Source organism: Euprymna scolopes, chromosome 13, assembly GCF_053919585.1.
Source record: "Euprymna scolopes isolate OS-2025 chromosome 13, ASM5391958v1, whole genome shotgun sequence".
Taxonomy (NCBI): domain Eukaryota; kingdom Metazoa; phylum Mollusca; class Cephalopoda; order Sepiida; family Sepiolidae; genus Euprymna; species Euprymna scolopes.
The window spans coordinates 41,760,658-41,826,508 of record NC_136494.1 but is presented as its reverse complement, the minus strand read 5'-3'; the positions used below and the strand labels follow the sequence as shown (position 1 = coordinate 41,826,508).

Here is a 65,851-nt window from a genome sequence, read left to right as displayed (position 1 = left end):
TTAGACATCTATGCTGATGACACTACTATCTATGGTACCACATCTAAGACCGTAAACGACCAAGTTCTCTCTGATTCTCTCTCCTCTGATCTTGAGCACGTGGTACAATGGGGAAAGAGGTGGCTTGTTACTTTTAATGCATCTAAGACCAAGCTTTTATCTTTACATCATCAACGCTCTGATCCCCATATGGCATCAATTGAAATGAATGGCTCTCGTCTTGAGGAGGCCTCATGTTTTGACAAGCTTCTGGGATTGACCTTTACACCTGATCTTAAATGGAACATATACATAAAATTTGTTGCCAAGGCCGCTGGAAAAATGGTGGGATCCTTCTCTCGATCCAGTAGATATCTCACTGCTGATGCAATTCTCTATCTATATAAGAGCCAGGTACGTCCAAGGATGGAGTACTGTTGCCACATCTGGGCAGGAGCTGCTAGAAAGGACTTATCCTGCCTTGATAGAGTTCAAAATAGACTTCGTAGCCTTGTTGAGGATGTCCTTTTCTCTTCCCTGCAACCCTTTTCTCACAGAAGAGATATTGCGAGTTTGTCTCTGCTTTATCGTTATTTTCATGGAGGTGCTCGGCTAAGGTCTATTCTATGGTCCCCCCTCGCCAAACTTTCACAAAAAACACCCGTCTAGCAGAAAACACTATCACTAGTTTCTCCCACTCTTTATCTGTGCCTAAACCTAAGCGTAGATTCCATGAGCAATGCTTCTTTCTTAGAACTGCATGACTATGGAATTGTCTTCCGTTTTTCTGCTTTCCAGCTGACTACAATATGGTTGTCTTCAAGCCTAATGTAAACAAGTTTTTGATGAGCCGTTCCATATAAGTTAACTAATTTACCGAATCTCCATTACTAACGATTACTATATTGTCCAATTTCTACTGTACACTCTTTAACCCTTATCCTCAAGTGGCCTCTTGGCCGTGATAAGTTGTGATGCCTATGTAAAAAAAAAAGAAAAAAAAAAGAAAGTCAGTTTAAGATCGCTCTGTTGTTAACCAGTTCTTTTCCGTGATATTAAATATGTGTGATGCAGCAGCCATTATTTTCTACTTGGTGTCATGTGTTTCTTGCATCAATATCGGACCACATTCTGTGTTGCTAGCATCTCTCATTAAAGAGAATAGACTTGAGAAATCTGGGAATGATATGATTGGCGGCGATGATAGTTGCTTCTTTATTTTTTCAAATGTGAAGTGTGACATTGTCTCTGTTTAATGCATGAATCAGAGCTAATAACTGTGAGAAAGTATCCTTATTGATCCATACAGCTTAGTTTCCAGACCAGGCGTCCTTTACCACGGTTCCTTTCTTGTGGTTGAAGGTTTCATCTCACAAATCACCTTGACACATTCTGGATCAGCTCTGAATCCATGAGTCGACAATCCAACCCTCAAAATTTGGCCTCACTTGCTATAAAGACGCATTTTTTCTCGGTTTAATTTCAGCCCATATGCCTTAAATGCTGTAAACGGCTGTTTCATTGCTGTAATATGTTTATCAAATGTGCTGGAGCTTGCCGTTAATGTATGACGATATATTTTCTCTTGCATTAACTGTGAGAATATGTGGCATGCTGAGGTAAGGTCAAATGCGAGACAAGTGTACTTGAAGCATTGATCACCCCCAGTAAATGCTGTTATTTCTGTCAGATTTTTCTATTTGTCAGTATCTACTCTTCAGGTTTAAACTGGCAAAATATTTGCTATTCTCTATTTTGTGAAAAGATTGGTCAATGAGTTATATTTGATAAGGATCCTGGTCTTTCAAAACTGTGTTTAGTGTACATTTAACGTTTGACACCACTTTGACCGATCCGTTTTCCTTTCTTTCTGCAAAGATGGGGCTATTGCAACTTTTTGATCCTTACACTGTTCAATAACTCTCCGATAGCATTGACTAAATTTCAGCATGGATGTCTGCTTCTATTTTTTTTTTTTTTTTTTTTTTACACAGTGATCACCACTTATCAAGGCCCGGAAGCCACTCAGGGATAAGGGTTATTGCAAGTACATTACATTAGTGTGGAGATTTGATGAAGTGTTTACTTAAGGGGGTGGTTCATTAGGAATTTTTTAACATTGGACTTGAAGACATCCAAGTTGTAGTCTGGTGGGAAGTCGGCAGACGGAACAGAGTTCCACAGGCATGCAGTTCTAAGAAAGAAGCTTTGTTCATGGAATCCGTGTTTTGATTTAGGCACAGATATAGAGTGGGGGAAATTTTTCACAGTGGATTCAGCTAGACAGGTGTTTTTCGTGAAAGATTGGCGAGGGGGGATCAGAGATTGGAGTTCAGATGAGCACCTGCCATGGAAATAACGATAAAACAAGGATAGGCTCGCAACGTCTCTTCTGTGGGAGAGAGGTTGCAGGGTAAAGAAAAGGGCATCACCCACTAAGCCACGAAGTCTCTTTTGTACTCTGCAGGATAGGCTGTTTTTAGCAGCTCCTGCCCAGATATGGCAACAGTATTCCATCCTTGGACGTACTTGGCTTTTATATAGATAGAGAATTGCATCAGTAGTGAGATATCTTCTGGAGCGGTAGAAGGATCCCACGATCTTTCCAGCGACCTTGGCAGCAGACTTGATGTACGTGTTCCATTTCAGATCAGGAGTAAAGGTCAAACCCAGAAGCTTGTCAAAACACGGGGCCTCACCCAGAGGAGAGCCATCCATCACAATTGATGCCAGATGGGGATCAGAGCGTTGATGATGTAAGGATAGGAGTTTGGTTTTGGATGCATTAAAGGTAACCAGCCACATCTTCCCCCACTGAACCGCGCTCGAGATTAGAGGAGAGAGAATCAGAGAGAACTTTGTCATTTACAGCCTTTGATGTGTTGCCATAGATGGTCGTGTCATCAGCATAGATGTCCACGAATGATTTAAGTATGTGTTTAGGAAGGTCATTGATGTAGATCAGGAAGAGAGTTGGGCCTAGGATTGACCCCTGAGGGACTCCAGCATTTATATTGCAGGCCTCCGATTTTTGTCCATCTACCACTACTCTTATGAGCCTATCGGAGAGAAATGATTTAATGATTGAGAAAACATTTCCAGTCATACCGTAGCTGGAAATCTTGTGAAGTATTGCTAGCAGGCATTGTTTTGGCTATAGGTATCCACACTGGCCTGATGAATGTGGTGTTTTCAGACCCCCATGTGGCTTTAATATCTATGCTATGGAAGCTGTGCATTTATGTGCTTATGCAGCCATTTTAATGTCTGACGTAAAGAATCAATATTTTTCAGATTACAGAGTTTATAGCAACATGGTCTTCTCTTCTGCACTGTCAATGATAAGTACAGCCTTATGTGTAACCTCCCCTACATTTTTTATGCGTAACCTCCCCTACATTTTTTATGCGTAACCTCCCCTACATTTTTTATGCGTAACCTCCCCTACATTTTTTATGCGTAACCTCCCCTATATTTTTTATGCGTACCCTCCCCTACATATTTTATGCATAACCTCCCCTATATTTTTTATGCATAACCTCCCCTACATTTTTTATGCGTAACCTCCCCTTTATTTTTTATGCGTAACCTCCCCTACATTTTTTATGCATAACCTCCCCTACATTTCTATGCGTAACCTCCCCTTCATTTTTTATGCGTAACCTCCCCTACATTTTTTATGCGTAACCTCCCCTACATTTTTTATGTGTAACCTCCCCTACATTTCTATGCGTAACCTCCCCTACATTTTTTATGCGTAACCTCCCCTACATTTTTTATGCGTAACCTCCCCTACATTTCTATGCGTAACCTCCCCTACATTTTTTATGCGTAACCTCCCCTACATTTCTATGTGTAACCTCCCCTTCATTTTTTATGCGTAACCTCCCCTACATTTTTTATGCGTAACCTCCCCTACATTTTTTATGCGTAACCTCCCCTACATTTTTTATGCTTAACGTCCCCTACATTTCTATGCGTAACCTCCCCTTCATTTTTTATGCGTAACCTCCCCTACATTTTTTATGCGTAACCTCCCCTACATTTTTTATGCATAACCTCCCCTACATTTTTTATGCGTAACCTCCCCTACATTTCTATGCGTAACCTCCCCTTCATTTTTTATGCGTAACCTCCCCTTCATTTTTTATGCGTAACCTCCCCTACATTTCTATGCGTAACCTCCCCTACATTTTTATGCGTAATCTCCCCTGCATTTTTTATGCGTAACCTCCCCTACATGTGTTATGCATAACCTCCCCTTCATTTTTTATGCGTAACATCTCCTACATTTCTTTGCATAAACTTCCCTACATTTTTTATGCGTAACCTTCCCTGCATTTTTTATGTGTAACCTCCCCTAAATTTTTTATGCGTAACCTCCCCTACATTTTTTATGCGTTACCTCCCCTACATTTTTTATGCGTAACCTCCCCTACATTTTTAATGCGTAACCTCCCCTTCATTTTTTATGCGTAACCTCCCCTACATTTTTTATGCGTAACCTCCCCTACATTTTTAATGCGTAACCTCCCCTACATTTCTATGCATAACCTCCCCTATATTTTATGCGTAACCTCCCCTACATTTTTTATGCGTAACCTCCCCTACATTTTTTATGCGTAACCTCCCCTACATTTTTTATGTGTAACCTCCCCTACATTTCTATGCGTAACCTCCCCTACATTTTTTATGCGTAATCTCCCCTATATATTTTATGCGTAACCTCCCCTAAATTTTTTATGCGTAACCTCCCCTACATTTTTTATGCGTAATCTCCCTTATATTTTTTATGCGTAATCTCCCCTACATTTTTTATGCGTAACCTCCCCTAAATTTTTTATGCGTAACCTCCCCTACATTTTTTATGCGTAACCTCCCCTACATTTTTTATGCGTAATCTCCCCTATATTTTTTATGCGTAACCTCCCCTACATTTTTTATGCGTAACCTCCCCTACGTTTGTTATGCGTAATCTCTCGTAAATGTTTATGAGTAACCTCCCCTTCATTTCTACGCGTTACCTCCCCTACATTTTTTATGCGTAATCTCCCCTACATTTTGTATGCGTAATATCCCCTACATATGTTATGCGTAACCTCCCCTACATTTTTTATGTGTAACCTCCCCTACATTTTTTATGCGCAACCTCCCCTACATTTTTTATGCATAATCTCCCCTAAATGTTTATGCGTAACCTCCTCTACATTTCTATGCGTAACCTCCCCTACATTTTTTATGCGTAATCTCCCCTACATTTTCTATGCGTAATCTCCCCTACAGTTTTTATGTGTAACCTCCCCTACATATTTTATGCGTAACCTCTCCTACATTGTTTATGCGTAACCTCCCCTACATTTTTTATGCATAATCTCCCCTAAATGTTAATGCGTAACCTCCACTACATTTCTATGCGTAACCTCCACTACATTCTTTATGCGTAATCTCAACTACATGTATTATGCGTAACTTCCCCTACATTTTTTATGCGTAACCTCCCCTACATTCTTTATGCGTAATCTCCACTACATGTATTATGCGTAACCTCCTCTACATTTCTATGCGTAACCTCCCCTACATTTTTTATGCGTAACCTCCCCTACATTTTTTGTGCGCAACCTCCCCTACATTTTTTATGCGTAACCTCCCCTACATTTTAAATGTGTAACCTCCCCTACATTTTTTATGCGTAACCTCCCCTACATTTTTTATGCGTAACCTCCCCTACATTTCTATGCGTAACCTCCCCTACATTTTTTATGCGTAAGCTCCCCTACATTTGAATGCGTAACCTCCCCTACATTTTTTATGCGTAATCTCCCCTACATGTATTATGCGTAACCTCCCCTACATTTTTTATGCGTAACCTCACCTACATTTCTATGCGTAACCTCCCCTACATTTTTTATGCGTAACCTCCCTTACATTTTTTATGCGTAACCTCCCCTACATTTTTTATGCGTAACCTTTCCTAGATTTTTTATGCGTAATGTCCCCTACATTTTGTATGCGTAACCTCCCCTACATTTTTTATGCGTAACCTCCCCTACATTTCTATGCGTAACCTCCCCTACATTTTTTATGCGTAACCTCCCCTACATTTCTGTGCGTAACCTCCCCTACATTTTTTATGTGTAACCTCCCCTACATTTTTTATGTGTAACCTCCCCTACATTTTTTATGCGTAACCTCCCCTACATTTTTTATGTGTAACCTCCCCTACATTTCTATGCGTAACCTCCCCTACATTTTTTATGTATAACCTCCCCTACATTTTTTATGCGTAACCTCCCCTACATTTTTTATGTGTAACCTCCCCGACATTTTTATGCGTAACCTCCCCTACATTTCTATGCGTAACCTCCCCTACATTTTTTATGCGTAACATCCCCTACATTTTTTATGCGTAACCTCCCCTACATTTTTTATGCGTAATCTCCCCTACATTTTTTATGCATAACCTCCCCTACATTTTTTATGCGTAACCTCCCCTACATTTTTTATGCGTAACCTCCCCTACATTTTTTATGCGTAATCTCCCCTAAATGTTTATGCGTAACCTCCTCTACATTTCTATGCGTAACCTCCCCTACATTTTTTATGTGTAACCGCCCCTACATTTTTATGCGTAACCTCCCCTACATTTCTATGCGTAACCTCCCCTACATTTTTTATGTGTAACATCCCCTACATTTTTTATGCGTAACCTCCTCTACATTTTTTATGCGTAACCTCCCCTACATTTCTATTCGTAACCTCCCCTACATTTTTTATGCGTAACCTCCCCTACATTTCTATGCGTAACCTCCCCAATATTTTTTATGCGTAACCTCCCTTACATTTTTTATGCGTAACCTCCCCTACATTTTTTATGCATAACCTTTCCTACATTTTTTATGCGTAACCTCCCCGTCATTTTTTATGCGTAACCTCCCCTTCATTTTTTATGCGTAACCTCCCCTACATTTCTATGCATAACCTCCCCTACATTTTTTATGCGTAACCTCCACTACATTTCTATGCGTAACCTCCCCTATATTTTTTATGCGTAACCTCCCCTACATTTTTTATGCGTAACCTCCCCTACATTTTTGATGCGTAACCTCCCCTAAATGTTTTATGCGTAACATCCCCTACATTTTTTATGAGTAATCTCTCCTACATTTTTCATGCGTAACCTCCCCTAAATGTTTTATGCGTAACATCCCCTACATTTTTTATGCGTAAACTCCCCTACATTTTTTATGCGTAATCTCCCGTAAAGGTTTATGAGTAACCTCCCCTACATTTCTTTGCGTAACCTCCCCTACATTTTCTATGCGTAATCTCCCCTACAGTTTTTATGCGTAACCTCTCCTACATTCTTTATGCGTAACCTCCCCTACATTTTTTATGCATAATCTCCCCTGAATGTTTTTGCGTAATCTCCTCTACATTTCTATGCGTAACCTCCCCTACATTCTTTATGCGTAATCTCCCCTACATGTATTATACGTAACCTCCCCTACATTTTTTATGCGTAACCTCCCCTACATTTTTTATGCACAATCTCCCCTAAATGTTTATGCGTAACCTCCTCTACATTTCTATGCGTAACCTCCCCTACATTTCTATGCGTAACCTCCCCTACATTCTTTATGCGTAATCTCCCCTACATGTATTATGCGTAACCTCCCCTACATTTTTTATGCGTAACCTCCCCTACATTTTTTATGCGTAACCTCCCCTACATTTCTATTCGTAACCTACCCTACATTTTTTATGTTTAACCTCCCCTACATTTTTATGCGTAACCTCCCCTACATTCTTTATGCGTAACCTCCCCTACATTTCTATGCGTAACCTCCCCTACATTTTTTATGCGTAACCTCCCCTACATTTTTTATGCGTAACCTCCCCTACATTTTTTATGCGTAACCTCCCCTACATTTTTTATGTGTAACCTCCCCTACATTTCTATGCGTAACCTCCCCTACATTTTTTATGCGTAACCTCCCCTATATTTTTTATGCGTAACCTCCCCTACATTTTTTATGCGTAATCTCCCCTACATTTTTTATGCGTAACCTCCCCTACATTTTTTATGCGTAACCTCCCCTACATTTTTTATGCACAATCTCCCCTAAATGTTTATGCGTAACCTCCTCTACATTTCTATGTGTAACCTCCCCTACATTTTTTATGCGTAACCTCCCCTACATTTTTTATGCGCAACCTCCCCTACATTTTTTATGCGTAACCTCCCCTACATTTTAAATGTGTAACCTCCCCTACATTTTTTATGCGTAACCTCCCCTACATTTTTCATGCGTAACCTCCCCTACATTTCTATGCGTAACCTCCCCTACATTTTTTATGCGTAAGCTCCCCTACATTTTTATGCATAACCTCCCCTACATTTGTTATGCGTAATCTCCCCTACATGTATTATGCGTAACCCCCCCTACATTTTTTATGCGTAACCTCCCCTACATTTCTATGCGTAACCTCCCCTACATTTTTTATGCGTAACCTCCCTTACATTTTTTATGCGTAATCTCCCCTACATTTTTTATGCGTAACCTTTCCTACATTTTTTATGCGTAACCTCCCCTACATTTTGTATGTGTAACCTCCCCTACATTTCTATGCGTAACCTCCCCTACATTTTTTATGTGTAACCTCCCCTACATTTTTTATGCGTAACCTCCCCTACATTTTTTATGTGTAACCTCCCCTACATTTCTATGCGTAACCTCCCCTACATTTTTTATGTGTAACCTCCCCGACATTTTTATGCGTAACCTCCCCTACATTTCTATGCGTAACCTCCCCTACATTTTTTATGCGTAACCTCCCCTACATTTTTTATGCGTAATCTCCCCTACATTTTTTATGCATAACCTCCCCTACATTTTTTATGCGTAACCTCCCCTACATTTTTTATGCGTAACTTCCCCTACATTTTTTATGCGTAATCTCCCCTAAATGTTTATGCGTAACCTCCTCTACATTTCTATGCGTAACCTCCCCTACATTTTTTATGTGTAACCGCCCCTACATTTTTATGCGTAACCTCCCCTACATTTCTATGCGTAACCTCCCCTACATTTTTTATGCGTTACATCCCCTACATTTTTTATGCGTAACCTCCTCTACATTTTTTATGCGTAACCTCCCCTACATTTCTATTCGTAACCTCCCCTACATTTTTTATGCGTAACCTCCCCTACATTTCTATGCGTAACCTCCCCAATATTTTTTATGCGTAACCTCCCTTACATTTTTTATGCGTAACCTCCCCTACATTTTTTATGCGTAACCTTTCCTACATTTTTTATGCGTAACCTCCCCGTCATTTTTTATGCGTAACCTCCCCTTCATTTTTTATGCGTAACCTCCCCTACATTTCTATGCATAACCTCCCCTACATTTTTTATGCGTAACCTCCACTACATTTCTATGCGTAACCTCCCCTATATTTTTTATGCGTAACCTCCCCTACATTTTTTATGCGTAACCTCCCCTACATTTTTGATGCGTAACCTCCCCTAAATGTTTTATGCGTAACATCCCCTACATTTTTTATGCGTAATCTCTCCAACATTTTTCATGCGTAACCTCCCCTAAATGTTTTATGCGTAACATCCCCTACATTTTTTATGCGTAAACTCCTCTACATTTTTTATGCGTAATCTCCCGTAAAGGTTTATGAGTAACCTCCCCTACATTTCTATGCGTAACCTCCCCTACATTTTCTATGCGTAATCTCCCCTACAGTTTTTATGCGTAACCTCTCCTACATTCTTTATGCGTAACCTCCCCTACATTTTTTATGCATAATCTCCCCTAAATGTTTTTGCGTAACCTCCTCTACATTTCTATGCGTAACCTCCCCTACATTCTTTATGCGTAATCTCCCCTACATGTATTATACGTAACCTCCCCTACATTTTTTATGCGTAACCTCCCCTACATTTTTTATGCACAATCTCCCCTAAATGTTTATGCGTAACCTCCTCTACATTTCTATGCGTAACCTCCCCTACATTTTTATGCGTAACCTCCCCTACATTCTTTATGCGTAATCTCCCCTACATGTATTATGCGTAACCTCCCCTACATTTTTTATGCGTAACCTCCCCTACATTTTTTATGCGTAACCTCCCCTACATTTCTATTCGTAACCTACCCTACATTTTTTATGTTTAACCTCCCCTACATTTTTATGCGTAACCTCCCCTACATTCTTTATGCGTAACCTCCCCTACATTTCTATGCGTAACCTCCCCTACATTTTTTATGCGTAACCTCCCCTACATTTTTTATGCGTAACCTCCCCTACATTTTTTATGCGTAACCTCCCCTACATTTTTTATGTGTAACCTCCCCTACATTTCTATGCGTAACCTCCCCTACATTTTTTATGCGTAACCTCCCCTATATTTTTTATGCGTAACCTCCCCTACATTTTTTATGCGTAATCTCCCCTACATTTTTTATGCGTAACCTCCCCTACATTTTTTATGCATAACCTCCCCTACATTTTTTATGCACAATCTCCCCTAAATGTTTATGCGTAACCTCCTCTACATTTCTATGCGTAACCTCCCCTACATTTTTTATGCGTAACCTCCCCTACATTTTTTATGCGCAACCTCCCCTACATTTTTTATGCGTAACCTCCCCTACATTTTAAATGTGTAACCTCCCCTACATTTTTTATGCGTAACCTCCCCTACATTTTTCATGCGTAACCTCCCCTACATTTCTATGCGTAACCTCCCCTACATTTTTTATGCGTAAGCTCCCCTACATTTTTATGCATAACCTCCCCTACATTTGTTATGCGTAATCTCCCCTACATGTATTATGCGTAACCTCCCCTACATTTTTTATGCGTAACCTCACCTACATTTCTATGCGTAACCTCCCCTACATTTTTTATGCGTAACCTCCCTTACATTTTTTATGCGTAATCTCCCCTACATTTTTTATGCGTAACCTTTCCTACATTTTTTATGCGTAACCTCCCCTACATTTTTTATGCGTAACCTCCCCTACATTTTTTATGCGTAACCTCCCCTACATTTCTTATGCGTAACCTCCCCTACATTTCTATGCGTAACCTCCTCTACATTTTTTATGCATAACCTCCCCTACATTTTTTATGCGTAACCTCCCCTACATTTTTTATTCGTAACCTCCCCTACATTTTTTATGTGTAACCTCCCCTACATTTCTATGCGTAACCTCCCCTACATTTTTTATGCGTAACCTCCCCTACATTTCTATGCGTAACCTCCCCTACATTTTTTATGCGTAACCTCCCCTACATTTTTTATGCGTAACCTCCCCTACATTTTTTATGCGTAACCTCCCCTACATTTTTTATGTGTAACCTCCCCTACATTTCTATGCGTAACCTCCCCTACATTTTTTATGCGTAACCTCCCCTATATTTTTTATGCGTAACCTCCCCTACATTTTTTATGCGTAATCTCCCCTACATTTTTTATGCGTAACCTCCCCTACATTTTTTATGCGTAACCTCCCCTACATTTTTTATGCACAATCTCCCCTAAATGTTTATGCGTAACCTCCTCTACATTTCTATGCGTAACCTCCCCTACATTTTTTATGCGTAACCTCCCCTACATTTTTTATGCGCAACCTCCCCTACATTTTTTATGCGTAACCTCCCCTACATTTTAAATGTGTAACCTCCCCTACATTTTTTATGCGTAACCTCCCCTACATTTTTCATGCGTAACCTCCCCTACATTTCTATGCGTAACCTCCCCTACATTTTTTATGCGTAACCTCCCCTACATTTCTATGCGTAACCTCCCTTACATTTTTTATGCGTAACCTCCCCTACATTTTTTATGCGTAACCTCCCCTTCATTTTTTATGCGTAACCTCCCCTACATTTATTATGCGTAACCGCCCCTACATTTTTTATGAGTAATCTCCCCCTACATTTTTTATGCGTAACCTCCCCTAAATGTTTTATACGTAACATCCCCTACATTTTTTATGCATAACCTCCCCTACATGTTTTATGTGTAACCTCCCCTACATTTTTTATGCATAACCTCCCCTACATTTTTTATGTGCAACCCCCCCCTACATTTTTCATGCGTAACCTCCCCTACATTTGTATGTGTAACCTCCCCTACATTTTTTATGCGTAACCTCCCCTAAATGTTTTATGCGTAACCTCCCCTACATTTTTTATGCGTAACCTCCCCTACATTTTTATGCGTAACCTCCCCTAAATATATTATGCGTAACCTCCCCTACATTTTTTATGCGTAACCTTCCCTACATTTTTTATGCATAACCTCACCGAAATGTTTTTTGCATAACCTCTCCTATATGTTTTATGCGTACCCTCCCCTACATTTTGTATGCGTAACCTCCCCTACATGTATTATGCGTAACCTCCCCTACATTTTTTATGCGTAACCTCCCCTACATGTTTTATGCATAATCTCCCCTAAATGTTTATGCGTAACGTCCCCTACATTTCTATGCGTAACCTCCCCTACATTTTTTATGCGTAATCTCCCCTACATATTTTATGCGTAACCTCCCCTACATTTTTTTATGCGTAATCTCCCCCGCATTTTTTATGTGTAATCTCCCCTACATTTTTTATGCAGGTGAATGCTATACCACCGTTCGCATCATCGATGCTGCATTTCTTCATGGATTTGCTGCTTCAAATGTCCAAGTAACAAGGAAACATCAACTGAGGATGAGAACTTTTATTTCTTTGAAACTCGGAAATACAATTTCACCCACTGTGATGTCACATAAAATTTCTGTGATTACATGTATACTTTCTTGTATACCTGCTATGTCTACGGATGTTGCGTTTATGTGTCTCCAAGTCTCTTGGGAAAAGTTAACTGGGTATAATGATAACTGAGCATCCAGAGTCGATCATCACTATTGCTAAGATTGAATAACCTTTAATATCAACTGTTATCCTTTTGACAGGTTAAGAAAAGAATTCAGGTTGCCCTCAATGGACGTACGTCAAAACAATATGATATAAATGCAGATGTACCGCAGTGGTCGATCATTGGACCTTTATTATTCCTAATATTCATAAATGACCTCCCTGATAAAATTGTCTCTGAGATGGGTATATTTGCAGATGATATCATTCTCTATGGCAGGCACGAGGGGAAAACAAATGAACATATCTAAGGCAATATCGGAAACCCTAGATGAAGACCTCTAGTTTGTAGTGGAATGGGAACATAAATGGGTGATCCCATTCAATGCTGCCAAGACTAAGCTTGTTTCCTTTAATAATTATAAGAAAACTTCTCAACCACCAATAGCTATGGCTGATGAGACATTACGTGAAAGTACTTTGTTCAAACTCTTCGGCTTAACGTTCACATAAAACATTAGCTGGAACAGATACACCGAGGGCATTGCTGCAGCTGCTGCAAAGCAGGTGGGCTCCATCCATACTAATCAATCAATTAAAGAAATTAAATGAATATAATCATAAATAATATTTTGTAGAACTGCTAAAAACATTTCTGCTTCTAGCTTATACGTGAAAAACATGCTTTGAATTGAAAGAAAATTTCTGACTTTTTTAGAAGGAGATTTTCCTCGAAATATAAAAAAAATCAGCTACTGTACCATCTTTGATTCGATACAATACATTGGTCAAAAATTTGTCGACAATTATTGAATTCATGAATATTGTCGTTTTATCCACCTCACATGATGTCTCAGATAATTTTCTAATAAACTGGCTAATATCCCATTTTCATTGCTTTTAATAGCAATACTTTTTATACACTATATACAATCCTTCAACAACACGCACGTTAACAAAACTATTTTTATTTGAAATTGATAAAAAATATTAGAAAAACATCAATGTCAAGATGAAATGTTGACAGGTGTACAAATAACAACGAAGAACAAGACAAAGTCCGTAGAATAAATAAATAAATAAATAGTTGTTAATATTTTTTATAATCATTTATTGAAAACATGTTTTTAGAATTTTCCTGCAAAACTGGATTAATTGTTTGTCAAATGGAATCTTCCTTGACCATTTGGACACTGTTCATTAGAGCCGACACCCAAGCTATGAGCGAACCCACCACTGAGAAAGAAATTGGCCACCAGATATAACCATTCCAGTCGACGTGTTCATTTTTGGGAGCGAAGCCGACAAAGATCACAACGGCCACAAGTGTCAGCAGACCTACAAAGATAAAAATAATCATAGTTTAGATTATTTTTTGTATGGAAATTAATAAGAAATCTTCGTTGTTTAGATGAATTTTTCCATGGAAAATCATAAAAAAAGTTTTAACTCAGCCTTGAATGGCTACAACAGACTTTTAATCATTAAAAATTGTAAAAATGATTTTCTATATTAAAAACAAACTGTTTGATTAATTTACGTAATTTTTGGAAGATGACATTTTTTTTGTTCCATGACGAGTGCATACATTATAAACATTTTCTGAATGTAATGGTGCAGGAGGATTGTGCAGTTCCTGTTGATTAAAGCGAGTGCTTTATGCATACACTGCAGTTTCTGTGGTTTCTTATTTACAGTGGCTGTTTTTCAAGGTTCCATGATGCTATAGTTGATTAACCAACTAAACAGTCAACATCACTTTATTGTGATGCTTCCAGGATTTAGAGAACTGTTCCAGCACTTGGTCCAATCACTGAGCTGGTTGTTGCAGATTATTATAAAGGACCCCTTTTTCGTTGTATATAATTTTTATGACCAATAGAAGAATCGTCTTTGTTCGAGCTTCTTTGGTTTCTCAGAACTTTTGTTAGACTGGCCTTTCAGCAATTTTTTCATGTTGATTTTCTTTGAATAATAACTTCAAATCGATGTTGTCAACTCTAGAGAGATACACACGATCTTCTTCATCTTCGAAGTTGTTGGCCATAAGAAAATCTTTTGAACCAACATTGCAGTATACATCTGTTGACGGTCCCCTGACTGAATTCTATGTTGAGTTAAAAAATGGGAAATAGATTCTCATGAAGGCAACCATAAATCAAAGAAATTCATGTGACGCTCATAAAAAAAAAAACATGACATTTATTTTCTTTTTTTTACTACATCGGTACATAAGTATAACATAAGTATAACAACTTTTGCTTATTATGCTCTTTCTTTTAAATGTCTTCTCAGTTCAAGCATCCATGGTTAATGTAACATCCATTTTAGAATTGAAAATCATGATCACTGTTGTGTTTTTATTTTATTTTATTTTATTTTGCAAGAGTTAAAACCTATTACACTGTGTGGTCCAAATAAATAACTCATAAATTCTGTCAGAATATTTTGGTACAAATTTGCTGCAGATTGGCTAACCCTAGAAATAACTGCAGTCCATTTTTATTTGTAGGAAATAGGTGAGGAAAAGAAAACTCATCTAATATTTTCTGCATTAAACATGTCTTTTGAAACTTGGTATCATTTTTTTTACAATTAAACATTTATCTTCATTTATGTCAATTCCTGTGGTTTTAGCTTATTTAACATAATTTTCTTAATTATTATAATGATACAATAATAATTGCCACATAAAACTAAAATCTTACAGTGACTCACCTGTTAAGCCAAAAAAAGTGGTAATAGCTTTCCTAAAAGCCCCTTCTTTTGCTATTGTGATGTACAAGAGAATTAGGGAACCAGCCAAAGAGCAGATGATTCCAAGTGTTGCCAAAACTTGTGTTGACCGGAACCAAGCTGAGAAAGAAAAACAAAAGAAAAAGATGACAAAATGACTTTAAAAAATTCTCAACAAATTTCATTTCCTGGAGAAGACATCAAATTACATCTGGTGGTGGTGGTGGTGGTGGGGTAAGAAGTCATTTCTTAGTTGCCATTACTCATAATAATTTACTCTGACCTGAAATTGTGGTAATACCTGCTAGGGTCTCATCTATGCGCTAAATAGAAACTGTGCTGGATATTACCAGACCACGACCACCCATACGGTCTTGTATATCACACTGATCAAATTTATTTCTAACAGGTTGATCTGAAAGACACATTGATAGTTGCTTAGAAAATTAATCTAACAAGAAAGATGACTCTAGAAATGCATCCCTTGAATGTAAATAAACATGATCTGACCCCAAAAGTTAATTAATATACGATATCAAAGTTTTAAATAAAAACACCTTTTTAAAACATAATTAAAACAGCTAACAGTCTGTCTTTATAAAGAGTATGATGCAACATGTTCTGGTCAGCTTACTGTCTCCAACTGTGGTCAGTGGGAAATATGATTTGTGTTACTACGTCAGCGCTTCTGATTTTAGCGGTACACTTGTCCATTTACATCAGGGGTTCTCAACCGGGGTCCACATGGACCCTATGGGTCCATGAAATATTTCTGGGGGTCCACAGGCAAAACATAACAAAATTATCATAATTATTATAGTTGTTGTAGAATACTTTATTTGCATTAAATCAGTTTTCATTTAAAAATAAAGCTTAATTATATAATATTTCTTTGATTATTAAAACCTCAAAATTTATATGAGCGAAAAATAGAAGATTGTCTTATGACCAATAGTTATGAAGGGGTCCACCAAGATGAAAAGAACGGAAAAGGGGTCCATGAGTAAAAAAAGGTTGAGAACCACTGATTTACATGAAAGAAAAGTTGTATGTAATACAATTAGAATATGTGACTGCTACAGTAGAATTTATCAGACATTATTTCATTCCTAAACATATTTTCAACGCTAAAAAAAAACGTATTTCTACTTTGTCTGTACTTTGATTATGAATAGTCGTAAGTTAACTCACTTTTATGATTTTCGATCACATATGTTTTTGTTTAGAAATGCTATCTGGTAAATTTGTGAACGGGTAATTGTTTTGATTTTTGCATAATTCTTTTTGATTTTAAATAAATTCAATTTTTTTGTAATATTTTTGTTTTACAAGAATAATTAAAAAATATTTTACTTTTCTAGTGTATATGATTCTAACCGTGAAAAAATATCAACATTTTTGTTTCTCTTGAAAAATCTGATCTTCTCGAGAAATGTATACACTAATTTTAGTCAAAACTGGTTTCCTATAAAAATGAACTTCAACAATTTAGATGAGAAATTTATTTTGAAAAAAAACAAAACAAAACAAAAAAAACAAAACAAAACAAAACAAAACAAAACGAAACATTGAATGGCAATTCATATTCAATATCTACAATACATCTATAAAAAAATAATAAAACCAATTCTTTTGCTGACCGTGTAGAGTTGTGGGGGAAGCTTATTGGAGATCTCCATTTTGTTGTAGGATTTCTGTTTCTTGTGTTGACTGCAACAAATTTAAGAAAAACTTGGAGACAAATTCAACTAGATTAATGACAAGATTTTCAATGAACTGACATCATAAGGGTTTACTCAATTCGAAAAAGCGAAGTGTTGTCCTATAACAGTCATAAACATTAACATTTATTTCATCTGGTGGAGAGCAGCCCTGCCAGGTGGTTTGGTCACATAAGTGACAATTATACTTCTGGGCATGTTAATTTCTGCTTTGAAGAACTACTTCTAGGCACACACACACAAAAAAATCCCCTCCCTTGCCTCTATCCACTGAATAGTTGGAAGACATAGAGCTCAACAAATGTTTTTTCTTAATTCTTTAATTTAATTTTTTCTTAATTCCTGTTTTTCACTGTTTAAACTTTCGGTAACCTACACCCAGCACTCAAATAAATACAACATTTTTATTTATATACAGTCTTTGTCTTCCTTTTGCTTAAGGACTGTTTTGTTAATATTACAGAAGTTAGTCCATGTGAAGATAACCCCCTATAGTCTTTCCGTTTGAATTAAAAAAAAAAGATTATATTCTAATTTATGAGAATAACCATTGACTTTAAAACACACTTTCCATCTATTAATTCACCTTGACAAAACTTCACGCCCACCTCTCATACAATGGAACCTTGTACCGCTACCACAATGAACATAATACTAAACTTAAAAGATTAAAAATGTAAGACATTTTCCAAACTTAATACAAAACGTGGTGGATGAACACCTTACACCGTGTCATAAACAATGTGCTTTTTAATAGCAAAATAATACAGTGAAAACCAAACAAAGTATAATAAAACAATAATTTCACAGTGCTAATAAATTAGATTAAAATTTGATAATACAGTAAAACTCCTTTAATTTGAACTTCCTCTAAAGTTGGACTTCCTCTCATTTGGACTTCTTCTAAACCTGGACTTTCTCTTAACTTGAACTGTCTCGTCATGGAAATTGTATTAGCATATTTGATGCGGAGTTGCAGTAAAACTGTTTACATGGTTTAGTCAGATATTGCGCAGAAATGTTAATATTGGTATTATGTAATTAATGTAGATTAGCTATTCATAATTAATTTACACTAACTGTAAATTTTTTTTCAGATTGCTATATTTAAAATAGTGTAAAACAACCCATCACAATGGCTTGCAACTCTAAAAGAAAACAAGTGACACTGACATTACTCGAAAAACGTCAAATTAAAGAAAAAATTAGATGCTGGAGTTATAGCGTTATATTGAGAGATTATAAGATTGGAAGAAGTACGCTGTTTTACATCAAAGAGAAAAAGGAGGAAATATTGAAGGCTGCTCCTTTCTCTTCAAATAAAAGACATGTCAAAAGAAGGACTCTTTGCAGACCAAAGCAAGTTGAATTCGATCGAATATTGCATGAGTGCTTTGTAGCAAAACGGAATTAAGGTGTAGCACTATCTGGGCCCATGTTAATTGCTAAAGCAAAATCTCTTAAGGAAGAGTTGAATATCACAGAAGATATGAAATTCAGTGAAGGCTAGCTTAGGAGCTTTAAGAGTAGACATGGTATAAGACAATTAAAAATGTCAGGCGAACAACGGTCTACTGATACGCACACAGTATCAAATTATTGTGACAAATTCAACACGATAATTGCCGATTATTGTTTAACACCAGAGGATGTTTACAACGCTGATGAAAGTGGCGTAAATTGGAAGTGCTTACCTACAAAAACATTAGCCGGATCCGAAGAGCAGAAAATAAAAGGATTCAAATTGAATAAAGAAAGACTAACAGTGATGGTATGCGCTAATGCTTCTGGAACTCATAAACATAAGCTTGTCATCGGCAAATCAAAGTGTCTCCGAGCATTGAAAGGAGTTTCGCCTTTGCCAGTATCCCATTATTCTTCACGAAATGGATGGATGAATCAACAGTTGTTTAAAAAATGTTTTTTGCAAGAATTTGTGCCAGTTGTCCAGAGGCATTTTCTTGAATTAGGCAAACCTGATTCAAAGTGCTTGCTTCTGTTGGACAATTGTAGAGCACATCCTCCTGAGTCAGAACTAGTGTCATCTTACGGGAATATTTTTGTGTGCTACTTACCATCTAATGTGACTTCTCGCATCCAATCCATGGATCAAGGGGTTATTTGGAACTTGAAATGTTTCTACAGAAATGATTTCATGATGAATATGATAAATAGTACCGTGAGTATAAGCGATTTTCAGCGCCAGTTTACTATCAAAGATGCCATATATTCTCTCACAAGTGCATGGAATCAAGTTCGAGCAACCACATTAATGGGGTAAATTATGCCCAGCGCCAAAGGCTTCTGAATTGAAAGAATCAGAGAATACATCTGGTCTAGAAAAAATTCTTGAAACCAAACGGTTACCGACCAACCACACTGTTCTTAAATCACTTAATGCAAATGTGTTGAAATGTGGGTGCAACAAGATGAGGAAACTACTGATCAATATCCTGAAGGCAGTAACGGTGATGAAAATAGCGACAGCTCACATTCTCTTGATCCTAATGTAAATATCCAAGAACACTCTGATGAAGCAATATCATGGAATGATGCAGAAAAGTCTATGGAGACGGTTATAAAATTTCTAGAAAAAAGTTCTTACTTTAATGACAGCTATGTTTTGCAAGCAATGTCACTCTGAAGAGATATAATCATAAAGAAGCTACAGAGCCAAGAAATTGTAGATTTTCGTGATCGCTTATGTAATACAATGGCAGCGTCCGAGAGCTCAATTGATGAAAATAGAAACTGCAATGAGACTCATTCAATGAATAAATAAAAAAACTTTATTTTACATAAATGTATGATTTCTGTAGATGTAGAGGTAATAAATACCTAACAATTAAGAGTAGATTTAATTTATTTTCAATGTTTTTGTTCTTGGTAATAATATTTAACAATTCTTGCAATATATCGTAAACTCAAATACTTGAAGTATCATATAGCAATGAATTTCATTTACTATTTCTTAATTCTTAGAAAATTAAAGTTAACTGCAGCACATTTTTTTATCACGAAACTTGAACAGCATCCTCTAATTTGAACGAAGCGGATGTTCAAACTATAGGAGTTATACTGTGTATTGTTTACAATAGAAAATACAAAATGGCCGGCCTTTCTTAATTTTGTTAAAGCACTTACTGATGTACTATGTTTTTTGTTTCTAAATATATTTTTTGCAATATTACAAATTTTGGAATACTGAAATTTGTACGGAATATAAAAATGTTTTCAGTGTTCCAAAATTAGTAATATTGTTTTCCTAAAAAAAAAAAAAAATGGCATTTAAAAAAAGACCACAAAGGCCGATCCTTTTGTATCTTCTATGAAAGTGTAAATAAAACAGAACAACTGTTATATATTATGGCCCTACGTTGGTAAACAGGAAAATTAGATCAACAAGCGTAAATTTTGAGAGAGTGTCATTTGAATACATTTTTAGTACAGGTGAAATGAGCGAAATGTATGTAGGAAACAGATTCGCGAAATTCTGGTATCAGCAGAAGCTCGTACACAATCTGATCACAACTTTCAGTCTAACAAAAGACCATATGATGAATTGTCGTCTTTAGATAGTTGCATAGTTCTTATAACTGCCAGTAAATACTTGTAGCAACATATACTCGCAAACATAAATATGTAGAATAGAAAGACAACATTTAATAACTGTATTGATTGTCTTCGTTAGTAGGTTCGTATGAAAATAAGTTAGTATTGGGAAGAATATGTTTAGTTTTGTAACATCATATCAGTCAACTTCCTTTCTGACTTGTCCAATGAGGCTAGCTCTCAGGCCAGTTGACCACTTGACTGAGTTTATAACAGGTTAAACCACGACCACTGAGATATAGAAGGCCTGTTAACTGAAAAATGTCTGCTGCAATGTAGGTAAGATTTGTCAAACTATCACTGTCATGCGAGCATTTTAAAAAATAAAATAAAAGGAACCCAATTCAATTAATATGAAACTGAACTTTATTCAATATAAAATATAAATATTATGTAAAATTACATAATTTTAAAGCAATATACAATCTAATAATGATAAAACTGAAGTATTAATTTAGGGAACAAACAATTAAAGAAACATATTAAACACAAACATTTCTTGGCCTTCAGAATAAGATCACAGTGTAGTATCTGTTTTGATGCTACAGTTCACGTTTTCTGTCCTCGGTCGGTGGAGGATAAATCTTTCATGACTGAGATTATTTTTGTTCCTATCCAGAGTGCCCCTTATTGGGAAGCTGGATTTTCCACACAAGATTATATGTTGAAATATTTAAATAACTATTACTTTAAATACAGAAATTATATTTAAAGTTTTGGTTTCTGTTCTTCTACTTGTATGTTCATTTTTTCCCATGTTTTTCATCAAAATGTATAGTGCATTTTCATCAGTTACATGGTTAGGAATCCTAAACTCCTCTATAATCTTCATTTTCATTTTCAGTGCAGAATACATGAATACGAAAATGAAGTTTACATAACTACTAAAAGACAATCATACTATAATGTGAACATTAGTTAAAGACTAAGAAAATATAGTAAACATCTACAATATTGTATTACAAAATAATGTTAGAAATACATTCAATATATGTGAGCCAATGTCACGGTAACATATATTGAGTGAGTTTCTAACAGTATTTTGTATAGTTTTTTAGTTTGAACTTATTTTCCCAAACTTAACGCATTCAACAGCGAGCTCGCCGCCATTTGTCTTTTTCAAATGTATCGATAAACACTATGATTTTCGAACCGAATAAACATTTTACATTAAATAAAAACACTAAAAATTTATCCAGTTTGTTAGAAAAGTAACTTATCTTGCCTTTAATAACATTTATTTGTTATATATTTGTTTTTTGACAACTTTTTCGAATCTATGTGTATAGTAAAACGACCCCCCTTTTTTTCATTAAATTGTTAGATGAAAGTACATAATAGTTAGAAGCCCCCTGTTAAAAATAGCTTTCTAAATAATATTTCAGCACGGTGCAAACAACATCTATTTATAAGATAAAACAAGAAAATATTTATTTAATATACTCTTTATTTTTAGTTCATATCGAAACTAATTAAAACTGATTAGTTAATGAATTTTTAATTAATTTGTGGTGTTCGTATATCTCGGGAGAGAATAAAAAGTTTCCTATTTAATTTCTCGTTTCAGTCATGTAAATTATTTACAGTTAAAATGTTTACAGTTTAAATTATTTACAGTTAAAATGTTTCAGTCATATAAATTATTTACAATTAAAAACCAAAACTTGGAATTTTTAAATATATTTCAAAACAATAAATTACGCCCGGTGCTAAAATATTGAAAATTCATCGATCATAAAAAAAGAAGTTTATTGTTGTGAAAAATGCGAATTGTTGTGAAGTTTATTGTTGTGAAAAATGCGAACTTTAAAATATTTGGAAATACTCAGTGAAAAGTTTTATTTATTATTAAAAGAACGGACTGAAAAATATTATATAAAAATTGTTTGTTTGCAGTAAAAAAAAAAAAAAAAAAAATGAAATAATCGACTTTCTCCGATAGAAATAAAAATTAAAAAACGAGTCCACTTACTATATTTTATTAGATTAAAATTATCCCAATATGCAATTATAATAATTATTATTCAAATGAAGAATTGTTCTTTCTATTTAGGAGAACATACATGGACGTTCGGTAACACTAGCCCTATTTTTTATGCCTGTTAGCGTGATCACGTGGTTGAACACCGGAAACTTTCTATACCTACAAGTTGATCAAGAAATGATGTCACGCTGTCATGTTCACTGGCCTACTCTCTCGGTAGCCGTGGTTAAACCCACTGCTATTCTCTCTCTTTCTTCCTAGCTCTCGCTTGACTACACATTTTGCTGTTGGGGTGCAACTTCGCCCTGGCCGTTGGCTCTGAGTTAACAAGAAGACAAATTTCCAGGTTCTCACTTGACTACACACTCTGCTATTGGGCACAACTTTACCTGGACTGTTGGCCTTGTGTTGACTAGAATACAAACAAGCCAACATGGCTACCTCTGCACACGAACTTCAATGCAGTACAAACATGAACTCTCTTTCTTTCACAGGACTCTTTTGTCCTTGTCCATACGCCCCGATTAACTTCACTAACTTCAACATGCATCCATGAACTCTCTCTTTCAACAGGTCAGTCTAATCATTCATCAACGTCTCTACACGTCTCTATTTCAATACATTTACCATTAGTTCTTTTGTCTATACACTGCCCGTCACAACAAAGTATGTAAGTACCTCCATTGGAAGATCTGTGGAGAGATGCAGCTTAACAGATCGACGAACATCTGGGAACATGAACCACCACTGATAACATCAAACAGAAAAGTGACCGAGTTCTATGACAAAGATTCTATGGCGGGCAGATACATAAAAGACAATGCCATCAAACTAGATATTGTAATATGGAACAAGTCCGAAAGAACTGCGCTCATTATCGATGTCACAGTCCCAAATGATTTTGGCCTTAACAGAGCTGAACGGGAAAAGATAAGAAAATATCAGGACCTAAAAAATGATCTGAAAACGACATGATCTCTGAAAGAAATAAACATTATACCGGTTGTGATAGGAGCAACTGGGTTAATAAAAAACAATCTTCATAAATTCTTAGAAGCAATCCCTGGAAAACCAAGCTATAACGAAATACAAATAGCAGTCATAAAGGGAACAGCAGCTATTCTAAAAAGAGCCCTCGAATATAAATTTAAATCATAACAGAATCAAGTGTTAGCTCCAGGAGGATTTAGCCCCCTTAATTTCTTAAAACTTGCCGAAGTAAAACGAATAAAAAAAGTGAACTCTTCCCAATACTAACTTATTTTCATACGAACCTACTAACGATGATAATCAATACAGTTATTAAGTGTTGTCCTTATATTCTACATATTTATGTTTGCCCGGCACATTCAAAAAGATGAAACCCCCGAACTCGATCTCTTTGCAAATATTGATGAAGCTATTCTGATCGATGTCTTAGGCATCTCCCCACTGTTGTTGTAAAATGCCTTCTCCAAGGTCAACCGGTCATAATTATACAAGCTGAGGGTATTATCAATTAAATCCGAATCTCATTTACCCTTTCATCTTGTTGTAGCTGATGACTAAGGAAATAAGGGTCACGAGGTTAAACAAGGTGGGTGTAGGTGCTTGGTGATGGAAGAGCTTGAATTATGTGTTTGAAACGATGTTTCTGGGAAACAAGGACATAACACACGTCGAGAACGTACAGACAAAAAGTAAATTCCATCAAGATACGCCGTTCGACAACGAACCATACTTAGATAAGAAATAATGTTGTCTATTGTAAAACATACCCGAAATAATTAATTGTAGTTATCACTATCTATCTATATATAATAAAATAGATATGATTATTCCTGGCTAGAAAAAACATAACTTTACAAACGAAGACGCCACATATAAATTCAATATGGTCAGACTTTTAGCCAATATCTGATGTAGGTTTTGCACACATTATCAGACGCTTTCATTCGTTATCATAAATTCGTATAATCATTCCTAGCAGAGTCACATTCCAAAACAAGTCATACTTATCAATGTTACCATAATATTTATTCACTAATTATTTTTTCCTCTCCATCTCCCCAACGACACTGGGGACTTTTCTAGATTTTTTTTTTTTTTTTTTTTTTTTTACATTAGTGGCGTCCGTGTTTACTTTTTATTTCAATACATTTAACATTTGTTCTTTCGTCTATAACACTTAAAACAAGTCATACATTTCGTTAGCTGCTTCATATGTTTATCAGATTAAAGGAATATCCAAATAAGGGAATTCGACAGTTAAAAATACCTATGACAAACTAAACAAAATGCCGTTTCGGATAATTTGAACCTAACAAGATGTCCATTTTTTAAACTAAACTAAACTTCACTTAAGATTTGTTTATATTTACAGTTAAAGAGAAAATTCCGGTTCAAATTTTGTACAAGTGACCCTTTTTGGAACATTAAAAGGAGAGAGGTGCTTCTACAGAACATGAACCTAACCTTCCAATGTTGCTTTCGAATAGTTTAACCAAACCAAACCAAAACTCTTATTCTCTCATGCTGGTATGATTAGCAAATATACTTATCAGGGAGGCTGTTTATGAAGCTCAGAAATAATATAAGTCCAAATTCCAACCGTTAAGGCACAGTCATATTGATGTGGCATTGCTCTGGCTTTACCTAACCTATACAATGTGCAATATATATGTTCAGAGATATGCCTAAATCCATAATGTTTGTCCGAAATAAGATTAGCATTTTTGAGGAGGCAGGCTATCAGTAGAGTGATTCAAAGATTTTAGGAAAAAGTAGAAGGAGACTCATGGTGCGATAATTTTGTAGGTCAGTCCTTTCACCAGAGTCAAGTTTTCAGTTATCAAGGAAGCAAGATTCTACAAGGCGTATGTTGACAATTCAAAATGACCTTCAATAGATTAAAAAAAATATATTATACAAATTTTTTTTAATTTGTTCTATACAATAAGTTGTTTCGAAAAAGTACAGAGCAGATGTTTTAGTAAATCTAAAAGTGAATAATGGGCTACGGTATGACATGAAACTGTGTCCAGTAGTACATACCGATTATTTATATCATCAGTTTAAAACATTTTAAAAACTTAAAATCATAAAGTCCTTTTATCTAACTAATTGTATTCAACATTAACAACCTCAAAAGGGAATTTACACCGATTAGAACTATAAATAGCGCTAGTAATTCCAACACCGGTGAGAGAGATGCGACTGCACTTCAACTGCTAGCCGAGTGCCCAGCAGATATACACGCGTTCTTATCTTTGTACATTATTGTTAATACCCTTGTTCCTTAACCGAACCTCGACTTGATTGTTCTTATTTTCACTGTTGTTCCACGACACAACAGTAAGGAAAGGAAAAAGTCCATATTTGAAAATGTTCATGTTCACTAGTGCTGAAGTTAGGCCGTATCTATGCATGTGTGTGTGTGTGTGTGTGTGTGTGTGTGTGTGTGTGTGTGTGTGTGTGTGTGTGTGTGTGTGTGTGTGTGATGCAGTATTTAGTTCATATGTGCTGGCGGTCGCCATGTTAGATTCTGAGTTTTCTTATCGAAGTCGAATTCAAGACTAGAAACCTGGAAGAAGAGGTTGTTATTACGCCCCAAGAGAAAAGTTTTTATATTAGTTCGAGCAACGTAATGAGTTGTTGAGAGTGTCGTGCTGGTAAGCAGTGTGTTGTCCCTTTTATAATCTCCCATCACGCACTGAACATGAAAGGTATCTCTTAGTTAAGCAAGCCACCAACAAATTAATCTGGAGAAATATTTTAGTTCTGTGATACATTCTCTTTTTTTTTCTTTTTTTTTTTAATATTTTGAATTATTTAACGTTTTGCACAATTTTAAATTCAATGAACATTATTTAATTTTTAAAAGAGCATCTCTTCTCACAAAGCAATCTATTTAGAGAGTTTCTCCTAACACAAATTGTAAGTATGTAAGTGGTTGCTACACATTTAAAAACTGAAAGTAACATGACATCTTAAGATGATTAGTATCTTAAGAATGACAATAGCCGCTTATTAATTGACGATCATCTCCAGTATTTATCTGTTCCACCACACACGGTGGGAGGGGGGGGGGTACGTGACACAGGGTCAATTTATCTTAAGAATCTAAACGACTTGACATACCTTGACATTACAATGATTTTTAAATATAATTAAATATGAAATGGGACAAAAGCCTCACTTATAGACCAACGATAGTGAAGGTGGTCAGCTGCTATTAAATGTTTATTTACCATCAACGGTCGCATTATTTTTTTGTTTATTTATTTTACTAATAAGGCTATTAAAAAGAAATTCAACAACAAGGATAAATTGACAGTTGAATAATAACGAATACTATGAGAGGCTTAATAATGTTCACATAGTACCAAGTCAAAACAACAGCTGACTCTGAAGTAACGATCCTTCCCTCTTGGTTGGAAATGTCTTTCGTGTAATGTGAGGACTAAATAACATGCCTGACTTCAACACTTGTGTACGTAAACATATTCTCACATCTGAACACTTTCCCTCCAAAATGTAGAATCAAAAACAAAGTATCATTCTAACATTTGAAACAACTTTATTGTGGAAGAAAACAAGAATGGAAGAGAAAGGTGTTAAATGAATATGCCAACGAATATGAACAAAGACAAAAGGTTAGAAACTTCATGTGGTGTTAAATAACATGTTCCCGTAGTAGAGAAGAGAGAATAGTTAATATAAGAAGGGTATGACGAATGTCTTGTTTTTAAGTGTTATACTGGCCTTCCTTGAACAGAGGAATTTACACCGATTAGAACTATAAATAGCGCTAGTAATTCCAACACCGATGAGAGAGATGCGACTGCACTTCAACTGCTAGCCAAGTGCCCAGCAGATATATACGCTTTCCTATCTTTGTACATTATTGTTAATACACTTGTTCCTTAACCGAACCTTGACTTGCTTGTTCTTATTTTCACTGTTGTTCCATGACACAACAGTAAGGAAAGGAAAAAGTCCATATTTGAAAATGTTCATGTTCACTAGTGCTGAAGTTAGGCCGCATCTATGCATGTATGCAGGTGTGTGTGTGTGTGCGCGTGTGTGATGCAGTATTTAGTTCATATGTGTTGGCGGTCGCCATGTTAGATTCTGAGTTTTCTTATCGAAGTCAAATTGTTATATGATAAGGGCTGTCCCCTTTTCATGTAAGTATAAAAATAGAGAGATTAGTTAAAATGAAAATAAAATGAGAGAAAGCAGAAATCGAACCCTTGACATAAGTTTTAAAGAACAATAGGTTTAAATGGAATGTCCAGTAAATTGTTAATTCGGATGAAATAAATAATAAATAAACTATTCAATTGTTAGAAAGAATGTGGATAATAGAATATTGGTTAAATAAATTAGATATGGAGGTTGAATTCTTTTGTGAAAACAACAAAAGAAAAATAGGTTATTGGGAAATCATAATATTGGAAACATGCAAGTCCACGCATGTTGAGGGGATGTGAATTTTAGTCATGTGGCCGGACATGCATGGATTTCTCAATATAGGAAGTGATAGTTAGTTAGGGTTAGTCAGTGAGAAACTCAGAGAGAGTCCGAACGTCTAGAAGCGAGACGATCACTTTTAAACTTAAAATGTGAAGCTTTGAATTTTTGATGATGGAAATCACGGCCGGTCGTGTGAAGAATAAACGCATCTATATTTTTGTAGAACGTCGTCTTATGTTTGTGATTCCTACAAAATTGTTATTATATGTCTGTGTTATAAAATGTCGTGACATAAACATCATCATGTCTATACAATGTCTGAACAGTGAACACTATCCCCTTCTTCTTCTTCTTCTTCTTCTTCCATAAACACAATTAAGGAATGAACATTTAATATATAAGAATAATAACATGAACAACCTCTCTTACAACAACATCTCTCTCTCTCTCTCTCTCTCTAAGACTCTCTCTTTTAATGAAACCTCTATATGTAACAGAATTCAAGACTAGAGGCCTGGAAGAAGAGGTTGCTATTACGCCCCAAGAGAAAAGTTTTTATATTAGTTCGAGCAACGTAATGAGTTGTTGAGAGTGTCGTGCCGGTAAACAGTGTGTTATCCTTTTTATAATCTCCCATCACGCACTGAACATGAAGGGTATCCCTTAGTTAAGCAAGTTAGACAAGAAGTTAAACTCTTGCACCAATCAGCACCGAGCTTAGAAATTAAGTACAGGTTCAATATCATTAACCATGAGCTATCTCTGCTGCTATTGTAAGCGTTTGTAATCACTGCTGCTACTACCTTCTCTATAATTTTAATAAGTCTGATAACATGTATCTTCCTTCCTATCTATTCCTGTTTCTTTCTCTCTCTCAAATTTATCTGCTTTCTTTTTCATCTTTATTTCTCTGTATATAAATTTAGGCGCCAAAACTATTGGATACGTTTGCATCCAATTTGAAATGAAGAATACTAGATGTGTCATAAATAATAACATTCTACTACTACTACTACTACTACTACTACTACTACTACTACTACTACTACTACTACTACTACTACTACTAATAATAATAATAATAATAATAATAATAATAATAATAATAAATAAAAGATTCCAGCAAATTTGGTAAAGCGCTTTTGACATAACAGAGGAGTTTCAAAATGATAATACTACTATGAAGGTAGATACGCCCCTTTCCCGTAACCATGAGCCAAACATGACTAAGAAACATAACCCAAATATATTTTCACCTCGTCACTAATTGAAAAGGGCAAAGAATTGTGATGGCATTGATTATGTTTTGAAACAACTTCGTTTCATGTTGAATTAACTCATTGGTGAGAGAGTATAACAGGCTAAAATTTAAACTCTTCAAAGTTCCAAAAGTGATAATTGTCGATTCCATACACAAGCAAATGGTGGACATTTAAAGTGTCTGTTTGATGGACAACTGTTATTTTTCCTTGTAGCATGCAAAGAAATCAGTTTTGCACGAGACACCAACCAAAGTAGTTGACCATTGCAATGAGCTGCAACTAATACCAAGAGCATAATGGGAAGTTAAGAAATAAATGGTATTTTTTGTAAGAAAAGATAAAAGCTTTTTATTCATCATTTCATTTCAGCGAACTCAGATAATCAATTCTCTAACTTTGTAGAGAATTAATGATTAATATAACAGATGCTAGTAAATGGTTTCCCACGCCCATCATCTAGAAAGGTATTTTACCATGGATCTAATCAGAACGTGAGACCATGATCCGGAAGAATGAGCCTCTTTTGGTCCTGCAATAGGACTAGAACCATACCAGATAGAGTCAGTATAGTGCATAAAATAAAAATCTTACAGGAACGGCAAATTGGACCAGAATAGTGCCACATTATTGTGATTACTACTTCTAATACTTGTTACAATTAATCTTTCGAACATTTTTATGATAATTATTTTTAATATTTTTATAATAATTATTTTTAATATTTTTATAATAATTATTTTTAATATTTTTATAATAATTATTTTTAATACTTTTTATAATAATTATTTCTAATACTTTTTATAATGATCATTTCTAATACTTTTTCTAATAATTATTTTTAATACTTTGTATAATGATTACTTCTAATAATTATTTTTAATATTTTAATAATAATTATTTTAAATATTTTTATAATAATTATTTTTAATACTTTTTATAATAATTATTTCTAATAGTTTTTCTAATAGGTATTTTTAATAATTTTATAATAATTATTTCTAATATTTTTATGATTATTTCTAATACTTTTCATAATAAATATTTTTAATACTTTTTATAATAATTATGTTTAATATTTTTATAATAATTCTTTCTAACACTTTTTGTAATAATTATTTCTAATACTTTTTATAATTATTATTTTAAATATTTTTTATAATTATTAATACTTCTACTTGTTATAATATTTTATTTTATTTTATTTTTTTACATTTTCACCCCAAACAAGGCAAATTGCCACTTTGGTGTAGGGGGCTACTATCATGGGCAACAACTACTGGGGTACTATGTAGGGATTTGGGCAGCAAGGTGTCGGTTCACGTTACACTTGAACTTCTGCATGTCAGTACTGTTGGGGAAGCAGGGACCTGGAATGGAATTCCAGAGTCTAGCGGTTCTGGGGAAGAAACTATTGGAGTAAAAAGATCTTTTACATCTAGGGATCTCTACAGTGTGGGGGTGGGATTTAGCAGCCTGTCGGGTTTGTCGAGGGTGCTCACGTCGTGGGGGCACAAGTGATTGCAGTTCGTCAGAGCATTCACCCCTAAAATACTTGTAGAAAAGGCAGAGGGATGCAACATTTCGTCGATGGGACAGAGGCTGAAGCTTAGATGCCAGTTCAGGGCCTATCAGGTTTGTGACTCTCTTTTGAAACTTGTCAAGGAGCAAGAGACTAGTAGCAGATGCACCAGCCCAGATGTGGCAGCAATACTCCATACATGGGCGAATGGTGGCCTTATAGAGGTACAGGATACTTTCGGGTGTTAGTAGTTTTCTAGCACGGTAGAGAGAGCCCACCTTTCTTGCAGCGGCCCTGGCAATGCCTTCAATGTAATTGTTCCAACTCATGTTTCCTGTGAACGTTAGGCCAAGCAGTTTGAAAGATGGACTCTCAGATAAAGAGTCGTTGGCCATTGCTATGGGTGGTAGATAGGGTTTCTTGTAATTATTGAATGAAACTAGTTTAGTCTTGGCAGCATTGAACGCGACCAACCACTTTTGTCCCCACTCCACTACAGATTGGAGGTCTTCCTCTAGTGTTTCTGCCATTTCTTTAGAAATGTGTTCATTCGTCTTCCTGTCGTGCCTGCCATAGAGTGTAGCGTCATCAGCATATATACCCATCTCAGAGGCAATGTTGTCGGGGAGGTCATTTATGAATATCAGGAACAATAGAGGTCCAAGGATAGAACCCTGGGGCACCCCCGCATTTATATCATATTGTTTAGATGTACGACCGTCGAGGAAAACCTGGATTTTTCTCTTATCTAAGAAGGATTTAATTATGTTAAGTATTCTACCAGTGATACCGTATGATCTGATTCTACTGTCAAAAGCCTTAGATATATCTAGAGCTACCGCTCTGCCCTCCCCCGCTTTGTCCAGTGAATGGTATATACGTTCAGAGATCACAGTTAGGATGTCTGCTGTGGAACGGGCTTGTCTAAATCCATATTGTTTGTCAGTCAGTAGTTTAGCATCTGTAAGATGATGGACTAGAGCATGGTTAATTATGGTCTCAAATATTTTGGCAAAAAGTGGGAGGAGGCTAATGGGGCGATAATTAGATGGGTCTGTCCTTTCGCCAGAATTCTTGAATACTGGTACAACAGAAGCAGTTTTCCAACAGCCCGGAAAGCAAGCTTCATTAAGGCATTTGTTGTAGAGTTTGGAGAGAACTGGAGCTACTTCGGCTGAGCACTTTTTTAATAGCACAGCTGGGATAAGATCGGGTCCACATGCTTTTGAGGTGTCAAGGTTTTTTATGATAGCATGCACCTGAGCAGGGGTGGTTTTCAGATCGTCTAGTGTGGCGTCTGTCCGCATAGGAAAGTCAGGTAGGGGGTGGTTGGAAGGGTCCAGTGTGGAGTTTGAGGCAAACCGACTGGCAAGCATGTTAGCCTTGTCGGTTGCTGAGGAGACAACCTCGTGATTGTTGGTTAGTGGGGGAATTGTTGATTGCCCATTATTTACTACACTGTTGTAGATTTTCCAGAAGTCTCGAGTTCCTAGTTTTTGTGCTTCGATGCGCTTTTTAGTGGTTTCTGTAAATTCTCTCTTAGCTGTCGCTATTTCTTTCTTAACGTTATTTCTAGCTTCTATATACTTCAGTCTGTTTGAACTGGACTGATGTCGGTTAAACCTATGGTATGCATGCTGCTTTTGAGCAATGGCAGTTGCACAAGTCGATGTAAACCATTGGGGAGAGTGGGGCTTACTATAAAATTTCCGTATGGGAACATGCGCTTCGATTGCAGTTTTGAACCAGTCAGTGGTCTCGTTTGCACATTGTTCAGCAGGGAGAGAGAAAATATTTTTCCATGGGGCATCTCTAATTAGTTCCCTGATGGCTTCCCAGTCAGCCTTATTATAATATCTCGTTGTTTTGAGCACTGGCTCTTCAGTTTTGGGTCTAGAGTTTAGGGCGATTTCAACCATTATCACTGCATGATCAGCGTTCCCGAGTGAGCTGTGGGCCTTCGTTATGCAGTCATCGGGAACTGTGGTCAAAAACAGATCTAGAAGTGATGCGTGTTGTTCTTCCTGGTCAGGGAAACGGGTTGGAAACGTAACAATTTGTGATAGGGAGTGAGATATAGCGAAGCTATGGGTTGTGCTGCCCGCTGCATCTGTGTGAGTAGAGAATCCAAGCCAGTTTTTGTCGTGGACATTAAAGTCACCAAATAGCTTATTAGTTTTTATATTTTTTATAATAATTATTTACAATAAATTTTACAATGATTATTTATAATACCTTTTATAATAATTATTTCTAATACTTTTTATAATATTTATTTATAATACTTTTTATAATAATTATTTCTAATACTTTTTATAATAATTATTTCTCATACTTTTTATAGTAATTATTTTTATTATTTATTATAATAATTATTTGTAATACTTTTTATAATAATTACATCTAATATTTTTTATAATAATTACATCTAATTCTTTTTATAATAATTATTTCTAATTCTTTTTATAATGATTATTTATACTACTTTTTCTAATAATTATTTCCTATATTTTTTATAATAATTATTTCTAAGACTTTTTATAATTTTATTTCTAATACTTTTTCTAACTTTTATTTTGTATATTTTTATAATAATTATTCCTAATACTTTTTATAATAATTATTTCTGAAACATTTTATAATAAATATTTTTAGTACTATTTATAATAATTTTTCATATTATATTTTATAATAATTATTTCTAATACTTTTTATAATAATTATTTCTAATACTTTTTATAATAATTCTGTTTAGTATTTTTATCATAATTATTTCTTATACTTGTTATAATAAACATTTCTTATATTTTTTATCCTGAAGACGAAAGCCATTCATTTTAATTGATGCCAAATGTGGATCAGAATGTTGATGATGCAAAGAGAGAAGCTTGGTTTTAGATGCATTAACCATACCACCCACTCCTTTCCCCATTGTACCACGTGCTCAAGATCAGAGGAGATAGAATCAGAGATAACTTGGTCGTTTACTGCCTTAGATGTGCTACCATAAATGGTAGTGTCATCACCATAAATGTCTACAAATGATGTAAGGATGTGATTTGGAAGATCATTAATGTAGATCAGGAAAAGAATTGGGCCCAGGATGGACCCCTGAGGGACACCGGTATTAATACTGTGAGCTTCTGATTTTTGCCCCTCAACTACTACTCTTATGAACCTATCAGAAAGAAATGATTTAATAACTGAGAAGACATTTCCAGCTATACCATAGCTAGAGATCTTGTGAAGTAAACCTTTATGCCATACCCTATCAAAGGCCTTACATATGTCAAGAGCAATTGCCCTAGAAAGGTTGCCTCCGTTGAGAGATTTGCTAATCTTATGGGATATAACTGTAAGCACATCTGCTGTAGATCTAGCAGAAGGGAAACCATATTGAGTGTCACTAAGAAGGTTACTTTTGTTGAGATGGTTGATTACTTCTCTATTTAACACAGATTCCAGCAACTTACTCATGACACACAGGAGACTTATTGGCCTGTACTGAGAGGGGGATGAGCGATCACCTGAATTCTTAAATACAGGGCATACTAATGAGATTTTCCAGGGTGATGGGAAGCTATTCTCCTTAAGACAATGTTTAAACAATTTTGTAAGTATAGGCGCAAGTTCTGGTTGGAGTTTTTTGAGTACTATAATTGGAATACCGTCAGGGCCAGTTGTTTTACTGGAATCAAGGTTTTTGATTAGCTTGGCAACATCATGTACAGATATATGTATATCACATAGCGTGTTTTTTGATACAGGAGGAAATATTGGGGGTTGGCGGCCTTGGTCGCAAAGGTTAGAATTAGCTGCAAAGTTCTTGGCTAAGAGTTTGGCTTTGTCTGATGCTGACGAGATTATCTTAGGTCCATTTTGGGTCTAAACACTTGTAGGTTACTTGGACATGAATCAAACATTTTAGTTTGATTTGAGCCCAAAACAATAAATGTTAAGGGGGCAAAATTGGGGTGAAAGTTAATAAAAAATTTACCTCTGCGGTTTCTACCAAATTACTCAGCCAATTTTTGGTCTAAACATTTAAGATTGTACATAAAGTGTTTTCAAACATAGGGCAAGGTTTTTAATCGTTTTTTTGGCCGATAATTTGGCTGCCAATTCAAAAGATTTGGCCTTTGTGGTCTCTAGCAAATTATCTAGCAAATTTTGTGTTTAAACATTTGAAATTTTACATAAAGGGTATTCAGGCATGCAACAAGCTTTTTAATCAGTTTTTGGGCAAAAATTTGGCTGCGAAGACATCAAAGTTGAAAGAGTTGACTTTTGCAGACTCTACCAAACTCTTCCGCCAACTTTGGGTCTGAATACTTGAAATTTTAGATGTAGGCTACCTGGACGTGAGTCAGAATTTTTAATATATATGCACATAAAGTTATGAATAGTATATAGGGTCCGAGCAAAGCCGGGCTGAACTGCTAGTACAATATAAAATTAAAAATCACAAACTTTGTTATCGAAATATACAGAAACAGTTTATGCTTATTTGTATATCAATATCAAATATTAGCTCATTTGGAAAACATATAATAAGATACACTTGTTTATGGCATTTTTTTTTTTTGACAAGTCCATTTACATTTGCAAATAAAAATTGTACAGAAAGTGTATGAACCAGCAAAGCCATGTCTGTATTGGACACAATGAAAGCAATATGGGAGTCAAATCATTCTACCCAGATAGAATGTGACTTTATTAAATCCAGTGTTCAAGCTGTTATTGCATGTATGGAAAATAACACCTGGACTTTTTATTGGAGAAGAAACTAAATAATGTGTACACCAGAATGCTAAGAGCTGCTTTTAACATCTTCTAAAGGCTCACAAGAGAGCAACTCTACGAACATCTTTATCAGATCTCAATCATGATCAAAAAGAGAAGAATCACATTTGCTGGGCACTGCAAGGAGGCTGAGAATAAATTGTCAACAATGTTCTTTTGCAGATTCCAAAGCAAGGATATAATTAAGCAAGGAGACTGCAAAGAACCCATGTCAAGCAATTATGAAGATTGACCTAGTGTGATGGAGAGAGAATGAAATGCTGTGACAGTCAGGAAGATCTGTGATAATGGCACAACATGATGATGATGATAATGATGATGATGATGATGATGAAGAAATAGTGACATTTGCATTTAAATATACAGAAACATCCTAAAATGCACTCAGATTCTAAGAGCTTATGATGATTCAAGCGCCAACCTTCTTAAATGGCTTCTTTTTTTTTTTTTTATATATATATATATATAAGGCACATTTTTCATTTACAATATAGTCTTATATAAATTTGTGTCCCAAAATAAAATATTTGACCTTGAATTAGGGCAGTTATTCATTTCGAAGGTGGTTATCTATCATACAAATTACTTATACTAAAGCTTAGTTAATCAACGTTTGGTTCTCTAAAGCTTATTTCCTATATATTTTAATCACACAAATACATGCTAAAGATTTTATTAGTTTTGGGATTGAGTTATCTTTAAAAGATAATTCCATTTTAAGCGATCTAATTAGTTGCAATTTGTAATTGACTATTTCCTAGTAAGTTTCTATCACTTTCTTCCTTTCTCATAGTATCTTGTTTGATCTCCACTCTTTATTTCACACAGTCTCTCTCTCTCTCTCTCTCTCTCTCTCTCTCTCTCTCTCAGCAACTGAAAGTAATAAAAAAGGAATTAATAAAAAGATTTAAACTTAATATGGTTTAATCTGCAACTTAGAGGAGAAGAGAGAGAGAGAGAGAGAGAGAGAAAGAGAGAGAGAGAGAGAGAGAGAGAGAGAGAGAGAGAGAGAGAGAGAGAGAGAGAGAGGATAACGATCAGAGAGTAACTTATTTTAGATCTTGTCTTTTTATATTTAACTGACTTTACTAACTAAATTTTTCCTGCTTTAAACAGACGAATTTGGGTGGGTGACCCAACAGGTCACATTTTTCTAGTATTAAATAAAGATATGTAAGAATATAGATAAAATCTATCATGCAACTATATCTAGTTTTAGATCAGATGCACCATTAAGCAGGGAGTATAATTAGCCTAATGGATACCGTTGAGGTTTATAGAATTGGTTCGACCAGGTTCAACTCCTGCCTAGTCTATTCTGGCCATTTACAAATCTATTGGGAAATGTACGAACCCTAAATCTCTCATCCCTCACCTCAAGCGACTAAAATAAATTATTTCGTGTTTTTGGCACGAAATCACCCAAAAGAGTTGAACTGGTGCAAAAGCAACAAATCAAATGAAACCTAACAAATCTTGCCAAATAAAAATTATAACAAAGCTCGAAAAGCCGGCTGTACTCTTCTGCTACTTTCGGATATGATTGTTTTAATTCATTCAAAGGATGTCTTAATAGCCCCTCCCCTCCCATATATTTAATGAATCTTTGTTTAAATCAAATGACAAATTCCAATTTAAAAGAAAACTTCAATTCATTATGAGATTCAAGCTGAACAAGAAAAGAAAGAAAAAATTGTGCAAAATTTGAAAAAAAAAGAAGAAAAGAGGTCATTATCCGACTTTTGTCCATTGTAAATACGCTGAAACCTCACTGATGTTCGTAACAACGGGTTTCTTCTTGTTCTTTCTGGCGAGTCGACCACGTAAGAAGAAAGAAGAAAAAAAATGAACAGAAAACAAAAACAAAACAAAGTGAAAAAAGCAAAAAATAAAAAACAAAAAATAAATAAATAAATAAAGACATTAGCTTTTCTTGTGACTCCATTGTCAGACAGACATTCAAATATTTTGCAAACTAAAGAAGGCGGTAATTTGTCCGAACGTCCGGCTATTATTTGCCTGTAATTAAAACCGCTAGTTTGTCATGTACACAAAAAGATTTGTAGTTTGTACGTACCCTACACGTAATTCAGACACTTCAAGTTACGGATGATTCAAATAACCTATAATCTCCTGCTGAATACTAGCTCAGTCTAATGATACTAAATCAGCAATGACAATGAGGGTATAGGCATAGACCATATCTTCTTTTGATATATAAAGTAAAGCGGGATTTTCTCTTATCTTTATTGGCCGGCATAAACAAAAGCTGCATAAGATGCATATTCTGGTCAAGTTTTTAAAATTTCCTATCGATGTTTTTCTTTGTATATTTTATCTGTCAGAGAGAGAGAGAGAGAGAGAGAGAGAGAGAGAGAGAGAGAGAGAGAGAGAGAGAGAGAGAGAGAGAGAGAGAGAGAGAGAGAAATGGAGGGAGAGAGAGAGACAGACAGACAGACAGACATACATACAGACAGACAGACAGACAAGATACCATAGTGTCTTACTGAAATCACTGGGTGCAAGTATTTCGTAGGATAATTAATTTTCACTTCTCCACTTGCTAACTCAACAGTTGCTCAAAGATGTAATAATAATTCCCATTTTCTTATAGAAATGCTAATTATTTGACTTTAAGAAAACACGGATTATTTATTAGTCGTGATTTATTAATTTATTAGCTTAATGAATACTAACTTTACACATCAAATACACGTATTCATTAAAACAATAAGAATTTATTTTGCTTGGGAATTTCATTATAGTTTCAAGTACTGAAACAATGGACACTATATCATCTCATATGATATTTTGATTGCAGAAATTCCCCTCTGGACCAAAGTACCATAGGTTTGCAACAACAGATGTAACATACAAATTTATTATGTCTACATTATCAGCCACTATCTTATGTAACTTTAGAACGACATTTTAGACACGTTTAGTCGTTATAATAAAATAGGATAGGAGCAATAGGAGCAACATCATCATAATCGTAACCATCTTTAGAGGAAGTAGTTCCTATTTTTCCCTCTAAATTACAAGTCCTCCTACCGCCCCCAATCAACACTCGGAAGAAATTTACACATTATACATATATTGAACTTGCACCCTTCGTAACGGGATCATAAACTCATAGACATAAGATAATCTTTCCCTTTCCCGATTTAAAAATAATAATGTCCCTCAAGACTAATTCCGCTCATTGTGATTGGCTGAACTCTGACCATTCCTATACTTCGGATTAACGGTATTCGCATGCTAAACGAACGCTAATGTACTATTCAAATAGTGCATGGCAATGATACCGACTTTTGCCCTCTGAGTAGATTGCTGCGTTCATTTTCTTACATTTTACGGTGTCAACAATATCTACATCAGATTGTATTTTCTCTCTGTCTCTCTCGCTTGCTTTTTACATTTATTATGTCGAAAAAAAAAAACATTTCACAGCAATGCCAAAGAAAAACAACAAGCATTTATTTCATTTTCTTTCACTCGCTCGCTTTGTACATTTCTTTTTGTAAAAAAATGTTTTATTGCGTCAACGTTATCTACGACAGTTTCTATTTCCTCACACCTTGCTCATTTTATACATTTCTTTTTAATTTAATATTAATTAATTTACTATATATTATACAGCGTCAACATTAATTACAATAGTTTTTATTTCCTCTCTCTCTCTCTTTCTCTCTCTCTCGCGTTCGCTTTTTACATTTCTTTTAAGCCGAAAAACCCAAAAAAATTCTTGGCGTCAACACCATCTACAAATAGTTTTTATTTCCACCACTATCTCTCTCTCAGAAAAATGATTTTATGGGGGGGGATATCTCGCCTTTTGTGGAACTAGTTCGAAACAACACAAGAAGGTGTTTATGCAGAGAGATACCGTGCTATTTGTTAAATAGAATTTTAAATTTTTTCAGAATATTTTCGTGAATTTTCAAAGAAGGTACCGTAATGAAGAGAATGAAGGAGAGTAGTGCGGCATTCCGTAAAAAGCGAAAAGCAAAAAATAATAAAAGCTGTTGAAATTAATGGAAAAGACTTCTATGGCCGAAATGGCCGAAACGAAAATCGAAAATCATGCTGAAACCGAAGATGAAGTTGATATTACTAACGTTGATACTGTTACCTCGGAAGTCGACATTAACAGTGCTGAGACATCAAAAACTGTCAATGATGATGATGCGCCTGAAGTTGAAGAATTGGAAAAGCAATCATGGCGTGAAAACATACACTTCAACCGATTTTACAGATGTTAGGTTATGGCCAGTTGAGATTAATCGTAAAATTCGCGCTATGCTTGTTCGGCAGTGATCTGCCGCTGTGCAGCACCTTGATCATGAATTCAAGGAAGTAGTCCGACCAGGAATAAAAACAAAAGGCGACGTTAGAAAGCTAATCAAAAAATGGTTCAGTCGGGAATCGTGCAATGATGAGAAAATTTTGAGAACATCGATGGTGTATTCTTCTTCCAGAGAAGCCTTATGTTGCTTCTGCTGCAGACTGTTTTCAACTGGGCTGTCGAGTTTTTCTGCTGATGTTGGTTTTACGAATTGGTGGAAATTAAACCTAAAAGTATATGAACATGAAGTTAGCACATCTTATGCTCTAGCGTTTCTCAACTGGAAGGATTTCAAAATACAACCGCTCATATACAAAACGCGGCTCTTTACAGACAGACTTTCTTTCTCCAAATTTATAACATGGCAAGGAAGAAGAAGAAGAAAAAAAGAAAGAAAACAACATACTGAGGATGGAGTATAGCTCCAAAATATATTTGTTATAAATTTCAAACAAATAAAATATTTGTTTATTTCCTAATATTACGTTGTGATTTGGTTTCAAGCACATTTGATGCATATTTTATTTTATTCAAATTAAATCAACGTTTCTATATTGAACTCACATACTTGACATTAATGTTTACATACTTATTATTCAAATTATTGAAAAGAAATTGTTAAATTAAATTAAAATTAAAAAAAAGGGAATTGTGTAAACATTAATCTGAAGGGAATTGTGTAAACATCAGTTCAATGAAAATAAATATTTTGAGGGCTTTTTGGAATTTTGAAGGTTTTAACAGGTTGTCATAAGCCAGCAGTAGGCGGGGGGCGGCAAAATAGGTATCCATATGCCTGCAGGGGGGGGAACATGTAAATATATGCCAGCGGGGTTGGGCAAAACAGGTTATCCTATGCCAGGGGGGCAAAACAGGTAATTACATGCCAGTGGCGGAGGGGGACAAATTTTACGACCGCCTTGGGTGGCAAAAACTGATGCCACACCACTATATGTATCATCTATTTTATGTGTGAATTTAGTATTTATGAAGTTAAGCGACTATACTTACAGTAATCCAGATTTATTGATTATAAAAGTATGAATTATAAAGTTCAAAATAAAATAAGTGTTTAATGAAAGTTAAGTTTGTACAAACGTTTTTTTTTTTTTTAATTTATTTATTTTGCACTTTTGATATTCCGTTAATATGTCTGTGAGATAGTAATAGAAAGCTGTAATATCAAAATAGAAGAACGATGGTTTATTTAAATAAATTGTAATTATATAAAATTGTAACGAAATATAATAAGCGTAAAGCAGTATTTGTATTTTGTCGAAGTTGTTTAAACTTTCAATTTTTATGTGAAACTAGCCGTATTCGGCCACATTGTGCTGTGGCTCAATTTTTGTAAATGGAACCTCTTCCACAAAAAAAAGACAAAATTAATTTTTTTTCATTATTAAGAAGGAATTAGTGTGACAAAGTGTTTTCTTTTGTTTTTGTGTTTTTTTCATTATAGAAAAATATCCGTAAGTTAATAAAGAAAATAGTTTATGTACTTATTTATTTGCGGACTGTTATCCTCATCACCTATTATAATGTGAGTGAGAGAAAAGCGAGCAAGAGAGCGAGAGAGAGCGAGAGAGAGAGAGAGAGAGAGAGAGAGCAAGTGTGTGCGAAAGAGAACGACAGTTAGGAAGAATATATAGATAGAGGGGGAGAGAGAGAGAGAGAGCGAGAGAGAGAGAGAGAGGAAATAAAAACTGTTGTAGAGAGTGTTGACACCGTAAAATGTTTCCTTTTTGTTTTGGCATAAGAAGAAATGTAAAAACACGCACGAGAGAGAGAGAGAGAGAGAGAGAGAGAGAGAGAGAGAGAGAGAGAGAGAGAGAGAGAGAGAGAGAGCGTCACTATTGTATTTTCTATTTTAAATGTTATATATGTTTTTGACTACTTTTCCATTCTGTCGAGTATTTTATTTTCTATTTTTGAGCGGTTCAGTTTTCAAACATGTGCGCGAAAACAAATCTGAAAACGAAGCTCTTAGCTCCTACCTCACGAAGACGAAGAGAGGGGGCATGTTTCGCCTTTTTAAATTCTTGCGACTCTTAAAAAGTTAACATTTAAAGTGAAATAAAGAGCGTTTAAAACTACTTTGAAACATCAATAAATGATTCAGGTAGGTTGCAAAGTAACTTTTATAGCCAATGAGAACATTTATTTGTTTTATATTTGATTTTTTACTACTTTTTCGAATCTCTCTCTGTATTGTAAAGCAACCCCCCCCAAATAATTAAAATCCTATTACCAGAATTAATTCATAATTAATTTCGGTTTAATCATAAATACATTAGTGTTTATAAAATTTTGTTAATAGTTTAAAAAAATCGATTACTCCATGATTATTTGAATCTTGACAGAAATTCGTCAGTATTTAAACTATCAAACAGAAAGCCACTTAAATAGTATTTGAGGTGTAGCGCTTAGTGCCCATTTAACATTATATCCCCTGATATGACGATCATAAAATCCGTTTTTCAGTTGATTTTCATTCCGTACTTGCTTAATGTTTCTACAAGTCCAAAATTACGTAATTTCCTGTTGCTAATTTTCTGTTGTATCATTTAATTATCATTGATGTTTGAAACTATTTTTCTTGACAAAAATGTTTTGTTTAATTTTCAAACATTTTTTGTGAACATCAACTGCTTTCTTTGAAAGGTTACCTAGAGAATTTATGCAACCTTTTTTAAAACTTTGTTTTACAATAAAATAAATTTACATCGTATTTTGATGTTATTATCATTTTAGTTTCAGTGATGATTTTAAAAACAATAAATATTTATCATTACTACCAATAATGAAAAATTTAATTAAAAATTTTAAACAATCGGTTTTGGATCGTAAATTATGGACACATTTTTTTCGATTCTGATAATTCCAAAAGTTTCGATTTTTACAACATTTTCTGTATAAAATTTCAGATTTTTTATTAGATTTTATTTATTTATTTATTTTCTATTTTGACCGTCTCAAAATGCCGCCCTGACATGTGCCGCTCGTTAAAGTTCCGATTTTTTTACAAAGTTTTCGGTATAAAATTTCAAATATTTGTTAGCTTTTATTTATTTTTATTTATTTTGTCTAGTTTATATTTTTACTCTCTCAAAATGCCGCCCCTGAAAATCGTAAAATAGGGACACATTTTTCTGATTCCGATACCTCCAAAAGTTCAGATTTTTTACATTTTCGGTAAAAAAATCCCGATTTTTTGTTAGTTTTTATTTATTTTTTTTATTTTCTATTTTTAACCTTTCAAAATGACATCCCTGACGTGTGCCGCTCATAAAATAGGGACACATTTTCCTGATTCGGTATGAAATTTCAGATTTTTTGTTAGCTTTCATTTATTTTTTATTTATTTTTTGACCCTCTCAAGATGCCGACCCTCCTAACACGTGCCGCCCGGGGCGGACCGCCCCCTCCCCATTGCTACGCCACTGGCTACATATAGTTGCTTATAATTTTATATACAGGGTGGAACGATAAAAGTGTCTCCCAAAATGAAACAACACTATAGCTTTATTTTAAAAGTTTTATTGAAAAAATCAATTCAGGTAACTAGATTATGTAGTAGAGCTGATATCTATTCAATATAGCAGTCTTCAGCCTCAATCATCGCCTCGATGCAGGTCCATAACTGGAAGCATGCCATTTCCACAAGCGCCAGTAATAGCTCAGCGAATACTCTGAGATGAGGCTGGCTTCGGTGTTGTGGGAGATCATGTTGATGATGTTCTCGACAAATGACCAAACGAAGTAGTCCAGTGAGTTCAGGTCGGGGTGGAGGTGGGGTGATGGAAGCAGTGAGAGAAGGGTACAATGTCGTAGCACTCTTTCTGAAGCCAAGCTTGGGACTCTGTGGACTTGTGGGCCAGCACTGAGTCCTGCTGCCACATTCAGGGTCTGCCTGCGGCCACCTACTTACATCAGGGAATCACTACTCTCTTCAGCACATCCAGATACAATTTGGTGTTAACTCTCAAGCCGACTGCTAAGATGTGAGGTGGCATTCTCACTGGAAATCACACCAAAGACCATAACCGTGGCTGGAAACATTTTTATTATCCTGGGCACGTCCCTATTATTTGTGGCAATCCAACGATGCATTTTTGAGGACGCAGGCAATGGTCCTGTTGTCATAACTTGGATTGGTAGAGAGCATGAGTTGTACAGTAGCGCATCTCCAATCTCGCTCATTAAACATTGTGTCACTTTTAGACATGATAGAAGGCTCCCATCGCTCTTGGAATTTGTACACAACAGTAGATAGTTTGTAAAGAAAAATGAAAACCGGTATCATCAAACGGAAATGGAATCATGTCATCTTTGCTAGGGTGAGAATTTTATATCTTTCCATCTTATAATTACATTAATGCATAATGGTTTGATTATTTTCCAGTTTTTTTTCTTTTTTTCCTCTGTTTGGGTATAATATTTTTTTTTTTTTTTTCTTGCAGACGGAATACAAATTACATATTTTAAAAATTATTATTTAAAAACCAAGGCAAGCCTTACGTTAAAACTCACGGTTTAGTCAGTCAAAAAAACATAATATTAATAGAATGAAAATTAAAGACTACATTAATGTAATGCGAACATTTATTTGGAGAGGAAAAACGTGTATTATTGACAGTAATTTTGCCATATAGATGACTTTAGTTTCGTAAATTATTTTAAGAACTTTTGGTAGACTAACGAATCTGATTAAGTCTAAAGTGTTGTTTATTATAAATATTTCCCAGTTTGTGCATAACTTCTTATCTTTAATTTGAATCTAAATACGAAATCTTAGAAATATTACTGAAATCTGAAAAATAAAATCTGGTGCCATAAGACAACGTCTCCTCATAGGCTTTGTATTCAATTGTGATTTTTACAAGAGGTGCCTATAAATACTACACTCACTATGTGACGATTAAAAATTTTTTAGCGTAATATGGCAGGAGCAGGAGTTTCTTAGTCTAACAAGTAGAATATAAAATATAAATTTCAGAATTATCGATTCACCTTTAAACATTTACTCATCTACAGCATAATCACGTTGACACAGCAGTTTCCGTTAGATTAGCAAAGTTAAACAATGCTGAGTCTAGTTAGTTAAATGACTATTTCGGAATACCAAGTGCTGCACTTATTTTCTAATCGTCCTGAATTTTTCCTTGCCACTGGAATCAAATAGTGCTGACTCAGAAAATGGATGGATGGAGATTGCACAACCTTTGCTTCACGATTACATGCTCAGTCACCCTTACAGGCGATATCCATTGTATCTCAAGACTGAATGGATTCCATTAAATTATGACTATATCTACTCTGCTCTGAATCGAAATTGATCATACCCATTCTTATTTTTAATATTAAAGAAATCTTTCCATGAAAAAATGATGGAGAAGAAATGTTAATCAAGCATTAAATAAATAGGCAACATTTTTATTCAAGCGATAAATTTTTACATCACTTATTTCCTTTTGGATATAAGTTTGCGAAATTCATTTTTTTTGTATGGTTGAAAAGAAAATGAGATACTTGTGTACTAGTGTGAAGGTATACTTTTTTGGGGTTTTCAATAGAGACATTTGGAGAGTGCATAGCAGGGGCAGAAAACTCTATTTTGAGTTATAAGTTTCTTATATTTATTTTAATTCAAAGCAAAAACTTTCTCAACAACAAAAAACACACATTCAAAAATTTTAGAATTTTTATAGCAAAAAATGTATTTTAAATTACAAAAAACATGCATTTATTGTTGTGAGATTTTCGATTCAGTCTTGAAATTGCATTTGTTTCCCTCTGCTATGCAATCTCCAAATGTCCCAACTGAAAACAAAAAAGTTGTACCTAGTGCACAAGTGATGTACTGTCTTGTATGGGGATTGAACTCACAGATAATGGGACTTTTATGTTTGATCCCCCCCCCCTATTTCACCCTTTCCATCACTTTCATCGTATTTGATATTCAGTACACGAACACATTATATAATTATTTATTATATGATAGACTTGTCTTAATTTCAGTTTTATTTTAATCACTTACTTTGCTCTCATTTTGTTTTTAATCTCAAAATGTTTTTTAAACAAAGCTGACAAATATTAACGTTATACAATCGTTGCAAACACTTGTTTATTGAAGTCAGATTTTTATAGTTACAGACAACTTCTTTTGCTCACTTAAAATAGTATTACAAAAAAAAAACTACATAGAGCCACTTTTAACAGTAAAAGCTTAAAAAGTTTGCGTGCATGTCAAAACTAAAATTCGATCAAAATTTCATTCCTTTGAAAATTTGTTCAATTTGAAAACTTGCATTCTTTATGAAAAAAAAAAAAATAACCATCATTTTGCCACTGTTAATCTATCTCTAAGTTTTCTTTAGAAATGTGCATCACATATGTGGAATATAAATCTATTGTAATTTTAAAAGTAATAGTTTTTATTTAAGTTACCTCCCTTGAAAATATAATGAACATAAGAATGTATCTTTATTTTCATTATTCATGTCTGCCTCATTTGAGCCAGAGATGTATTAAGTAATGGCAATACTCGAGAACGAGTTTGCTGCCATCATCATCCTTATTTTTATTAAATCACTTTAATTACTGCTAATATCGAGCAAACTATTACATCTATATAGATATGTAACACTCAAGATGAGAACAATAGTCCGATGAAAACAAGTAATATAAACAACCAGTCCTCATCTAAAAAAAAATTGGAACTGTAATGTTTAAAACATAGTTATGTAAATTATGCATGTGAATAGTCGTGTTTGGGCTTTGCACTCTATTTACATTATTTTAAAAGAGTTTTATTGTTTAAGAGCAGTTTTGATGGTGATACAAATGTGACAACATCTTTCACATTTATTCAATAAATACTACAAATTAAATTAAAATTGTATAATCCTATGACTTTGTGGTTGTTAAAAAGATTCATGCATTCGTTTAATTTATAGGTTTTGTTTGTGTTTATAACAACATAAGAAAAGCATCAAATAAAACTCCATTTAACACAACAAATTTAAGGTTTGAATAACTTTTATCATCAACAAAAGACTAGATTGAATGTATGTGTTCAAAAAGGTTCATTTTATGCGTGTCTTCAGAAGGGTTAACTTTATATGTCTGTTCAGAAGGGCTCTACAAAATCAGCCATAAGAATAAACAGAGAGAGAAAAAAAAAAAGAAAGAATGTTCGTAACGTATACTTATTCCTTTTTGTTGATTTAATAGCGGTCATAAAGTAAAGTGTTTCCTGGCTGTACCAACATGTTATCCTCTTGGTGTTTGTTTCTCTTCTCCTGCTTTACAAACATTCTGGGGTTTCATTAATTTTAAACCGGCTTGCACAAACACGTTGGTTGTTCAATATATTTTTAGCAGGACCTGCTCCCATTGGCTAATTAATTTTTATTATTTTTCTCTTGTTGACCGGATAGGTGCGTCGAGCCTATGCGTAGTAATACGTTTACGCACTTTGTCTGTGACAGCCGACGGGTAAACATATGGATTGAAATTTATGAATCCCCCAAAATTACAACGAATAGTTTCTTAATAAAGAGAAGCTCTTGTTTCACATATTTGGAATGTTGTGGAAGTAAAGCTTAGCACGAATATTGCAAATAACCTATGATTTTCCCCATATGCATTGAACATGAACCCAGTCTGATAATATTAAACCAACAGCAACAATGGTGGTGAAGTCATAGAATATGAAATACTTATTTAAATAAGTGACACTAAGAGAGACATGTGTAAAGGCGTTAGAATAATAAGGAATAAAAAGAATGAATGTCAAGAGGAAGTCAGCAGAAGAAGGGGAAAGAGAATAACAATATGAAAAGGAAGGAGTGAATAAGACTAGAATAACATTTGCCATTGCTATTGCTGATTTAATATTATTAGCGACTAGCAAGGCTACATGGCGTTTCCCGGCGCAACAACAACAACAGCCATACTTTAATTTCTTATGTGGAAGAGGAGCATGCTTCCACCGGGCAATGCCGGTTAACAGGTCCTACTAGTATATAATATTTACCTAATTAATTTAAAAGTGACATAGAAAGAGGATATAATCAAAAAATTTTGGAGGGGCAAAAGGAGAAGATAAATACAAAATTAAATAAAACTTCAGAGGACACATAAAATTAAATAAATTTGTTGAAATAACCGATAAATAGGCCAGTTTTATTAAAAAAAAAAAATAGGTCATTGAAATGAAATAAAGTTTAATCGAATGAAAGAAGTAGAAAAAGTTTTACACTATCGTTTATGTCCGTATTTGGTGAAATCAGATAAATTTGATTTGGTTATTTTACTTGATTATTTCATACCCCCCCCCACACACACCAAATGGGTCGAATTAAATATGTCACTCTTTTATATTAAAGACAAAAATATTTCATATGTACACAAAGATGCAGAAGCAACAAGTAATCTACAATATCTATTATTAATTGTATTGAATCGACGTTGCCCGGCAGTAATTCTTAATTTCATTCCTGTTTCGTTTTTTTACTGTTAAATTTTCAAATTTGTTTTAAAAAGAAAAATAAGGATTTTGAAATTGAAATCTAATTATTCCAACATTCTCAAACTGGAAAGTTAAAACACACACACACACACACACACACACACACACACACACACACACACACACACACACACACACACACACACACACCTCGATATAGAAAGAAGAAAGGAAGAAAGCGAAAACGTCTCATTATGGTAATAGAGTAAATGATTTCTGTCTGCATTCATTGCTGTTTGCTTTCTTCTTTCCACTGGAATTTGTTTTCTTCAGTAGTTCGTTTTTTACTCCCTAATATTTATGTGACAGGATGGATATTTATGTATCTGTATGCAAGTACTGGTTTTTATTATATGGTTGAGGATGAGTTTGTTTGAAAAATACTGACCGATTTTTTTTACTTACTTTAAAAACAGTTCATTTAGATTTCTATTTTTTCCATGTTTTTTTACAAGCTTATTAATTGATGTGTGTACTCTGTTAAAAATATACAATAATTTATTTTATTTTTTTATTTTTTTTTTAATTACATTTTCACCCCAAACAAGGCGCATTGCCACTTTGGTGTAGGGGGCTACTATCAGGGGCAGCAACTACTGGGGCACTATGTTGGGATTTGGGTAGCAAGATGTCGGTTCACGTTGCACTTGAACTTCTTCATGTCAGTACAGTTGGGGAAGCAGGAACTTGGAATGGAATTCCAGAGTCTAGCGGTTCTGGGGAAGAAACTACTCGAGTAGAAAGATCTTTTACATCTAGGGATCTCTATTGTGTGGGGGTGGGATTTAGCTGCCTGTCGGGTTTGTCGAGGGTCTCTACGTCGTGGGGGCACAAGTGTCTGCAGTTCGTCAGAGCATTCACCATTAAAATACTTGTAGAACAGGCAGAGGGATGCAACGTTTCGTCGATGGGACAGAGGTTGAAGCTTAGATGCCAGTTCAGGGCCTATCAGATTGGCGACTCTTTTTTGAACCTTGTCTAGGAGCGAGAGACTAGTAGCAGATGCACGGGCGAATGGTGGCCTTATAGAGGTACAGGATACTTTCAGGTGTCAGCAGTTTTTTAGCACGGTAGAGAGAGCCTACCTTTTTCGCATCGGCCCTAGCAATGTTTTCAATATAATTGTTCCAACTCATGTTTCCTGTGAACGTTAGGCCAAGCAGTTTGAAAGATGTACTCTCAGACAGGAAGTCACTGGCTATTGCTATTGGTGGCAGAGAAGGTTTCTTGTAAATATTGAAGAATACAATTTTGAATCTTTACTATTATATATGTGTGTGTGTGTGTGTGTGTGTGTGTGTGTGCATGTGTGTGTGTGCATGTGTGTGCGTGCGTATGTGTGTGCGCGCGCGTGTGTGTGTGTGCGCGCGTGTGTGTGTGTGTGCGTGTGTGTGTGTGCGTGTGTGTGTGCGCGTGTGTGTGTATGTGTGTGTGCGTGTGTATGCGTGTGTGTGTGTGTGCGTGTGTGTGTGCGTGTGTGTGTGCGCGCGTGTGTGTATATGTGTGTGTACGTGTGTGCGTGTGTGTGTGCGCGCGCGTGTGTGTATGTGTGTGTGTGCGTGTGTGCGTGTGTGTGTGTGCGTGTGTGTGTATGTGTGTGTGTGCGTGCGTGTGTGTGTATGTGTGTGTGCGTGTGTGTGCGTGTGTGTGTATGTGTGTGTGTATGTGTGTGTGCGTGTGTGTATGTGTGTGTGCGTGTGTGTGTGTGCGTGTGTGCGTGCGTGTGTGTATGCGTGTGTATGTGTGTGTGCGCGTGTGCGTGTGTGTGTATGTGTGTGTGTGTGCGTGCGTGTGTGTGTATGTGTGTGTGCGTGTGTGTGTATGTGTGTGTGCGTGCGCGTGTGTGTGTGTGCGTGTGCGTGTGCGTGTGCGTGTGCGTGTGCGTGCGTGTGTGTGTGCGTGTGTGTTCCTTCCTTCCGAAACGACTGAGCTTATCTATTGCAAATTTCACACAAAGCTAATTTATACGTTTAGCAGTGATCTTAGATATGTTTAGTACAGAAATTTGTCTGATAATTATCGAAAATCTGATAATTATCGAAAATTGAAAAAAATCTGATAAATATCGAAAATCGAAAAAAATTGATTCTAAGAATAGTCTTTCTTCCTTATAGATAAAAAAGAATTTTTACAGGTGAAAAATTAGGTTGCACCCGCAAGGGAGATAATAAAATCTCAATAAATAATTTCTTCTTAGAAAAACAAACAGTGTTTTTTGTCATCTGGAAACATAGCTCAGTGGTAGATAATTTGGCTACAGATCAAATGGTCCCGTGTTCAAGCCCAGAAGTTCCTCACTATTTTATTTTTAATTTTTTTTATTAAAGAATTCAATTTATGATAAGAAAAGGGTACCATTTAAAATCGCTGCAAATCATTTATTTGTTTGCATATTTTAAAACTAAACATAAATCAGGAGTGAGTTTCCAGAGCATTCATCGTCAAGCCCAAATATTAGCTGTCGTGATATTGTAAACAAACAAAGACGAACTACATTATCATTATTATTTATTCTTTATTTTGTTTTTTTTTGTGAATTAGCCCAATGGGCAAATTATTGCTAGTACTATATAATAATCAAAATAGGATTTATTCTATAATAATACATATGCAATCTGCATAAATTAAAATATATTGTTTAAGCATATTGCATGACCGGGCAACGCCGGGCGTCCAGCTAGTCATATATAAACCATCAATCATACGAAAAACCAGTGATACTTTATCTCCCTTCATTAAAACTCTTCACTGACATCACTCGACGAAAATAGAATTCAAGCTTCACTTTCTTTCTCAACTAATACTTTAATAATTGCTATGGATTCAATGCATTTCTAATAATTTATTTCAGAATTTTGAATCATATAATAATATCATATAATATAAACCACCCAATAATAGTTATAAGTTATTTCTCTTTCCTTTTCATTCCGGAAATAAAAAATGAAGCTTTTCAGTTGCAGAAGCTGTATCTGGCCCTGCTATAAAAATTTAGAAAGAAAAAACCCCGAGAAAGATGAAAAACAGTAAGGCTGCAGGATCCTTAGATATGGTTGCAGAAATTTTGTTAGGTACGGGTGAAATAAGCATTGAGATAATCACAGACTTGACAAATCAAATTATCCTGAAAGACTAAGAACTTGGTACGATTGTGAATTGTTACAAAGGCTTCAAGTTAATCGATCAACTCCAGAAAATAACTGAACAGCAAGTAATGAAGTCAAAAAGATAAAAAGTGAAGTTTGGTCAAAGACTGAGCAAAGTATCACTGGTGCTATACTGATCTTGGGACGAATGCAATAGTAGTACCTCGGTAAGAATATTAGATTTTGCTATTGTGAATTTGAAGAAACCTTTTGACAGAGTGCCAAGAGACGTCTGGTGGTGTTTGAGTAAACTAGGTGTTTGAGCAAACGATTGATTAGTAAAAGTTGTTCCGGCCATGTACAGAAATGCTCAAAGTAAAGTGAATAACACATGAAATTGTCTGCGTATGTGTCTGTCTGTGTGTGTACATTTCCCTACTAAATTACTTTGTCAATTTTCAGTCTACAAACTCGAGATTTGACATACGGTACCCCGTATGGAGATTTAGGAAAATATTTTTAATTGGTTTTCGGCCAGAAATTTGGCTGTCAAAGGGTCAAAGTTCAACGATTTGACCTTTGAAAACTCTACCAAACTGCTCCGCCAATTTTGGGTCTAAACACTTGAAATTTTAGATTTTGGATATGGATCAAACTTTTAAACTTGATTTGAGCCCAAAACAATAAATGTTAAAGGGTCAAAATTGGAGTAAAAGTTTTAAAAAATTCGATCTCTCAGCCAATTTCTGGGTCTAAACATTTGAAATTTTACATAAAGGGTACTCAGAAATGCAGCAAGCTTTTTAATCAGTTTCTGGGCGAAAATTTGGCTGCCAAGAGGTCAAAGTTGAAAGAGTTGACCTTTGCAGACTCTAACAAACTCCTTCGCCAATTTTGGGTCTAAACACTTGAAATTTTAGATGTAGGTTACCTGGACATGAGTCAAACTTTTTAATATATATATATGCATATATATATATATATATATATATATATATATATATATGTTCATAATTTTATATGCATTTATATATATATATATATATATATATATATATATATATATAAATGCATATAAAATTATGAACATAAAGTTATGAACAGTACATAGGGCCCAAGCAAAGTTAGGTTGAACTGCTAGTATATATATATATATAGTCATCCACATACAGTACTGTTTCGCTGTTTCACAGCTCATCAGTGCAGCTAGACAAGTAACTACCTCAGCCAGGATTGAAACCCGACTGTCCAAATGACAGTCGGAGCTTCTAACCATTGCGCTATTTGGCTGCTGCTATGTGGGCAGTGAATTAACAATGTTTTTACATTGTCCAAATACCTAAGCTCAAGAAGAGCATCGCTTAATACGCTAATGGTAATTTGTATATCACTTCCCAAGATAGGGAGCATTATAGTCATCCACATACATGTTTCGTTGTTTCACAGTTCATCAGTGTGGCTAGACAAGCAACTACCTCAAGCCAGAATTGAAAAACGACCGCCCAAATGACAGTTGTGCTATTCGGCTGTTGCTATGCGGGCAGTAAATTAACAATGTTTTGACATTGTCCAAATACCTAAGCTCAATTTGTTTACACAAAGAGCATCACTTAATACGCCAATAGTAATTTGTATATCACAACAAATAAAGAAAAGTGGTAAATTTTTATACATTTAATATATATATATATATATATATATATATATATATATATATATATATATATATATATATATATATATATATGAGAATGTATAAAAAAGAATATGAAAAGTATAAAAATTTACAACTTTTCTTTATTCGTTTTCTATTGCTGACGTGCAGGAATACAAAATATTATTATGAAAAAATTTTAAAAACTTTAAACATAATTTCGACCGATCCTTCGGTCTTCCTCAGTGTAGTGAAAGTAATGCGCATGCACGGGGGAAGAGGAGAAAGAAAGAGGAAGGAGGAGAAGGTATAGCCAATGGGAAGATGCCACGTCAGTCTTAAGTATATATACATATAAGTACGCAAAAACACACATGCACACAATACATATCTACATATAAAAGAAATTTTTTAATTTAAACAGTAAATAAATATAAAGAACAGCGTATTTTGAGTTACAACGACAATATTTATTCCAAGAGAAAACAAAAGTTCAAAGGATATAAGACGTTATGAGGAGAAACACTGTGAAGTCAATAGCTATTTTTTTCGTTTGAAAAAAGAACGAAAACGTCGTTTCCAAATTCAACTGTATTTTAAAACAGATATGAAACGCTCATTTATTATTTCATGTGTACATACATATACGTACACAAAATATACATTAATGTACACACACATACATATGCATACACATACCTACATATATAAACAGATACATATATACATATATACACATACATAAATGTGTACTATATACATACACCTACACATAGCTATACATACATACACAAGCCTACAAAGATACATAAGCATATGTAGAGAGAGTGAGAGAGAGGGGGACGGGATAAGAGAGATACAGGTGTGCGGGAAATACACACATATATATATATATATATATATATATATATATATATATATATACATACATACATACGGGAATATAAAGAAACTTAACAATTTTTAAAAACATATATATATATGTGTGTGTGTGTGTGTGTGTGTGTGTGTGTGTGTGTGTGTGTGTGTGTGTGTGTGTGTGTGTGTGTGTACATACACATACATGTACATATACACATATACATACATGCATACATACATACATACATACATACATACAGATATACATGCATACATACATACATACATATATACATAACACGCACATACATGCATAAACCTATATATACGAGAATATGAAAAAGGATAAACCTTAGAGAAAATGTGGAAGCTTGGAAAAGAGAGTTTGCTAGAAAGGAAAAATAAAAGGTTTTCCCCACCCCACCGTGCATATCCATCCTAGGGAAAATGTTAACATGTAGAACTTACATATAGTCATTAAGTAGTCCCAGATTTTTGTTAAAGCCTGAAGTGTGCGTGTTGAGTTTAAGAATTAGTTTTTTTTGTTTCATATTTTCGTCTCTGATGTGTATAAAAATTGGATGATATGAGGATGTATCTGATGTTGTCTATTGTGTGGTTTGGTAAGTTATAGTGTATAGCTATGGAGTGCTGTGTGGATTTCTTGTAAAAGAGACACTGGGTATGGCAGTGATGGATTCTGCCTGTTCTAGAACTGTTTCTGAAGAACTTTGATTTAATGCATTTTTTGGTACATTAAATGACTGAGATAAGCGGTTAGTGAAAACTTTTAAATCCAACAGTTCATTTTGTTTTGGTGATGGAGAGGAGATAAAGGCAATTAAACCAGTTAAATTTCCGGTAACTATAGGAGGCGTAAAAGGTGTCATAGTATACATAGAAGCTGACAGTGTCAAAAATGATTTACCCTTGTTACTAACTCATAAATCAATGAAAAACTAGATCTTAAAAGTGACAGCTGTAAGATTTTAGGCAGTTATATAAAACAACTTCTGAACATAATAATCTTCCATTAACAAATATGCTTTTGCAGGCTGAAAAGTCACCAAATTTTATGTTACATTGTGGAGCTTTAAAAAAATGCTCTAGAATACAGAAAATAATGAAGGCTGAGAAATTACATAAACAGTTTGCTTATGCACCAAAAGAGAAATTAGTATTATTGGTGAGAGGCAGTAGAGCTTTTCATGATAAGGGGTTTCCGGCTCTTAAAAAGGATTGTGATTCATGTTCAGTTTGTTTAAAGCGTAGAAGATCCCTCTTTGTCCGGTGGTGGGATTGGCACTTGGAAACCGGTTTAATGGCACTGTATGTTGGACTAAAAAAAAAATTCAGACATAACGAATGCTTGATTTTATACCTAATTCACACCTCCACTAGGTACTCTGCTGCCAGGCTGATTAAAACCAAGAAGAGTGAAGAAATTATTCGCAATATATTTTTAATGTGGATTGCATATTTTGAAGTTTCCAAACGCTTCTTAAGTGATAATGGAGGAGAATTTAACAACGATGGTTACAGAGAGATGTATGAAAAACTGAATATTGATACATGCACTACAGCCGCTGAAAGTCCATTCAGTAATGGCACTATAGAATGCCACAATTGGCTGAGGCAATGGAAAAAAATATTGGAAGATAAGAAATGTGGCTTGGGTTATTAATGCCAAAAATGTTCTTCAGACTCATTCTAAATGTAGCTCAAATGAGCTTGTTTTTGGATCCAACATAAATACACCATCGGCTTTGATAGACCAGTTACTTGCACTAGACATTTTAACAACCAGTGATATGGTAAGAATAAATTCAAATGCCCTACATTCTGTGAGAAAAAGGGTTTATGGAGGCTGAATCAAGTGAAAAATTCAGAGAGCACTGCAATTTAATATAAGACATTATGTGGATGAACAATTTGTGGCAGGGGACAACGTTTATTATAGAAGACAAAATTATAAAGGATGGTGTGATTCTGCCAAAGTTTTGGGTAAAGATGGTCAATGTGTATTGATTCAACATGGAGGAGCATCCTACAGGATGCATCCATGTCAATTAATGAGAGTAAAAAAGAACCTTGGAAGGCCAAGGAATAAAAAAAATATAATTCCTTTAAATAAGATGAATGAAGAGGAAGTTGAAGATTAACATGATGAAAATTCTAATAGTAACATGGAGAAACTGAAAGACAATATTACAAGGTCGAGTAAAAGGGAAATCGTGGAATATAAAATTATTGGAAGTAATGAGTGGAAAAAAAGGAAAGATTTGAGTACATAACTAAAATCAACTGGAAATTATGGCCATTGGCAGAATATAGAACCAGTTGCTGAAAATTAATGTCCAGCGTGTATCAATTGGGATAAGGTTGATCAGTAGCAAAAACTTCTGCAAGTAACAGATCATGAAGAACATGTTTTCATCACAACTGAACAAGAACAGGCGAAAGATGCAAAGTAGAAAGAAATAAAAAACATGAAAACTCATGAAGTGTATGAATGTGTCCCTAACATAGGTCAAAAACGCATCTCAACAAGATGGGTGATAACAGAGAAAGTCAAGGATAACAAAAAAATAATGAAGGCTCATCTTGTAACATATAGTTTTGAAGAAAATTCACATAACCTAAATCTAAACTTTCCAAGATGCAGCCCTGAAGTTATGCATCTTGTAATGTTAACAGCCTCTGTTAAGAATTGGCAGGTGGAGACCCTTGATTTCATCTTAACATTTTGCAACGTTATATGCTAGAGAGAGAAGTATTTCTCAGACCCTCATCTGAGGCATGTCTAAAGTCACAAATGTGGAAGCTGAAAAGATGTATTTATGGATTGAATGATGCACCCCGTTCATGGTACAAGAGAGTTACTCAGGAATTAACTAAACTAAAAAGGAATGGTAAATGCATTTGACAAAGCATTGTTTCTTTGCCATGATTTGATTGGTATTCTGGCAATGCATGTAGATGATTTTATATTTTGTTGAAATGAATATTTTTTTTAAAAATGTGATTTCAGAATTAAAGAAAATATTCAAGGTTGGAAATGCATGAAAACGGAACCTTCAAGTTTCTGGGATTGTGTGCTAGACAAACGGAAGATGGAATCATTAGAGACTAAAACAATTATGTGTCATCAATTTCTCCAATGGATATAAAGAAAGGAAGATCCTTAAGGAAAAATAATGAGATGAGACAAGAGGATAAGACAGATTTAAAAAGACTAAAAGGTCAAATGATGTGGGTATCTAACCAGACTCAACCTGATGTATCATTTGATGTGTGTAGGATGAGTAATAAATACCAGAAAATCCCATAAAGTAAAGTTACTTTTTGAAGCCAACAAGTTACTATTAAAGCTTAAATCAAAGACAGGTTCCATATCTTTTGCACAGCTGCAAAATATTTCAGATTTGAGAATGGTTTGCTATTCTGATTTTACCTATGCCAACTTGGGGGATGTTTCCTCACAGGGTGGATTTATCATTTTTGTTTATGGATCCTATGTGCTGGCCATCAAAAAAACTTGACCAAGTAACAAAGAGCCCATTGGCATCTGAGACTCTTACACTCAGTGAAGCTGCTGATGCAGGTGTATTGATATCTGCCATGCTACAAAAGATTTTCAGATTACTTAAGTTGCTTGAAGTACTTTGCAAAACAGACAATGCATCTTTGGTAGAGACCTTAAAATCATCCAATCTTGTAAGTGACAGACGTTTGAGAGTTGATGTGGCCAGAGTAAAGGAAATGTTGGTAAAGGAAGAAATCCAAAGTAAATGGACAGGAACAGGTTGCAAATTTTTTGACAAAGATGGGAGCATCTACTGAAATTCTAAGAGACTTGTGTTAATAAGCTGTTTTCTTTTTCTGTTTTGTTTGTTTGTTGGAACTTTGACTTACACCTGACACCAGAAGATACCAGCAATGTTGGAGTTATCGAACTTAGTGGCCTTTTACTATATATTTAGTTATGTTCCTTGTCTTGAGAGGATATTCAAAATGACGCCCGGCCATCAGTAACACATGTTTATCCTATGTCGTGAGCAGTACTAAGTGAATTAACAGAGGCTTCCTCTTAGGTTGACAAGCATGCACACCAATATGATGTAGAGTGTGGTGTATGGTTTGAGCACTAACAGGCTGACCCTCCCCTCAATCTTTTCAGCAATGCTGACAGCACTCCTATGCTGATCTTTTAAAAGAAGCATTTGGATGTGACGCTCAGCATGTGCGCTCAGTTTCATTGGACGACCTATCCAAGGCCTGTTTTGAGAGGATCCTACTCTTTTAAAACGCCTGATGATCTTAGCCATTATGCTGCAGCTCAGTTTCAGGGTCCTAGCAAACTTCTTGTAGCCTTGATTATCTCCATGTAGTGCAACAATACATGTTTTAAGATCCTCGGAGAGTTCTTTGCCATGTGGCACCACGTTGGAACTTTCAGTGATCAATATGAGAGAGTGTGAGAGCTGCACTACAAATTTGAACACACCTGCTCCCCATGACATTTTGTAGAGAAAATGACAAGCAGTACTCAATTTGAACATTTGAGGGGGTACTTTCATAGGGGTGTACTCACTTTTATTGGCAGGAGTTAACTTTTAATGATTATATTTTGAGTTATTTTGAGGGGAAATAAATTAACTCTGTTATATAAACTGCGTACACACTGCAAAAAAAAAAAAAAAAAAAAAAAAAGAAACGCTCAGCACGTGTGCTTAGCTTCTTCAATGAGTGTCAAAATGTCATTTTGTCAATGTCTTCCACTGAAGAGAAATACTTAAATATCTGCAGAAATAGAATATATATATATATATATATATATATATATATATATATATATATATATATATATATATATATATATATATATATATATATATATATATAATGATTTTAAGACACAAATGAAAAGCAATCCACTCAGCACACACACACATATATACATATTTGTGCCTTAGTTCAGGGAGTGTCATGCGGGGTGTCTGCAAGAAATGCTGTACAATGATGATCTAGTGTTTGCCTGTGAAAAACTTTGAGCAATGTGACGATTTGAGAACGAATGTCATCAAGACTAAAGAAATGATCAATAGTTTTAGTGTTGGAAATCTCAGAAGAATTCACAAAGGATGATGGGAAAATGAATTAAACATGAAAGTGATTATTTTTTAGTATCATGTGCCGTTTGAATTAACATAAATTGGTTGTGGCACCAGTCCCATTACTTTTAAGACACACCTAATATATGGTTGGTTGGTTGTTTTTGTTTTATGGCATATCAACCCTTTTCAGGTTATTTAATGCCGAATCCAAAGAAAACATTTTTAATAGAATATATTTGTTGTTTTCAAGTCAGTTTCTATTTAACCCATAGTTGGGACCCTAACAGGTACTACCACTCCGGGTCAGAGTGAACCTGGGAGCAATGGTAATTAAAGGGTGGCTCCACACTCCCCAAAGCCCGCAAGCGGGGGCCTCACCACTGGATATAGTTTAAGGTCATATCCAGGACCACCTAATATATATATATATAGATATATGTATATATATATATATGTATATATATATATGTGTGTGTGTGTGTGTGTGTGTGTGTGTGTGTGTGTGTGTGTGTGTGTGTGTGCGTGTGTGTGTTCACAGTTTTATGTTTATTGTTGTTTGGAATTTATTTGATAACAAAATATATGGAAAAAGAAACACACTGTGTAATTTCCAACCTCATCAATCTACCAATCTTTTTGGTTCTTCTCATGTACATGTGTAGCATAGAATCCCTATGTGATCAGGTTATACATGTTCTGTTGTTATGAGTTCAAGGTCATCCTTACTGGAAGAAGTGAGAATAGTTAATATGAGATCTGATTAACATACACACTATAACTAAAACATTCCCACCTACATCTACCCTATCATCCTGCCAATGTATACCTACAACCAAAAAATGATGAGTACATGCATATATATATATATGAGCACTAGATCAGTACACTGGGATGCTACTCCGAAAGACTTTGGGCAGCTTTGGTTTATGAAGAGTTACATAACTTCCCACAAGAACATAATTAGAGCAAAGTCGGCTTATGTAGATGATCTTGATTGTGGTTGTCATGTTCATATTTCGTTGTACTTTCTTGCTTTCTGAGAGAAAATATAATTATTAACATTTTTACATTATTTTTTGCTTGTTTTTATGTTCATATTTTGCCTTTTTGATATGTCATCAGAGTTAATTTTTCTTAAGTTCCTTCATCAGGGATTGAACCCACGACTTATCAGTAATCTATCAGACAAAACCAATATATCTATTCACTAGACTCAGGATAAAATAAATGCAAAATAGCAATAAATTCAATTTTTTCAATTGAGAAATTAAACCCTAAAAGGAGGGAAAAATTGATGAAGTTTATTTTAATGCATATCTTATCCTCGAGTAGCTTTTGGCTTTGATAAGCAGTGACATTAATAACAAAAATAGAAAGCAAGAAAAGTAAGCATATATCACATGATGTAAAAAAAAAAAACTTAGGGTCTATGTGACTGATGAAATACAAAACGTTTGGTAGTTTAATAATTTTGAAAATGTTGTTCATCGTGTTTTGCTTTTAAAACCCTCCATAAAATCCTTCTAAAACGAATTCTACTAAAATTTGTTAAAACCTGCATGAAAAACATTTGTCGATTGTTTTTTCATTTTTTTTTGGTGGGGGGTGGGGAAGTGAAGTAAATTCTGCATGTTCAACTCATTTCTTTGGTTTTTGGATCATCTGTGTTTAAAAAAATGTTTTCATAATTTTCTTTTTTGTTCGGTTGTGAACAGTGAATTCTTAATAACTCCTCACCTTTTGCTAGAATGTGTTAACTCCGTTCTGTGAACACTTCATATTTGTTTTCGTTTGTCCAATAATAGAATATTTGAAGTCGCCATCTTTTTGTTCTTTTTTAGAGAGGAAAGTTTTCCACATATTTAAGTGATGCACTTTTCTACTCAATTCTCTTCTTGGTTATAATGTAAAAACGCCTTTTGTGATGACATAATCATATATGAATTCAAAGAAGATGATAGTGATCATGATGAAGCAACTGATGCTGAGGACAAAGGAAAACAACTGCAAGTTTAACTCAGAGAAATTTGTGGTAAAGACATGTGAAATAGCTTTTTCGATCATATCTCAAAACATGATATCAAACCAGATCCTAAGAAAGTAAAAGCGATTATACAACTGCAACCACTCGAAGATGTAAAACAACTCACCAGTTTAATTACCTAAACAAATTCTCAGCTATAGTCCCAGCTCTGCTACAAAAGGAGATGCCAGTCACATTTGCAAGTAAGACACTTTAAGGCCTAGGAACTCGATACTCAAACATTTAGAAAGAAATGTTAGCCATCGTTTTTGACTTGGAGGAATTTAAGCATTATGTGTGCGTCACAAAAATAACCATCCTCACGCATCCATTAGAATTAATATCACTAAAGAACCTATCATGAGCACCTCCAAGACTTGTGAGAATGCTATGGAAAGCTTCTGTGGAATGGTTCCTGGCCATAGTAGGATTATATTCAATGACGATAATGTCTTTGGATATTGCCAAGAACTACATCAATAATTAATATAAATTGGATATAAAAAAGTTATATAAATTTAAGTTAAATGAATCTTATTAAACGAATGCATATTAAAATGTAAATTAATGAAACATTAATAAATATCAGGGTCACTAGCTAGCAAGTGCTAATTTAATATGAACAATGTTTTGTAAATGAAAAATCAAGCAAAGCATGATGAATTAACAAATCACTTATGTAAGTTTACAAAAGCATAAACTCATTTTAAATCAGTTTAATTGTGAAAGTTTCTACAAACAAATATTCAGTGAATAAGCAAACCGTGTGTGTGTGTCTCTCTCTATATTTTTGTTTATGTGAATATGCATGTGACACTGTGTCAGTATGCATTAGTTTATTTTGTTCTGGTTAATGCGTATGTAGATGTGCACAAGATGATGGAACTTGTATGAGAGTCTTGAAGTCTTCCTTTCTCGGCCAAAGGCATGGGTATTATAAGCATGCAATTCTTGTGTCCCTCAAGGTGCGCCGGGTTTAATCTCTGGAGAACTGTGACTATTTTCTTGTTTTTATAATGATTTCTAAATTCTTATCGGCTTAGTTATTTGGTTTAAGATATTTGTTAAAAGGTTTTCTATGGTTCAATTTTTCAGGATATCTATACCAATTGCAGTGACCGAAACGTTGTGCCAAGATGAGAATAATAGTCCGAGTAATCAAAATAACTCAAGCATTATCGTCCATTGCACTAACAAGTTGCTACAAGCTTTTCAGAAGAACGTACGAAAATATCTAAAACCTTTGCAATATGGAATAAATGAAATCTACATCTATTGGATTAAATAAAGGGTTCATTTAAAAATTCTCAGAAGGTTACCGTTTTCAACAAAAGAATTGCAAAATATTTTGGAGAGTACAATGACTGAAATGTGATAAATATAAGAACCACTAAAATAATGATGACAACCAAAATCTCATCGATATTGTTAGAATCTTTTTTGAACTCATTCTGATTGACATGCATGAGAAAATGCCTCAGATGTCTGGAAATGAACCTGATCCAATAAAAGAAGTTCTGTCTGAGATAAAAAAAAAAAAAAAATTTCCAAAAAATCAAAGAGCTGATTTTTTTTTTTTTTAAATAGTAAAACAGCTAATTCTGTTAATGGCAATGATCGCTAAATAATAGCCACTGGTTTGTAAAAGAAATGAAGTACACGAAAAAAACTTACCTTTATCTTCCCAGGGCCCACCTTGTTCGTAAGAGCATGTGCCCATCCAACTGTCACAACGATATGTCCCCCAAAGTCCAGCTGCAGCAAAATAACCCGATCTGTTGAGAAAGAGGGGACCAATTCGAGTGAATCGTAACCATGTTGGCATTACAAAACCAGCCACGAGGAAACTCACAGAAAGGATGGTAAAAAACCATACGGCCCACGTTAACCGACTCGTACACATGGTGACTGAGTGGCGTCAGAAGAACCAAAAAACAAAACAAACTTTGGGATTGTCTTGGCCAACAACTAACTTAACTTACAGTCGTTCAGAAAAGTTAATGGTTAGTAGTCCTTGTAGAAATTTCTTTGTAAAAAATGACCGATTATTACACACACATGGACAAAGAATGTTCCAGAAGGTTGATTTATTTTAAATGGTGGTTTCTTCTCTTTCTTTTTTGTGCATGCAGATTTTAACTACAATCTACAATAGTCGATTCTTTCCCTCTCTTACTTTTTCTCTACCTGTCTACCTTTCTCTCTCTCATTCTCTCTTTTTCTCTACTTATATGTTATTGTCTGTAATTTCTTTTTTTTCTTTACCGAATTTGAAGATCTCGTTTTCACTTTAACTATGGTTCTGTCCCTCACCTTTTTTTTTACTTTTTCTGTTTCTCTATCCTCCTCCTTTTCCTCTCTATGTTCCCCCCTCTCACTCTTTGTGTGTGTTATTATTGTCTCTAATTCTATTGACGAGGCAACTACTGTTTACTCAAATTGTTGCTTCAGTTGTTGCTACCTTACCCGAGACTATTTTACCTGTCACTTTTAGAAAATTCAGTTTCTAATTTCAGTTCTCATCCTTTGTCACCCCCTATTCTTTTCTACTTCTCCCTCTCCCTTTACTCGTGTGTACACAGCAATTATCGTCAAGGTCCTCATGTTAAGCTGTAACAAATGCACCAATTTCTGATCACCTTTATGATAACCACCAATTTGATTAGACCAAGTCAAACGAAGCCAACGGAAGAAACTAACAAATGCTAAAGTTACGTTAGAGTGGACACAGACATTTGCGTCCTGGCGAAGAGTATTGTGTTCGTCATATTTGAAAAATTCAAACTTATAAAGTTATCTTGTCAAATTTTCAAATTTCAAGCTGAGAAATCAAACTTTGTTTCTGATTAGCCAATTTTCATTTGTTATTGTTGCACCATGTTATTAGTAATATAATAACGAACTTAGTAAAAATTTATTTCAAAAGCTACTAGGCCACCCCACTGCTAATATTGAATATATTTTAGATACTCACCTAAAAGTAAAAATCAGCAAATTAAATTTAAGAATATGATAGGAGTTATCTACCTTAAGTTTAAAAATGTTCAAACAAATAAAAATTAAAAACTAAAATAACTACATAGTGTTCTGGACAACATGAGACAAACACAACTAGTTATATATAAGAAAATATATTATAATATGACAAAATATTTCAAGCTATGCTTAAAATATCTTGTGGTGATATTATAGTGGTCTTGTGCTATGGTAAATATATGTGCTATGGTCATATATTGTAGTCTTGTGCTATGATAAAAGTGTTTGTGAGAAAACAGATTATTAAAATTCAAGTAAACTTTGTTCATTTTAAGACCCTTTATTGCAGAGTGTTTGGAAATGATTTTTTGTGAATTTATTCAATTCTCTTCAATTTACATAAGATTAACTTCTGTTGTTTTCTTTCTGCTTTTAAAAAATGCATATCATTTCTTGTGTCACGTTATGCTCTGTTCTTTACTGATAAGAAAACGTGAAAGCTGTTGCAACAAAAATGAAGAATCAAAACACGAAAGTTTTTTTTTTGGCTACAATTTATTTGCTCAATAAACTCTTGCCTTGGTTTACAGTGGTAACGCTCTGCTAGTTAATAATAGCAGTCAAATACTGAGGTTAGAAATTATTAAAAGAAATGTTTAGGGGGTTTGCCTGATAGCACCTCCAATAAAATAATTGTTGAGCACAAAAGCACGGAGTAAATAACAAAGTTCTGTTATTTATCAAAAACAACAAAAGGATTTATTTGGGCAGCAGAAAGTTGAAAGTTGGACTGTGTTCGGGTTGAGAAAGAAGCAATGGAAGACTCTTTGGGTCTGTCGGTCAGGAAGCTGTTCTTTGTGTAATCTCATGTTGGCAACATTTATTTTCTGCGAAAATCGTTGATGCTGGAATGTCGAAGGGACGAGAGAGAAAAAGAGATGTCTGGCTTCGCTACTGGTTGGGTCCTCTCTTCTGGTTGTCTTTTCCAAATGGGACTAAAGAAGTTCCTTAGGAGACAGATGAATCAATGCGCTCTACCAGCTGATTAGTCAGTGTGTGGCCAAATCACTCATAGGAGGGGGGCGTTGATTCATAAGAGAAAGTAGATCATTCGTGACTGCTAAAAGTGTTTTAAAAAATGTGACCAAACTCCTATTTAAAATTTGAGCCAACTACACAAAGATACACATTAATTCCAGGTTAGCAACAACTATTAATAGCAGATGTGTCGTTTCTCTCCATGAGGAACCGATCTCTCGAGGTTAATAATGAAGAAAAAAAACAACAA

The 65,851-nt window shown here is 34.9% G+C and overlaps 1 protein-coding gene across 1 annotated transcript; it reads right to left on the bottom strand.

The window, feature by feature from the left end:
- Nucleotides 1-13,982: 13,982 nt before the first annotated feature.
- On the bottom strand, nt 13,983-64,269 carry LOC145291988 (uncharacterized). The gene is made up of 3 exons (XM_080137949.1): nt 63,262-64,269; nt 15,587-15,724; nt 13,983-14,206 (listed from the first exon to the last, which is right to left on the bottom strand). Exons 1-3 carry the CDS (start codon nt 63,488-63,490, stop codon nt 14,031-14,033), a joined length of 543 nt encoding a protein of 180 aa, XP_079994075.1. The 5' UTR covers nt 63,491-64,269; the 3' UTR covers nt 13,983-14,030.
- Between the last annotated feature and the right edge of the window lie 1,582 nt (nt 64,270-65,851).

Excerpts from the sequence above, each read along its gene's own strand:
- LOC145291988 (XM_080137949.1), bottom strand. The coding sequence starts at position 63,490 with ATGTGTACGAGTCGGTTAACGTGGGCCGTATGGTTTTTTACCATCCTT. Across the intron at positions 15,725-63,261 it reads TGGGCCCTGGGAAGATAAAG|CTTGGTTCCGGTCAACACAA; the intron begins GTAAGTTTTTTT and ends TTTCTTTCTCAG. Across the intron at positions 14,207-15,586 it reads CACTTTTTTTGGCTTAACAG|GTCTGCTGACACTTGTGGCC; the intron begins GTGAGTCACTGT and ends TTATCTTTGTAG.